The sequence below is a fragment of the Lepisma saccharinum genome, chromosome 19 (assembly GCF_977018435.1).
Source record: "Lepisma saccharinum chromosome 19, izLepSacc3.1, whole genome shotgun sequence".
NCBI lineage: Eukaryota > Metazoa > Arthropoda > Insecta > Zygentoma > Lepismatidae > Lepisma > Lepisma saccharinum.
This window is the reverse complement of record NC_139247.1, coordinates 56,036,650-56,108,738: the sequence shown is the minus strand read 5'-3', so window position 1 is coordinate 56,108,738 and position 72,089 is coordinate 56,036,650. Positions and strand designations below refer to the sequence as shown.

Here is a 72,089-nt window from a genome sequence, read left to right as displayed (position 1 = left end):
CAGAAATGTTAGGTGAAAAGCAGGAAGTGAAAAGTAGTTCCAGTGAAGAAAAAACACAAATATAGCCTGTCTAAATAAGTCTGAAAGTTCAATTTGTACAAGTGTAGCTACAGTGAGTAAAAACAATGAAGACAATAGTTGTAGCAGTACTTCAATGAATAAAAAGAGGAACAAAGTTTAGGTGAGTGTGGATATTCTAATGATATTGGACACTTTCTTGGAAGTACTCTAATAAAGGAGGAGACTTAAGTAGTTAAGTTCAAAGTGGGAGAAACAGAAAGTGTGAACATGACAAGGAGTGGCAGGGCATCAACGTCGTTGACCGACGAAACACCAACAGGGATGATGAGCTCATTCGATAGGATAGACGCATCACCATCCAGGAAATTTCTGATGCAGTGCACATGTCCTATGGGTCAGCCCATGCAATGATTGAGAGTTTGGGATACCATAAAGTCTGAGCTAAGTCTCTGTTTCGTGGCATGAGATTCGAGGACCTACAGGAGGTTAAAACATCTCTGAACGGTGGGACAGGGAGTGTTTGTGTGGAAATTTTCCAAACTGGTTTTGAGGGCTGGATAAAACGCTGGCACAAATGCATCGAACGTGATGGCAACTGTGTGTAAGGGTAACTCTCAGTAGAGGACACTACAGGCAAACTATATGTATGTTCATTGTTTCAATCTTTCCATTATTAAACAAATTATACCTCAACAGGCAAAACTTTTTGATATCTTCTCGTATATTGGGTTCTAAATGCATAAATATAATGTAAATAAATCAGTTTTACGTAATCTAATAACTCAACAAGAATGTTTTCTTGTTCCTTAACACATGCCTTTAACATTAGATTATTTTATTATAACGTTCAGACTTTATATCTTTATTGTCCTTGTCAAATATCTTGTATTTTATTATTATGCTCATTCTATTTGTTCCTTTTCTTCTTTCACTTTGTGACATTTGGTAACGATTGCGTGGGTAAAAGTGCTGTTCTTCGGAATTATGTATACAGCATTATAAATAGATAAAGACGTCTCCTTGTTAAGGTTACTTTACAATTGATGGAAAACATTGTGGTGCGGATGTGGTCCCGAATAGTCTGCCTCTGCACACAATTGAACTTTGTAACAAACTGTGCAAAACTTCCGACAGAAATATTCGGTAATGCACAACCAGAAGCTAGAAACGGCCATCCAACGGTAATTATGGTAACATTTCTCTGCTTTTGGAAACTCTGCAGAAAAAGCCACATTGCCAAGCTCTGAGGGCTTCCTCTCCCCTGACTTCTTATCAACTGCAGTCCCACCCACTTCCCCCTCCGAGTGTGGACCTCTGCAGTAAATGATCGGCGGAATTAAGCGACTGAGTAAGGAAGCCCAAGGAAAGGCTTTTGGTACTGCGGAAGGAAGAAAAGCGATGCTATAAATCCACTCATGTGTCGACAAGAAGCCTCCACAAGATCTGGCCAATAACGGACCCGGAATCCTCTGCGGACCATCTGTCTGCAATGGAAGCTCCGTTACCGGAAGCGGAAGAATGTGAGGACACGCCAGTAGGTTCTTTATGGCCCCAGGAAAGTATTGTCTGGCAATAGGTGGCGCTGAAGATAATCTTCAGCTGCTTCTTCTTCCCAAACTTAATTTCAACTGTTCGCAGGTTAGAATCTATTTTTGAAAAATGTGGAAGTGGTGCACGTGTAAGAATATTTAAAGAGTTCTTGACCACATTCGTTGTTGTAAAAGTAATTACAGGCAATTACTAGGGCCTGGATAAATATGTACTAATTACATTTTCTTGTTAACATTTTCAATCAAAACTGTGACGTTGACATTTCATTTCAACTACAGCCAACGCTATTGCATTTCGAAGTATATATATTTTCATGTTTTACTAATAAGTACAGTAAACCCTCGTTAATACAAACTCGCTTAAGACGAACACTCGGTTAACATGAACAAAATGTTGGTCCCGGCAGGGATGTATTATATCTTATAGAAAGTTTTATCGGTTAACGCGAATTTCGGTTACCACGAATTACGAACTGCTTTTTTAGTCCGTTGCGTCTTTATATCTCATTTAACACGAACTTCCAAAGCTTTTCCTCTGTCGTTCCTCTGCTAGGTATGTAACAAATCGCTCAACAATCTCTATCATCTTGTCAACAATCAACTTATACAGTATTGTAACCAACAGATTCAGATCAACAATGTGTTCAAATGTGTTTAAAACATAGCCAGTACGAGCAACATCAAGATTCAAACTTGGGTGCAATTCCTCGACAATCGCGATCATCGCATCAACAATGAGCTTATACGCATTTAACCAACATATTCAGTTGCGTGTGTCACAAATTGACCGCTAGTGTAAGCTGTGAGTACAGTTGGCCGTGAAGTTACCAGGCATTTGTGTTCCCGCCTGCCACAGCGCAATATACAGAAAATTTTCACCAGAAAATGATCTGCGAGTACTTTTCTTAAAAGTTAATTACCGTAGTACTGTAGTAGTGTTTTCTATGATGACATACATAATACGCATTGTTAATGGTTAATGTGTAGAAAGAACTGTATTGCAACAATAACATTTGAGTCCCCGGTTAGCACGAATTTTTTTTAACACGAACTCTTGATTTTTCTGTACCTTGGGATTCGTGTTAACGAGGGTTTACTGTATATAATTTAGCGTACATATTTTTCTCCATAAGAGGGTGACCAGATTTTCTGAAACGAAGAGCAGGACATCCATGGATGCACACAGGTAGGGTCTGTGAGGGTCACGTGCCCACTTTCCCTTTGGAAGAAAGAAAGTCGTTCTACCTTCATACACAGCTCTCTTTAATGTGTTATCTTCTCTTTATATTTTTTCCATTTATTCATTTCTCTAATTTATTTTGTTCTTTTCGTTCCTCTTTTTGCTTTTCTTGTTCCTAGTATCTCCCCCTCGCTCTCATCTCTCTCATTTTCTGCCATATCTTAAGGATTTTTGGATGCACTGGACGTTATTATCTATTGTTATGAATAATTAAACTGATGTGATGCAAACCCAAAACTCATTATTATTTCTATTTCAGGATGAAATCGTGATTTTGACCTTAGATTGTTTTAATTGTACAAATGTTATTCATGATTGAAAACACGCAATTCAAACCCTACATATTATCAGTTGCAAGTAGTGCATGCAGCTAGAGATTTCTGCGCCCAAAAATGGTGCCCCTGCTCTTTAGCTAACACGTCTTCTTAAAATTCATGCTGAAACAACTTCCCGATCCCGTAATATATCCATACATTGTGAAATAATTATTAATCAATACTGAGAATATATTTGTCTGTTGCCCCATCTGTAGTATATTCCTCCATAATCACCTCATCAATATATCAAACAATTACTACTTTTAGCCATCACTCGAACCTCACATATCATATCATACAAACAAATCGAATGAAACATATGTTTCCAAGCAATTATAAACTTGAGAGCAGACTTAAAACTGCGAGAGAAGCGAACGTGAAAATTTTTAGATGTACGACTATTTCTTTGTGTACATGATCTTGTATAAACGCATATAAGCGTGTGTGTACATGTATGTATGCCACCAATTTATATATAAAAGTTTATTGTTTATTTATGAAAAGAAGGACTTTATTGAGGTAATCAATTTGCAGGACATTTCGCAGGAGGCTGTTGAAAAAAGGAAATATTTGTTTTTTTGAAGTGCCATCGCAGAACGCAGGACATGGAATTTAAGAAAAGGACTTTCCTGCAAAAATCAGGACGTCTGGTCACCCTACCGTATGTGTATATATTTACACATTTCCCCCACAAGTAGGTAGCTAGTCCAGTGGCGTATGCTGAATCTAAGACCTGGACTAGCTAGCTCACTATGACACCTGGTCCTAGGATATGGAGGAGGTGACGTCAGGCCTCCCGCACTGGTGCAAAAATCCGAATAAGGTTAATTTCGGAATTCATTTGTTCGTGCATGAATTAACCAGCTACCAGTCGGCACCACCATCGATGCTAAATCCTAATTTTCTCATTAAAAATTTAGTTTATGTATCTATTAATCAATGATGATCACTTGTACGTGATTTTGTATTTTATTAAATGCCTTTCCCGTCTTAAACATGTATAAGAAAAATCGTATTTTTAAAGTCACTACTTCTACATGACGTAATCTGTGACGTAACATCGTTCCATATGATCTGTGGTGATGGATGTACGCTAAGTCGCTAACTATATTAAGACGGATGTAGAAAAACAAAAACAATGGCTTATTGTGCAGCTTTTTATTGTAACAACTGTCACAAGAGGAATCCAGAGCTGTCTTTTTTTCGTGTTCCATCAAATCCTGAAAGGTTAGTTATTTATGAATTCTGCTCGCTCTTTCTGTAAAAATCATTTCCATAAAGTTAGTTTCCACGGAGAATAATTCCTAGCATGTCTTCGTATTCTGTATTTTGCTTCATTTAAGTAAAAGGCCATGTGTTAGGAAAAACGTCTAAAAGGGTAAAGGTTCGATTTTGTAACTTAATGCTATTTATAAGTCACACAGGAGGATAGGAAACCAACGAGAATAGTGGGAATGACTTGAAGTTCAGAAAAGCTCATTTGTGCATGTTGTAAAAGTTGCAAGTTATCGCGCTCCTATTCGCTACTGCATGAAGTTTATTTCTTCTAGCATATAAAACTCTGTCAACATGTACAGGAGATGAAAAAATGTGTGTAAATATTAAAGCGATGAAACCAAAAGTAACGGTTCCTATCTGTTCTATGATTTTTAAAAAAATTCTCTTAGCAGGAATACTAATTATCGTAGAATTTTAGCAATCATTGTCACACGAAATTTGAACCTTCCTTAAAGTAATTAGCACTCTTTCGATTTTTAAAAAATAATTTATTTATGTTCAAAAAAACAACTTAAAAATTACCTTACGCAGGCTTGCGTGCATGTATTTTCCTTTGACAAGCGACTGTAAGTATCGTAGACTAGTGGGAATTAATGTAGAAGTAAATCGGATCCTTTGTAGAAAGAATTTAGGGAATTTATTTATAATACTAAGAGAACCAAACCTGGCCTGCCTAACCTAACTACGAAAGCATACATTGAACCAAATCATAAGTAATCGCTAAAGCTCCGCAGTATGTGTTAACAGAAGTAATTCGAAATCGAACCATGTTAAATTTGCATTCGTATCATGATGAAATTACAATAAAACAAAAAAAAACGTGGGCCAAACTTGGCATACTTAAAACGTACAGATTGGTACATCCCTAAGCACATAGAAACATCAAACCACTCAAACTTACTCACATAAGGATGAAGTGTGATGTAAATAAAGTTCTGCAAAGAAAACAAAGTAACTAATCGGAAAACTTCAATATGTACTTATAGAGATGAGAATACAATTAATGTACAAAATTCATGTGTGGCATGAAATATTGGAATTTCACAATCAGTACCTTGTTCCCTGATTGAGGTATGAAGTAGCCATGAATGTAAATGCACACCAGATGATATTGTTTCCCTTTGTGCATTAATTTCAATTAAGTGTTTTTACACACACATTCAAATTTGAAATAGACATGCAATTCATATTTACAAGTCAAAAGTAATCACTAATTTTGGAAACTAAATGAATCTAACCAACCTACATGTGCAGTATATGAGAGTTTCCCTCTATTTTACCAACATTTACATATGTGTTACTGTAAAGAACAATCCTTTCTCACTGGTGCCACAGGAGGAAGATTTTGTGTTTGAAATCTCATTTTAATCTATGTGCTTTAGTCACTTGAATTAGTGTAATAATTATGGATGTTACTCGTATTATTAATAATAATATATTTTGTTGATTGGATCATCTAATTATTCCTGTAGTTAATATTAGTGCTGTAATAGCTCCTGTTGCTGGTCATTGGCTTTGATCTACCAGATGGTATTGGTGATTTTCATTTGTTGACATATTTTCTGGCCTGGTATATTATTCAGAAATATGTTGAGTCATAACATTTTTCTTGAAAGCACTCCCGGGAGTAGATTTCATGATCCATTCAATGACAAAATTGCATTGTTAGCCAGTTGTAGGTTAGGCAGCAAGCTTCAGTGAATCTTTCTAAAAAATAATGTGGTTAAACTTTGCTTCATATGTTAGCAAGTTTAGTTCAATATCTATAATATTTTTTTTTATTTGCATTGTCACACACTGTATGGTACCATAAGAATTAGTTACGATGAGAAATAATGTGAATAGTGATTAAAAATAAATCAATTGAATGTTGACAAGCACATAAGATTTTCCGCAATAGTTGAAGGAGCTATCACAGAATGGACCGTTATACATTTGACACCACTCTTGTACTTTATTCAACAGATACAGATAGTGATCTAATGCATATTCATTTCAGCAACTTTTCTTTGTGATGACAAGCTTTGACCTTAGCTCACAAACAACTCTAGCACCATGGAATTTATCTGTTTTGAGTGACATAAAATGCAGAGTGCTTTGTCTTGCATAGTTATGTGTTTCTAAAATAATTTCTCATCTTTTATTTTTATCGTAGAGCTGAGATATGGTTGGAAAAAATATGGAGAAAGGACTTGAGGCACAAAGCATACCAAAATTACAGAGTTTGTGGAGATCATTTTTCGGACAAGATGTTTATGAATTGTAATAGAAATAAGTTAGTGCATGAAGCATACCCAGATGTAGAACCAAGTAAGTATATTGCATTTCGTATGGAATAACATTGTCATCAGTTATGACTCATGCATAAGAAATGGTATTTTCTATTTTCTGCATTAAAAAAAAATATGTATGCTTTAGAGATGAATTTTGCTTAAAGTACATAACACCTAACAACACAATACATTTCTTGAGGATGTTAGAAACAAATATATTTAATGTTTCACTAAATATTCCAAGCAGGGTGGATAAAAAAAATGATAAATCCGATTTTATTTTTGGTAAAAAAAACACACTTAGAATTGATTGTATAGTTTTTGCATCATATATATAGAGATTTTTTGTTATAGAAAAGTTTTTCAGCTGAACAGTCCTGTAAAATATTTGAACAGTTTGGTTAAAGGAAATAAAATGCACACATTTTTCTGTTTGAGACTGTACATATGTGAACCTACTATGGAAATGTTTGTTGAGGGTGTTAATGATAAAAAAAATTGCTATTTTTGCCTATAAAAATTGCTGTATTTTAAATCAAGAGAAATGTAAGTGTGATTACAGTTTACATATTACATTTCCTATCGTATGAGCTTCACACCATCAACACAATTAAATTGTTACAAAGTTAATGTACTTTCACCAAAAGTGATTTAAATGAGTGATTTGTTTCTAAAAAAGTCACCTGATTTAAATTGAGATTCAAATCAGTCCACATTGATTCCAAGTATTCCCATCAACTAATGAGGTACATCACAATTGAAGGGATACAATTGATTGAACAGAATTGATATTATTTTGAAGTGACAGTGGCTTTGTTCCTTTTAGTTTACAGTAAATGTTGTTGTTGTCAGGAACTTTATTTCTTATGCCCTTCATGTTACTCTACTTCCTTTTCCTTAAATGAGGGTTACATTTGTTTCATTATTATAGGAAATAATCACAAATGGGATATTTCATTATGTTTCACAGTAGCGTAATTTTCAAATAACACTGACATCATGAAAGAAAGTGAGGTTATATTCTGGACAGAGTTTACTCACTTCTGAATTAGTATGGACATTTCAAAAGTATTTATATAACTACAGCTTAACTCTCTCATGCCTCAATACTATTTCATGTAAGATTCATGTGTACAAAAGAGCTTGTCTAACGAACAATTGAAGGCATATCACATGTTCAGTTTTGGAAGTGGCATGCACATGGAATCATGTTGGTATTGTTACAGAATATATATAAGTTTTGTATTTTTCATCAGTAAGTAAACAGCTGAAACTTTCCATTGAAAAAATATGAATCATTGTCATAATAGATGTGTATATTTTTATATAAATTACCCAATTACAGGCAAGGAAAAACTACCATCAACATTGCTTCTGCACTTTAGACCAGAGGTTGGTGAACCAAGTGGCAGTAACGGGGAAACCAACACACAGCTCATGGGGTCAGAATTGAAGGAAACTGAAGCAACAGTTGATAGTGAAAAGAGTGCAAGTGATTGTCCAGTTGCAAGTGAGGAAATGGATATAGCAGCTTCACCCTGTGCAATGGAAATAACTGCAGTTGACCCATGTTCGACTCCTAAAAGGCCAACTACTTCTGGCAGGAGCAAGCCTACTCCTCGAACACAAGCGAGACTAAACAACATGAGAAGTACCATGTCAAAGCTGCGTTCCCAGTTGTTTAGAGCAAGAAAGAAAGTTAGGAAGGTATCGGAACATCTTGTCCGAATTGAATATGAAAGGACTGTTGAAGGTATGTTGAAGAAATGTGCTGCACATCTTCCATATCACATCTTGAAATTTTTTGAGATCCAGGTGAACCAAACGCAGAGGAAGAAAGGTGGACGTAGGTGGCCATCATGGATGAAAGAATTTGCCACAAATTTATATTTTTCAGGACCTCGTTCCTATAGCCTTATTCAAAAGTACTTCTGCCTACCATCTGAAGCAACACTTAGAAGATGGATGAAGTCTATTCCAATAGGACCAGGAATAAATGACAGAATTTTAAAAGTTATTGGGCAGCATATGAAAGCCATGCCAGAGAAAGATAATGTGTGCTCTCTGGTAGTTGATGAAATGAGTATTAAACAAGGACTACATTATGACATGAGAAATGATATAGTAATTGGATTCGAGGACCTTGGAGAATTTACACGGACGGAAGGAAGGTTGGCAAGTCAGGCTCTAGCATTCATGTTGAAAGGAATCTCAAGGAGATGGAAGCAGCCCCTAGGGTATTTTTGCAGTTCAGGACCGACACCTCCAATAGCAATTGCAAGGATTGTGGAAAAACTCATTATTCAGTTGCAGGAAGTGGGTGTTGTGGTTAAAGCATTTGTATGTGATTTGGGACCAAACAATCAAGCAGCTCGGAGGATCCTTGGGGCAACAGCTGAGAGACCTTTATTTGAAATAAATGGTAACACCATTCACTGCATATATGATCCTCCACACTTACTGAAGGCAGTGAGAAACATGATTCACAAACATGGTGTAAATATTGGTCCCCATAAAGTCTCCTGGCAGCATATCATTGATCTGTATCAAGTGAGAAGAAAAAAAAAATTAGATCTGAGATTGGCACCCAAGCTCACCCACAAGCATGTTTATCTGCCACCCTTCACCAAGATGAAGGTACAATTTGCTGCACAGGTGTTAAGTAATTCAGTAGTAGCAGCTATACATTGTTTGGTAGCATTTGGTGCTCTGTCAGCAGAAGCTATACACACAGCCAATTGTTTTGAAAGACTGGATCAGCTTTTTGATGTGATGAACAGTTCTTCATTGAATGACAAAAATAAGCCAATGAGATCTGCAATAACGGGCATATCTGAACATACAAATTTTTTGAGAGAATGTCTGGAATGGTTTAAAGAGTGGAGGTTTTCATGCCCTCGTCAGCCTCCTTCCCTTAAAGGGTGGATGAGCACAATAAGAGCAGTGTTAAATCTATGGATTGACTTGAAGAACTGCTATGGATACACACATCTGTTTACAAGAAGGTTATGTCAAGATTCTCTGGAGAACCTTGTTTCAATAATAAGGCAGAAGCATGGATGTAACAACAACCCTACATCTTATTTGTTCCAGTTAGCATTTAAGCAATCACTCACCACCTCACTTATGAAATTATCAGATTCAGCAAATTGTGAGAATGATTTCGAACATATCATGCTCTCTTTTGAGGATTTGCAACAACAATCTATGTATGAGCCTTCCACTGAAGCAAGACAGCAAAGTAACTTTGAAATCGAAGGTGACGTTGATGATCCACCACTCAGCACACATGAAAACTTTGAGAAACTTGAATTGAATGCTGTGAGGTACGTGGCTGGATATTTTTGCAAAAAATTCCTCAATAGGCATACATGTGAGACCTGCAAAGCTGCACTGGTCATAGATGATGCACAGTTAGATGATGACACACTAATTTTTACTTATTTTAAATCGGATACTAAACTTGATCATCACAATGTGTGCACCAATGAATTTTTTGAGTGTGTACTGAAATGGGAAACATCATTCAAACAGTTATTTGCAGGCACGGGACATGAGTCAAACCTGTGTAAACGACTTGTGCAATGTGCAGTGCAAGATGATAGTGTTCGTGCCCTTGAACTTTGCACTGAAAAGGAATTAATGAATCTTCTCCATATATGTACTTTACAATAAGAATTCAATGGGCGGTAAGATTCAGGAACAGAGAGATAGAAGAACTAGGGAGAACAAGAAGTCTGGAACCTTTCCACAAAACAGTGAAACATTGTGGTTAATTTTTTCCTTCAAAATTTTGTTCTACCAAAGTTTGTTTGTGACTTTGTGGAGAGTTGATCTTCTGTGGAATGTATACAAAGAAGGTTTTGTTATTTATTATTGCATTCATGAGTTAGTGACATTTCGTTCAAGGTTTGTTTCATTGATATGTAGTACATTAAATGATTTGCATTTAGAAATGTTGCTATTGATTTTGTTATTCACAAAATAGTGAAATATTATAGTTTCTAATTACTGAATAGTTACAACTTTATTTCATAAAATGTTACTAATGTTCTTTTTTGTGTCTGCTAGCATGCATTTAATATCTTAATTATTATTAAAATGTTTTATTTATAGATTTTGAAAAACACAAAATAGAGGATATGTTAATGCTTTGTGTTCATTTTGTATGTGCTAGAATGCATTGAATTTTTTACTGAATTTTGCCCCTTGAAAATCATTTATTATTTGAATCCAAACATTAATGTCTATAGAATAATCTACAAATGTATGCAATACATTTGTTTGGCATCCGTGTATCTCTTATTGTAGTCACCACTGGCAAAAGTAGAGTTTCATTTTGTTTGGTATTTTAATGTAAGTTGAACACTACTATTAACAAATGAATTAATATATATTGCAAAAATATGGGACCGCTGATAATGAAAATGAGAATATGATTTAAAATTTCCTTAATTTATATGGTAATGTGATGTACACATCATAGATATATTTCTTCTGGATATGTGTGAAGACAAATTTAATATGATAGAAAAAAAAATTAAAAGGGGTGTAAGGGGTGACCTTCCACATTGTACACCCAATTGTCAACCTCACTTCCACGTTAGTACACCCTGGACTGCATTTTGCAGACAAACGAAGCTCTGGCAACTGGCACTATGGCCACTATAATTTTATGTGTGTTGTCCTGTTCTTGTCCTTGTGTGTGCTGAGTGTCCCTTTACAGCCTCAGCTGTACATTCCAAACTTCTTGTTCTCCCTAGTTCTTCTATCTCTCTGTTCCTGAATCTTACCGCCCATTGAATTCTTATTGTAAAGTACATATGGAGAAGATTCATTAATTCCTTTTCAGTGCAAAGTTCAAGGGCACGAACACTATCATCTTGCACTGCACATTGCACAAGTCGTTTACACAGGTTTGACTCATGTCCCGTGCCTGCAAATAACTGTTTGAATGATGTTTCCGATTTCAGTACACACTCAAAAAATTCATTGGTGCACACATTGTGATGATCAAGTTTAGTATCCGATTTAAAATAAGTAAAAATTAGTGTGTCATCATCTAACTGTGCATCATCTATGACCAGTGCAGCTTTGCAGGTCTCACATGTATGCCACCTCACAGCATTCAATTCAAGTTTCTCAAAGTTTTCATGTGTGCTGAGTGGTGGATCATCAATGTCACCTTCGATTTCAAAGTTACTTTGCTCTCTTGCTTCAGTGGAAGGCTCATACATAGATTGTTGTTGCAAATCCTCAAAAGAGAGCATGATATGTTCGAAATCATTCTCACAATTTGCTGAATCTGATAATTTCATAAGTGAGGTGGTGAGTAATTGCTTAAATGCTAACTGGAACAAATAAGATGTAGGGTTGTTGTTACATCCATGCTTCTGCCTTATTATTGAAACAAGGTTCTCCAGAGAATCTTGACATAACCTTCTTGTAAACAGATGTGTGTATCCATAGCAGTTCTTCAAGTCAATCCATAGATTTAACACTGCTTTTATTGTGCTCATCCACCCTTTAAGGGAAGGAGGCTGACGAGGGCATGGGAACCTCCACTCCTTAAACCATTCCAGACATTCTCTCACAAAATTTGTATGTTCAGATATGCCCGTTATTGCAGATCTCATTGGCTTATTTTTGTCATTCAATGAAGAACTGTTCATCACATCAAAAAGCTGATCCAGTATTTCAAAACAATTGGCTGTGTGTATAGCTTCTGCTGACAGAGCACCAAATGCCAGCAAACAGTGTATAGCTGCTACTACTGAATTACTTAACACCTGTGCAGCAAATTGTACCTTCATCTTGGTGAAGGGTAGCAGATAAACGTGCTTGTGGGTGAGCTTGGGTGCCAATCTCAGATCTAATTTTTTTTTTCTTCTCACTTGATACAGATCAATGATATGCTGCCAGGAGACTTTATGGGGACCAATATTTACACCATGTTTGTGAATGGTGTTACCATTTATTTCAAACAAAGGTCTCTCAGCTGTTGCCCCAAGGATCCTCCGAGCTGCTTGATTGTTTGGTCCCAAATCACATACAAATGCTTTAACCACAACACCCACTTCCTGCAACTGAATAATGAGTTTTTCCACAATCCTTGCAATTGCTATTGGAGGTGTCGGTCCTGAACTGCAAAAATACCCTAGGGGCTGCTTCCATCTCCTTGAGATTCCTTTCAACATGAATGCTAGAGCCTGACTTGCCAACCTTCCTTCCGTCCGTGTAAATTCTCCAAGGTCCTCGAATCCAATTACTATATCATTTCTCATGTCATAATGTAGTCCTTGTTTAATACTCATTTCATCAACTACCAGAGAGCACACATTATCTTTCTCTGGCATGGCTTTCATATGCTGCCCAATAACTTTTAAAATTCTGTCATTTATTCCTGGTCCTATTGGAATAGACTTCATCCATCTTCTAAGTGTTGCTTCAGATGGTAGGCAGAAGTACTTTTGAATAAGGCTATAGGAACGAGGTCCTGAAAAATATAAATTTGTGGCAAATTCTTTCATCCATGATGGCCACCTACGTCCACCTTTCTTCCTCTGCGTTTGCTTCACCTGGATCTCAAAAAATTTCAAGATGTGATATGGAAGATGTGCAGCACATTTCTTCAACATACCTTCAACAGTCCTTTCATATTCAATTCGGACAAGATGTTCCGATACCTTCCTAACTTTCTTTCTTGCTCTAAACAACTGGGAACGCAGCTTTGACATGGTACTTCTCATGTTGTTTAGTCTCGCTTGTGTTCGAGGAGTAGGCTTGCTCCTGCCAGAAGTAGTTGGCCTTTTAGGAGTCGAACATGGGTCAACTGCAGTTATTTCCATTGCACAGGGTGAAGCTGCTATATCCATTTCCTCACTTGCAACTGGACAATCACTTGCACTCTTTTCACTATCAACTTTTGCTTCAGTTTCCTTCAATTCTGACCCCATGAGCTGTGTGTTAGTTTCCCTGTTACTGCCACTTGGTTCACCAACTTCTGGTCTGAAGTGCAGAAGTAATGTTGATTGAAGCTGTCTTCAGCTTTATGAATTTTTGGAAATTTTAGCTTATTCTGTTTAACTGAATTGATCATATCTATATAAAGTAAGTGAATGAAATGTTTTTATCAAATTATAATTTTATGTATTTTTATTTTATATCTATAACTCATGTATATATTTTCTATGCTCAGCATGTTTCAGAATTTTATAGTACATTTTTTGTGAGCACACATTGTATTTGATGATTTTATAATTTGACCTTTTTAAATGTTCAATATGTAAGAAAATTAAAACTTGGAATACTCAAAAAGTGTTTTTTAAAGCATATTTTACATATTTTATTGAGATTTTTATTTTAGCTTCTTTATTGGTGTTTTAATTTTTTAATATGTTTTGATGATAGTATTTATTTATGTATTTTTATAATGTTATATATCAATTTGTTTATATATATTTATGTTTTTTATCCATTTTCATTTTGGAAAATATTAGTAAATTTTTTATGAGCAATCACAATTTTTTTCATGTTTTTAAGATTTGTTAAACTTTGTTGTTATTGTTTTACCTTTAGGATTTGTTTTTATAAAATTATATTCTTATGTACAGTGCTCAATACAATTGTTGCATATTGTGATGTTTACAGAAATGATGTTGATATGTAGGTCTTGATGGAAATAGGATATACCAGGAATCGAGGCAGAAAGCAAACATGTCTATTTGAAGGCAAAGGTAAAGTGTTCTACGTAAAACAAGATGAAGAAGAGTATACAGTAGCATTCTTACAAAATGACCCAGAACAACAAAGGTGCACAATGAGTGTTAGCTATCACAAAGGCGTTCTCTGATTCAATAGTTTCTGGTTTTCAGGTGTTCTCTGATTCAGTAGTTTCTGTTTGTTAGGATCCTATCTGGGTATGCGGCATTTCTGCATGATGTGGCATATTTTTCACCATGTCCAATGTAACCTAAGGAGTATGGTTCCATGGTGATATGTGTATTTAAGAGTGCCATGCATTTTCAATGCAGTTGAGGTTGTGTTGTGCTTCTGCAGTAACTGGGTAATGATATGGGTATGGTGGCGGTGGGGGGGGGATATCATTCACCTGCATGCAATGTTCACCATGGGCCACAGTAATATGACTCAAAATGAGTTCGAGGATGCAGTCTCTGTTCCTTTAACTTGCCATATGACACTGGATTGGCATAAGGAGTGTTCGCTGGCCATACATTATTCCACCTAAGCTCTTTGCTGCTGATGCTAATGATGTTATGTAGCAAACTGTGGGTGCAAGCATTCTCTGGGGTGCCTCCACACATGAAACTTTATTGTAGGCATGGTGGAAAGCAATAGAAGTTTCATCTGTAAACAGTGGACATTGCTGCCTTGTACAATTCCGATGCTACAGCGTCCTTGTGACCTGAGCAACCCTATGATTCCTATGAATACTTGGTGTTGCTAAAGATCTCTTGGCTTGTAAAGAACCTTTGTGGAGTCGATTGTGAGCCATTTGTTGAGCAACAGTTACTTCAGATGCATTTTGGATCTCTTAGTGCAGCTATGGTACAGTAACAGTCAAGTTCTGTCAAACCATCAACCGTAGGTATCAATCCTTTTGAACCGTTGTCTTGCATTTTAGCCTTTGTCGAGGATGAGCCACCACAGTGCATGTCTTATGGTACTTTTTCCAGATCCTGGAGACATCACTCTACTTCATATTCACAACATCGATCCGCTGCATGCCTCTTTCAAGAAATGTGACATTTCACAATCCATTAGTAGATGAAATGGTTGGTTGGTCCATTTAGCACTTAAATACATTCGTACTGTACCTACCAAGCTTTCTATGCTGCCTCAGTTTCAGTTTTCCACTTTGCCTTGCATTAGCATTGCACATTATCAGTGGGAATGTGACCATTTTGGACATGTAATTGCACAGAAATATTCCTTCATTGTGGGGTTTCTTGGAAACTTCACATGAATATTGTCGCATGTCGTCTAGCAGAAATGTGTATATGTATCACTTTTTCACAATATGCAACAATTTCCTTAGTACTGTATTTTTATAATGTTACATAACATCTTCTGTGTATGTATTATCCATACTCAGCATCTTTTAGAAAATTATAGTACATTTTTATGAACAATCACATTTTATTTGATGATTTATGATTTGTTTTTTTAAATACATAATATATAAGAAATTTAAAACATGAAATACTCAGATGTTATATGGGTACTACTTTCATTTACTGTATTTTATTCACTATTTTAGCTTGTTATTGTCTTACTTTTGGAATATATTTCAATACTTTTTTTACATGTAAAAACTTTTCAAATTTTGAAGAAAATTAATATTTGCAGCTGTAAGTTATTTTCAGATTATTTAAAATTTACTTTTATACTTTTACTTGCCTATTAATCTCTTCTAATTTAAGTCTGTAGGACCTTGAAGAGATTAACATACCTTATGCAAAATATATTAATTACTAGTGATTCAATAAATATATATATATACCAGAATAACAATGTGTTTGTTTATTTTCCCTTACATATGTTATTAGCAATAGAATATAATGTTTTACATTTCCACAGTATAAGTACTAAATCATTAAGAGTAATGTACTTACTCTGAAACTGTTCTCTTCTTCTGGAGTATTTCAACATGTAAATTCATTCTTGGTGAAGTTTAACATGTCACCATAGTGAGTGTCCAACCAAGAAACCTATCAGTATGACTATCAATGGTTTGTCTAATGGAATTTCATTAACAATATTATGAAAATATTCAATACAGTGGAAATTAATTGATGTAGGATTTTAAGGATTCCTTATAGTCTTTTACTCTATATTCCATATGTTTAATGCTAACAATATAATTTATATGTGTAATTGGAAGTAAGATGCTTGAAATAAATTTTGGGACTTGTAGGCATAATGACCATATTGGGCCATTCAATGTATGTGAGGAAGAATCCTCTTATCTAATATTCTTACTTGAGTTTGAACTGTTCTTTTAGGTCTACTTTATGCACAGAAAGGCTAATTGGGTTGAACCTACCGTTTAAAGTGGGATCCGAAACACTATGGGTCTCCACCGGGTATCGAACACATACCTGAGTTAAAAAATGGGTGTGAAGAGCCCCTTGAGAAAGGTTGAAAGTGAAATGTTATAAAGACTTGCAAAGGACATACACAAAAGTACGAACTTCCTCAGACACAGTATAAGAGCCCAGCTCTTCTGAAAAAGGTAATGACATTTCTTAAAGTACTTTCATTATCTCCCAACCTGGTCAATAATTGGTAAGATCAAAAGTTTGAGGAAAGTATAATCTACTCATTAGGTAGGAATAAGCCAATCACTTAACATTTAGACATGACACATTGGATGGTCTAGCCCTTGCAGCAAATCATCATGAGTGAGACACCTATGTTCGATACGAAGCCAAGTTAAATTTACTTCTTGATGGAAGGGATGGTATGAGAAACATCATGCACCAATGATCGACCTGATAGTGTGAAGCTTGAAAGAATGATTATTTATTAATTCTTTATGTTCACTTTCTTTTAGACTGACTAGAAACATGTGTGACATTATTTAGAAACTGATAATGAGTAGCAGGGATTTTGTCAATATGGCATCCACTATGGGTGAAACGTTGCTGTTCATTGGTTTATTTCCAAGTGACATATGTCACATGTCACTTTGGTGTGAAATCTCTCTAAATTGCAAAAAATACTGTTGGTTTCTTTGTCACAGCTGGAAATTTGCACATTTGTTTTGTTTTTTAATTAACTTTAAAATTCATGTGGAATATTTATTCTGAATGCATGGATTGTATCATCTTCAGTACTGTATTAAGTATATGAATATATAAAAATACATATCTGTGCAGGATAAGATCTTTCAGTGGTGTATTTATAATTCCATTGTGTGTGTGTTTAGGAGTGGGGGCTGGGAGTGTGCTTATCTAGCTTGACCGTACATACTCCATGACTGCTTTGTTTTGTATTCTAAGACATTCATATTTCGAGTCCAGATTTTTGTGTAACTATAAACTATGTAATGCCATATGATGAAATTGTAGTCAATATATAGAGTGGTTCCAGTAAGTAACTTCGAACAAAACTCGCTTGTATGACACATCATACTCCCATTCTAGATTAAAAATTAGAGATGTTTGACAAATACTAAAATGAATAAGCATGCAGTGATTAGTTAATAATATATCTTACAAACATCCACACGTTTTTAGAAATGGGTTGAAATTACTCTCATGCAAACCAGAAAAGTGAAATTTCATACAACTTCGATTGATTGATTGATTTGGTGTTTTAAGTCAACTTTATTCACAGTAAGGCCAATCGGGACTGGACCTACAGTTTAAAGTGCGATCCGAACTGCTATGCGTCTCCATATAGGTACAACTTCGAGATGAGGCGGTTGCTATAGAGGCATTCTAGGTTAACTTGTGTAAGGTGTGACCTTTTCTTACTCTATTTTCACATAACTATTCATTATCATCATCATAGTAGTTTTTACAGAGAAATAGACTGATAGAATTAAAACAATTACAATTTTATTCCAGAAGTTATTCTCTTTGATAACTTCCCCAATGAGCTGTGTCACTCATAGCTATTATTTTATTCTATTCTCTCATGGCAGATGGCACTGAACTAGTTTCTATGTTGTATTGTCCAAAATATTATTTCATCTACAGAACACTGAATGTAAGTTGTGATAGAAATTAACTGTAATGTAAAATATTTACTTTCATCTACAGCATAACATAACCCATGGTTCTACAGAATAGTTTCTCAACCTATAGGGTGCGACCCACTCCTGGGTCCTGAGGGGACATTTGGTGGGTCGGGAAGTTGGGCTCGAAACTTTGTTAACTGGGTCTTAAAAACCTATTACCTTAAATTACTTAGATATATTGTTTTAACAATTTAAATTCAGGCCGTGTTGTTGTAAAAGAGCAAATATATGATTATAGACTAGGTGCACACCCTACAAAGTAATTCCGCTGGTTCCCATCTTATGGGTACCACGAAGTGTAATATCCTTCAAGTTGGGTCCCCGACTGTAAAAGGTTGAGATCCACTGCTGTACAGCCCTGGAAGGGCCTTGGCCTATCAACTGACTGCCAGTCTGCCTCCCACAACCCTACCTAGAGGTGTGGAGATCTTCAACCAGTAATGGGGTGACGTGGGTTCAGCACATCAAACCCTCAGCTGTTATAAGAGATTTCCCAGACTGGGTTACGCTACTCACTTGAAGGTCCCCAATTTTCTTAGGATGGTGGTTAAGTTTGGAAAACGAGTACTGACTATATGTATATATCTTTTATTCCAGTATATTTCATACCTACAAGCCGCCAGCCGATTTGTAATGGTTTCGTTAGATGAATAGCGCTAATGTTCCATCAGTAGTTATTAATATACGTTTTATGATTTATTCTTATTTCCTGCGACAAAACCTTCGAATCCTGTCTTTTGTTTCCCTGGCATTTTCAGCATCAAATCTCCCCCCTCTCAGGGTACTCCACTGATATCAATTGCAGAGAAAGTGGATGCATTTGTCTTTCGTTTTATGAGGCCATAGACAGATGAATGGAATTTTCTACGTTGGTAAATCAGAAGTGTCTACATCTTGCGATTGAATATGGTAGGCCTACACAAGGGAGAAAATTACAGTGACGGCACCAGAAACAGTTGCTGATATTAAGTGTGCTGTATCCTGCAGATTGTCACCCACGTTAAACTGTGCAGCAATTGTTATGAAGAGAAAGAGACAATTTGGGAAATGTTGCAGCATGGCTCGAGCGCCCTTTAGAACACTTTGGGTAGCGCAATGATCCGCTCACCCCACCCTTCCATTCCTGCTTTTATTTTCTGCTAATAATTCGGACATATCTCGTAAGGTCGTAGTATTCATTTTATTTAAGTGCATAAAAATGTTCTACAAGGATAAGTACCATTGTTCAGTTAATGCAGGGGTCCTGGGTTCGATTCCCTGTTAGAGCTTTCTTTGTGTCATCAATTTTTCATAGCATCGTCGCGATTAGCCTAAAATTGGAAAAATGCGACGCTAAATAAACAACGACGAGGGAGGGGTAAAACGCATTGATCTACGAACAAAGTAATCGCCGTAGAATTTACACAAGATAAAAACGCGATTTGCCCAAAATGTCAGAAAAGCAACGCATAATAGGGAGAATACGAAATAAAAATACTTATTACCACAGATAATACACGGACCATTTTTCATGCACAACGGAATGATTTATGTGCTGGAATTTCAGGAACTTGAAAATATTTTCTTATGTTGTGCTTCTGGGCTACTAATTCTGTATATCTCGTAACTTAGATGTAGAAATCATTCAAACGTAACATGCATTAACTGAACAATGGTATTTATCCTTGTAGAACATTTTTATGCACTTAAATAAAATAATTAATTCGACCTTACGAGATATGTCCCGAATTATTAGCAGAAAATAAAAGCAGGAATGGAAGGGTGGGGTGAGCGCATCATTGCGCTGAGACGCATTCAACTGTCACTGCCAAGAGTAAGATATGATTGGCGGAGAGGTTGCTATGACAACGCTTTACGTTTCGAAACAGCCGTAGGGTGGCTCCACATGCCCGATTTGGTATACGCACAGATTACAAAGGAGAGATAGGAAGTAAGCGATGTTATTAATCTGTGGTGACGTCTTCAAGGAGGAAGCCACGTTGCCATCCCAACGGTAGTGAAGTTGTAAACTTATAAAAATTCAGGTTGCCAACTTATAAAAAATTCAGGTTGCCGAATTATAACAATTCAAGTTGCCAACTTATTAACATTCAGGTTGCCAACTTATAAAAATTCAGGTTGCCAACTTATAAAAATTCAGGTTGCCGAATTATAACAATTCAAGTTGCCAACTTATTAACATTCAGGTTGCCAACTTATTAACATTCAGGTTGCCAACTTATAAAAATTCAGTTTGCCAACTTATAAAAATTCAGGTTGCCAACTTATAAAAATTCAGGTTGCCAACTTATAAACATTCAGGTTGCCGAATTATAACAATTCAAGTTGCCAACTTATTAACATTCAGGTTGCCAAATTAAAAAAATTCAGGTTGCCAACTTATAAACATTCAGGTTGCCGAATTATAACAATTCAAGTTGCCAACTTATTAACATTCAGGTTGCCAAATAAAAAAAATTCAGGTTGCCAACTTATAAAAATTCAGTTTGCCGAATTATAACAATTCAAGTTGCCAACTTATTAACATTCAGGTTGTCAACTTATAAAAATTCAGGTTGCCAACTTATAAAAATTCAGGTTGCCAACTTATAAAAATTCAGGTTGCCAACTTATAAAAATTCAGGTTGCCAACTTATAAAAATTCAGGTTGCCGAATTATAAAAATTCAGGTTGCCAACTTATAAAAATCCAGGTTGCCAACTTATAAAAATTCAAGTTGCCGAATTATAAAAAATCAGGTTTCCAACTTATAAAAATTCAGGTTGCCAACTTATAAAAATTCAGGTTGCCAACTCCGAAGAATTAAGGTTTCCAACTTCAGAATCGCCATTATCTTAATTTTTAAATCAATTTAATTCACAGTAGGCCTACCTAATCGATTTTTCTTCAGTATTTTACTTTCTAGGCTTCAGGCTTCGCAGATAGATTAACTAGCCTGGAATATACGCTCCTGGTAGCTACATATGTCACTGATGAGTAAATAATTCAATCTCGAAACTTTTAGTAATAGGCGAAAATTGTTAGATCAATTGTTCCTGTACAAAACAGTAAAAGGCATACTAGATAATAGTTTATTTCTTGGACAACTTCAGTTTAATACAAAGAATAATAATTTACGTCGTAGAAATATTTTCATCCCTAAAATTCCAAAAACCCAAAAATTTAAGAGCTGCCTGATTAATAGAATATGTAATATGTTTATAATGAAATTATGATTAATAATAATAACCATTCCATAGATTTTTCAATGCCTTTCTTGACTTACAAGAAAACATTAGAGTCAGTTCTGAAAGTTCGAATATGTGATAGTTAATAATAACTGTATGTATTTATACTAAATATTATATGATTATTATTTTTTTTAATTTTAATTATAAACTGTTCTGTATGTCTATACTTATGTTATGAATACAATTTGTGAGTGGATTGCATATGTATCTATTGTGATTGTAGTTGTATTGTAATTTTGTAATTACTATATTATTATTATTATTATGTACGCCTTCTGTAATTGGGGGATATACCTCTGTTGAAGGTAATAATAAATAAAATAACTAAATAAATAATTCAGCGCCTGAACTGGCTATGTAGGTTGTTTAGTTGAGCCTTGGTGATAGCATGGTTTAACATGGTGACAATGAGACGGCTGCGAGGGGGTGGGATGCTTATGAAAATCATGGTAGCTGTGGGGATACCACCCCCGCATATCCCCTCACTTCGAGCACTGACACAATTAAGCCTATATATTTTTTCCCCATAAGTACATATACATATATACATATATACATTTACATATTTATTGACATTAATGCAGATTTTGATCATTTTTACACTTGCACGTTATTACCAGAACACCAGGTGTCCCAGGTTCAAATTCCGACCTGGGCATGGGTGCGAATGTCACTTCATCAATTTTTCATCACTGACTGATCCATATCTTCGTGATTAGCCAAAAGTAGTAGAAAAGCGGAGTAAAATACCCAAAATTAGTGAAACAAGACGGAATGTATGAGTCAGAATAGACAGCCTTGAGATTGATGTGTTTTATTTTACTTCGCTTTTGTGCCACTTTTGCGAAGATGGGGATGAGTGATGATATGATGAATGGACGCTCACAAACATCCATGCCCAGGCCGGGATTCGAACCCGGAAACCCTGGCGAAACACTCCAAAGTTCTGTTAGGCGATAACAGAAGTTTCACATTGTAAAATTCGAAGGACGTTTATTGTTACTTTCTGTTACCTTGATCATGTGTTAACGCAACATTTGGCTATGATTTTGGTGTCTGAAAAATCGAAATTGATGTTCGAACTGGTTGGAGAGCCAATTGTTGAAACCAATGCATATTTTCAACTCTGCAAGGTTAATGGGATTTCATTGAACAAGTTGACCGACGTGACAGGACAATTACTGGAAGTTCTTTTATTATAGTATCTGTTCACGGTTCGAAGCCTACGCGTCGTTTCATCCAATCATATTGGCATCTCTCACGCTTGTGGCTAACAGTCGCCTGCAGTCAGTCTGCAGTGTCCTATTTACTCACGGTCTTTTTTTTTTTTTTTAAAAAAAAAAAGTTTACGAGGACAGGACTTAGATTAAATTGTTGAACCACCAGCGGCATGTTTTCGTCTACCAAATAAAGCCTGACAAAATGGCGATATATGGTGAACATGAGTATCCAGAAAAAAGCATCACTCATGCTGTTCCTTTGTAAATTCGTACTCAGGGGCGTCTTAAGGGCCGGGCACCGGCTTCAGGGGGGCACGCTAAACTACGGTGTCTTCCTAAAGTAGCGTCAAAACCTTAACCTTGATTAGTGTGGCTATTTGTTTCAAAAATAATTGTTACAAATCAAGTATTTCAATAACACAAGAAAGGAGTTTCGAAAAAGAAACACAGATGGCAGCACTAATTGGCAGAATATACAAAATTGTTGGAAGTCAAATATAAATTTAGTAAAAGTAGAAACATAATTAAATTATGTAGAAAAGATTAAAGCAATGTATACAAAATATATAATAGATAGAAAGAACAATAGAAGTGCTTCTCATCATTCAACAAATTAAAGCGTATAGTCAACAGTTAGGCACGCATGAAGAAGTACTCAACGATGTAAAAATGGAAAAGTTTACGGTATCATCAATTTATTATATCATAACAGTATGCTCTTGCATCTTGATGTTAATCATACATAACTTGAATCATGTAGGTTTGTAGTACATAACTTTTTCTTTCAAATTTCGTATCGCTGAAATTCATTAAATTTTATTTAATCTTTATTTCAATAAATTATTAATAAAATACAATAAATGGTTCCTCGAGAAAAAGAAAAAAAGAAGGAACAATCGAACGGGAATCGAACCCTGAACTTTCGACGTGTGAAACTGATACGATACCTCCGGGCCCTAGTAAAACTTCGAAACTTTGAATCGCTTTTCACGGAAATGGTTGGCTAGTGCACGCTAGTTCCTTGGCATATTAATACCTATTGCAGCGGTTCTCAATTTTTTTCCCCTCATTGTACCCTTTAGTCGTAACTAAACCCACACTATAGGTTTTCTCTGAATAGTGGGTTTTGGTAAACTTATTTTGGCTGCCTGATTGGTGGGGAGTTTTTGATATGTTGGCGGCGTGTGTCTACAATACAGCAAAACGGCATTAAGGCTGTATGTGGAAGAATGGTAAACAATTAAAACTTTATAGTGCTATGTTTATTATTTTTTTGTTGTTTGACCTTAAAACTTAATTTTTGGAATTTTGAAAAGTGTGGAACCAGTTATTATTTTAAAAAAACTTAGCCTGGTGCATGGATTGCCTCAATCGCGAATGTAATGCGCTACGAAATTGGAGATCCATTAATCCAACATGTCAGAAGTTTCGTGGGGGGGGGGTTGAACCCTAGAAACCCCCCTCTAAATACGGCCATGGGGGGGGAATTATACTGACTCTCTAGAGACAGCATGAGATAATGCTTTTGCTTATGTACCATATATATATATATATATATACAGGGTGTCATTTTAATGGCGCCCACGGACCACAGATTCGTATAGAGGACATCAAAACAAACAATTTTTCTCAGTAACATTTTTCTCGTTGGTGCATCATTTCGGCGCTACAGCTGTTCAAAAAAGACCGTTTTGCCGCCTGGATGCTGGCAACCCAACACAACATTTGATCGTATCTGTGACGTCATTTCCTGCGGCGAAACAGCGCACGACAGAGTTGCAAGGGACACACAAATTTTGTGAAAATTTACAAACTACCAATGGCGTGTTTAAGTGTAAAACGAAGCGAGAAACGCGTCTAGTAGACCAAACATCATAGCCTACCAGCCAGTAGGTCAGTGTTCATCTCAGGGGAAGTGGGAAGTGAACCAACGATATGAGAAATGGTAAAAACTTATTGAAAATGAAGTGTCAATATTTTGTCTCAGCCTACATGTCAAATATCAACAACAATACATTTTATTGGACTTACAGTTTACATGTGGCTGTTTGCGCCCAGTTACATGTCAAATATTTGCAAATCTCGTTGCAAGGTTGGTATCTACAGGTTTGTGTCCAGATGCCTTGTGGTACTTTTGTGATGATAACGGAAGTATCCGAGGTTCACGTTGTTACATTACGGCTAAAACAAGTACAACCACAGTAACAATCTAATTATGAATCAGTAGCGAATATACTGTCCTGTTCATAGTTGCAAACTATTACATTACGTGTATATCCGGTGCATAGATAAACACAGTCGTCGGAGAGCTTGGAGCTTGTATTACTACTTCTTATATCCCAGTTTTTTCAACTATTTTTGTCACTTGCCTCATAATACACTCATATACATTATATTATGTGTTGCTTACCTTTGTAATTTTGTGTTCTTTCATTTCTGGTATTTTGTCATCTGTTCAGTGTGTCACAGAAAACTAGTATCAGAAGGACGAAGTGGATAGACTAAATTATGGATGCCAACTTTGTAACTAGATTTGCAAATATTTGACATGTAAGCTCAGACAAAATTCGATATGACCACTTCCACTTGAATTCTGTTTTCTTTCTACCAGTTTTCGTGTCGTTTGTTTACTTCCTGTTAGGTTAAAGAACGTGTTTTCTCGTTTTGTTTTACGGTACACAATGTGGCTGATTGTAGCTATTTCAATTTTCACAGAATATGAGAGTTCCTGGCAACCCTGTAACGCATCGCTTCAGGACGGGATATGACGTCACAAATGCAATCAAATGTTGTACGTGGTTGCCAGCATTTAGGCGGCAAAACGGGGTTTTTTGAACTACTGTAGCGCCGAAACGATGCACCAAGGAGAAAAATGTTACTGAGAAAAGTTGTTTGTTTTGATGTCCTCTATACGTGGGCGCCATTAAAATGACACCCTGTATATATATATATATATATACACACACACACACACATATACATACATATGTGTGTGTGTGTATGTACCTTTGTTGCCGCTAGAGAAGAGGTGTTGACACCCACCCCCAGAAATCTAGTCTGGGACATACTACCTTTTCGGGATTTGAATCGAACTTGAGCATAACTTTGGGGGGTGCGCAGAATCAAAAAGTTATCTATCCCATAAAATTTGCGCCCAAGTCTGCTTTGCTAAATTACTCTTACATTTGCGAAATCATAAGAATTACAAATTAACTTGCTTCTTAGGTCCCAGGAGCTTAACAAAAGTTCCATTACCTTGTTAATTCTGAAAATTTGTTAGGCGGGCAACTGCCCCTGCCAAGTTAAGCCTAATTAGTCCGCGACTTCTGCAATACAAAACAAAATAGCGATTACCGCTACTACGAGGGTCACTATTTATATTTTGAGCCTTGGCAACACTGATTGAAGTTAGGCGCGATTTGACGTTTGCATGGAATCGTCTGGCATTATTGACCATAACGTAATTCAAATGTTTTGTCAATAGCTTCATTTGTGTTGTTTATGTTGCCTTGGAGATTGCGCGACAACAAATGGAATTAACTCGTGAACATTTTCGTGCGATGATGTTTTACGATTTTCGACGTGGATTATCGAGACAAGAGTGCATCGATCAACTTACTTACATTTGGCGATGAAGCCCCATCCTTTGCCACTGTGAAACGCTGGAATAACGAATTTAATCGTGGCCGCCATTCGCTCACCGACGAGATTCGCGAAGGTCGTCCAAAATCAGTTGTTGTTCAAGAAAACATTGATGCTGTTCAAACCCTAATACTGCAAGATCGTCATGTGACATACTGTGAGATTGAGGCAACCATAGGCATTAGTTCCACCAGCATATATAAAATATTACATGATCATTTAGCTGTGAGAAAGGTATGTTCTCGTTGTATCCCACACAATTTGACAAAAACTCAAAAAGACGCTCGCGTCAATTGGTGCAAACAAATGCTCAATAAATACAATCGTGGTGCTTCAAAAGACGCATATAAGATTGTAACAGGTGACGAATCATGGATATATGCATATGAGCCGGAACGTAAACAGCAGTCGACTGTATGGGTGTTTCAAGATGAACCCAATCCAACAAAAGTTGATCGCGCTCGAAGCACATCGAAACAAATGGTCGCCTGTTTTTTCGGGAAAACTGGTCATGTGGCAACTGTGCCTTTAGAGGAACGTAGAACGGTCAACTCTGAATGGTACACAACAATTTGTTTGCCAGAGGTCTTCGGTCAAATACGGAAAACAAACAAACGCCGTCGGATCATTCTTCATCAAGACAATGCCAGCTGTCACACATCTCGTCTAACAACCGACTTTATGAACAGTCAAAAAATAGAATTGATGGGTCATCCGCCGTACAGTCCTGATTTGGCACGCAATGACTTCTTCTTGTTCCCGAATGTCAAGACTAAATTGCGTGGACAACGATTTTCGTCGGCGGAAGACGCCGTTGATGCGTTCAAAAACCATATTATGGAGGTGTCTCAAGAAGATTGGAAAAACTGCTTTCACAAATGGTTCGAACGAATGCAAAAGTGTATTGACCATAAAGGAGAATACTTCGGAAAACAATAAAGCAGTTTTCAATGCCAAATTCCTGTTTTTTCATTGTTAGGCTCAAAATATAAATAGTGACCCTCGTACATATTAACGTCCATCATTGTGTGCCTAGTTTCAAAAATTCCATGTACCTATCTTCGTGGACTATTGTTCCACTCATTTAAATACAGACTTTCTGTAGTGACAAGTTCGCGTCACGGAACAACTCATTTCATTGGGGTGGCATTTTCCTGCCAAATTCCGTGTACAAATGAAAGGGAAGAGGGGAGGTGGTCTTGAACCCTGGCCACTTGTTTCACAGTTCCAGGAATATGGATGCGCTTGAGGCCATATCTCCATTTGCAAATGGAGCTTCGAGTTGTCTGACAGAAAAGTGTTGCAATTGGATGGCGAAGTGGGAAAAGTAACTAAATTACCAATATGTTGTTTCCCCCTCAAATATCATTCCCCCCCGGTCAGGGATAACATTTGTCAAGCAGAGAGGGACACAAGTATGTAGTGGGGGGAATTCCTCCTCATCCCCCCTACAAATACCACCCTGGTGAGAAGGGTATGCCTGCATAGCCTGACACAGTTGCAGTTTAACCTCTCAAGCGGAGACTGCTCCAAATTTAGTCTATTTCGGTACTTGTATCCTAGGTACACCATGGATGAAAAATTGCTCTCACATAAGCATGCACAGCGCATTCGGTTTAGCCTGAGTCAGTGTTGCCACAATCTGATGGGAAAATTTCCCTTTCCAAGGGGCAAACTTTCCCTTTTTGGACCACTTTTTCCCCTTCACCTATAATAATAATAAAAGATGGCAGCAGCACCAGTAGCAGTAATAATAATTATTATTATTAATAATAATATTATTATTGGTGATGCTGGTGGTAATAGTAATAGTAGTATTTCCGTTGGTCTATGTTCGTATGAATAAAAAATGTTCAACTTTTGACATGTCAGCTTAATTGCTTCCTGGCCAGATGTCAGGTTTAAATCGTGGAAAGGAATCCATGAAATCGTTAATGTTCATCGTTACTATTATCCAAAGATGCAGAAAAGCAACGTAGAATAAACTTAACAAAAATATGAATAAGATTGAAAGGACCAGCAATAAGAAAGAACAGAAAATAAATAAATAAATAAAATAATGTGGATATTCAACTGTAAATTAAACTGCAATATTGTAAAGTCAGATGTCTTAAAATTTCTCTTAAATTGTGTTATTTTCCATCGAAATTCCCTTTTCCCTAAAAATTCGGTAAGAATTTCTCTGCAAAAGGGAAATTTCCCTTCTTGTGGCAACACTGGCCTGAGTTCTGGCATGCGCAAAGCGGGAAAGGTTTGTCGTCTACAGAGGACGTCACGTGACTCATAGGAGCAGTGTTGCAATTCTACTAGACATGAAACTTCAAAGGCTATATGCTGTTGTCTCATTAAAAGAGAAAAAAAATACTTACGAATCTAAAGTAGGACTATGTCCTTCATGATCATCAAATTCGTCAATTGTTCTACGAATAACGCACTTGTCAAATTCGTCCACATCGCTTTAAATTCCTTTCTTCTGCGTGGTTTGTTAGGCGTTACTAATCTCTTCCCAGTTACTTTGTTGCGATCATTTTCGTTTTAGATGCATTTCGAAGTACTTAATGACACGTTATTAGCAGCGGAAAGATGCTTTTCCACTTGTTTAGCATTCAACGTAAAAGCACTGACAGGTTTTTTCTTCATAAACTTATGCACGTTGAGACAATTTCTCTACTCTGATTGTGAATCACTTTGCATTCTCCAATATTTTTTTCAGTTTTCACCCCTGCAACACAGGTCAACAATTACCATACATGCGATAACAGGATCTTCCCCCTCCCGCCTGGAGAGGAAGAGGGGGAGGGACTGCCTCTCTCGCCGAGGCGGTTAATCAATGGTTGTTTCACTGACAAAAAGAATCCTCTGTCATTCCTTTCCTTGAATTAAGACCTTCTCAAACTGTCACTTTAAAAAAATTAACTAAATTCAAGTACTGAACAACCCTATCAATAAGCTCTGAAGTCAGACTATGGATGTAGGTAATTGTTAAGTGGGTTCATGTACTCCTGGGGGTACGCGTACCACAGTTTGAGAACCACTAGCTTATAGGGTACTTTACCAATATAAGAAGTCTCGTCCAAAACTCAATTTCCCAAGCCCTAGCCCCTGCTTGTGAAAATACCACATGATAATAAATTTAAGATATTTTACAAGATTATGAATGAATTAAAATGAACTTCCCACGTATAACTAATGCATTAGATACTGGAGAATTTTTATGGTTACGCAAAATAAAAAAATATATATTAGTTATTTGTTACATTGTGGGTTCGAACACTGGATTCGAAAAACAAGACACCTATTTTGCGTGAGGATCGAACATACACCGTTCAGATCACGAATCCAATCACTAACCCACAACTACTACTCCTACGGCAGTATTAACAAGTTATATAAATTATTTTCAGTGTTTCATTCCTGGCGAGGACAACTTTTCGCTCGCTCCTTACGCTTCTGTAACTTTATTTTCTGCTGCAAATGGAAATCATTCTGGGTTACATTAAATACGCATCTTTTTGAGCAAAGGCAATGCATGACTTTCAAAGAATTTAAAGTGGAAATGCAGTTAATATGATTTTCGATCGCATCGCCATCTACCGAGCATATAGTATACTCACTAGCGTTACATTTGACATTCTTTATTTTTTTTAATTCGTATATTTTACTTCGCGTTTCTGTCACTTTTGGCTAATTGCGAAGATGAGGATGAGTGATGAGGTGATGAAATTGGTGAAGGAGCGCTCACAAACACCCCTGCCCAGGCCGGGATTTGAACGTGCAGTGCAGTGCTAACCACTCCGCCACGGGGGCCGGAATTTGAAATTCTTAGACACGCCATTATATAACAAATTGCTTAACATACTTGATAAAGTTGCCTTCCATGATTACGAAGTGAAACTCATTTACAGCGTATATATATAGTTTATTATTGATAACAAGATTTGATAACGCGACCTTGCATTTGAACTTTAAGTTAGGTAATCTGTGTGTGGGTGAAGTTACGATAAACGTATTATGAAGTGTCTTTGGTCCCATGGTGTAATGGTTAGCACTCTGGACTCTGAATCCAGCGATCCGAGTTCAAATCTCGGTGGGACCTTTGTTACTTTTTTTGTGCTTGTAAAATGATACACTAATACATTTAAGAGAAACTAAAGTACGACGTACTTCCATTGTAACATCACTTGAGTTGTATTGCGCATGCGTAATGAATGTCGATGCTTCATTTGATTTTGGTTATTTAGCGTCGCTTTTCTGCCACTTTTGGCTAATTGCGAAAATTGGCTTGAGTCATAATCAGTGATGTGCGTCTACGCGTAAACAACGATAGTCTACATTCTACTCGTAGTCTATTTTATACACGTAGATTACGTAATCTATGTAAACAACATGGCGAAAGGTGATAACTTAGCGAAGGGCGCCGTGGTATTATAAGAAAATCATACTGCGTATCAGTTGCTAATGTATGAGAAGAACATTTCATACTCGTTCTTCCAAATTCGAACAATTTCTCACCTAGAAAGAAACCTAATATAGGATATATTCTAGTGTTTTATGGGGAAAAGACAACTCTTTCCTCACGACTTCCATCTGTTGTTGTTTTTTGCATACTATTTATCTTCCATAGTTGACGATACAAGAGAAGATAAATTTTGTTGTAAATAGGATTCTTTTCATTTCGTTAGGAACCAATATAGTTGAAAATGTCACTTTTCTTTCATGAAACCCTTTAAAATTACTTTTAATGCACTTTAGATTGTCTACGTAATCTATGTAAACTACAACCCAATGTAATCTACGCGTAGATTACGTGTAGACAACGCATGTAGACGTAAACGTATAGTCTACGGCACATCACTGGTCATAATATGATGAAATTCATGAATGGAAACACACACACACCCATGTCGGGATTCGAACCCGGGACCCCTGGCGACGATTTGGGACGAAAGGTTGAATTTATTTCCGAAGGATCGTTTCCAAGTAACAAGTTACGCTTTAATCCGAGAGCACTGGCGGATTTACCGGGAGGGGCACGGGGGCAGGTGCCCTCCACCAAAACGAATGAATAAGCAGTATTAAAAGTCATGATATAATCATTTCTAAAGGAATAATCGTTGTGTAACGTAAGGTGAAATTCTTCAATAACTTCCTTGAGTAATATACTTTTACAGACCAAAATAAAACTAAGTTTACACACGTAGGCTAATCAGGACTGGACACACAACTGTACCCCAACAACAAGCTGAGCACGGAACATCTTGATTGATTGCTTGATTTAGCTTCTTTTACTTCGCGTTTTGTGCCTCTTGGCTAATTTGCGAAGATGGGGATGAAATGATTAAATTGATGAATGGACATACACAAACAACCAAGCCCGAGCGGGATTCGAACCCGGGACCCTTGGCGTCGCAGCGCGATGTGCTAACCACTCGACCACAAGGTCCGGCCGGAACATCTTTAATACAGGACGATAAAGTGAATACTACACTATTGGGGATGCCCTCAAGGAATGACATAGAGGAAGACATTGTACGTAAATTTGCATGGATGGAGGAATCTCTGGTCTGCAGTCTCGTTCTCATGTTCATGTTGAGTATACATTGGTAAGTTTTGATAAATTATGTAAAAAGTCTTGACGTATCCCTTCGAGTTAACTAATATTTATACATCAAGAAATATAAATTTTAAACATTCCGCCATCAGTTAGATACATAAAGGTTAGTACTTCAACATCATTTAATTTTTAATTGGCGTTCATTCACTACATCATAATGATTAGTATATTGGAACAATCAAATCTACTTTTATGGTCATATTTAATCTTTTAATTTTCAACCATTATATTTTGTACCTCACACATTTTTTCATTTTTTCCCCCCTGTTCTATTATTAACTTTATGAAATAATGCAAGGGCTTAATACCTTGTTAATACAAGCACCGTAACCAAGAGGACGCGGTTCGTTTCCTGGTAAAGACACATGCACGCTGGTTTTATTCCATTTTAAACTGAAGGTCCAATCCCTGTTAGCTTATCTGAGCACAAAGTTGACCTAAAACAATCCTTGCCTAATCCTTTCGACAAAAAAAAATCGCTCAGAAAAGAAAAAAAAACCTATTCCATTCTACAGGCCTGTATGTAATGTACTAGAAAAATCTACACATCTTATTATATACTTCCAGCATATTCTGCCAGGAGGGATTTGCCACTAGGCTATCCTAGGCTATAGCCTATGGGCAGTGGCTGCGATTAGGGGGGCGTGGGGGCGATTAGGGGGGCGTGGGGGCAGTTTCCCCCACATTTGCTTCCGCAGTATGCCAAACCTTATGTACCAAGGCAAAGTAAACTGTCCTTGCGCCCCTAGTTTTGGCAACTTGCCCCCCAGTTTTGGAACCCAATCGCCGCCACTACCTATGGGCCGCAAGTTCGGGGGGGCAGCACAAAAATGAGACACTGAATGAGCAGATGTGACAAAGACCATAGACTATCAAAATTCATGCGATAGTCGAATTAAACAACACGTTAAGTCTATTTACTTGCTTATTTCATGAAAGAAGGCAGAAAAAAGGACTTTCTAGCGTTTCAATAACTTCTTACATAATGACCCTATTTTCAGAGGTTGGGGAACAGTGCTCCAATATAAACAATTGTTTCTCTAAGAAACGAATGGAAACATTCTGAATACCAACAATTGAAAGTGAAGTGAAGGTATAATGACGGTTGAAATAAAGACCCTTGTTTCTCAGTTCGCGTTCAGTGTGGCTACCGTAATGTAGTGTAGGTTTATTTTTATTTTGTGCGTATGGAGTTGTGTGTCGAAATGCATAGTGCAAGTGCAGCTTATAAACCAAAACGAAGTTTAATGAATAATTTTTTAATCATGTGTGTCTATATTTTCAAGTTTACAAGTGTTATTAATACTGAGCATGCAATTAGTGGATGTGAAGTACCATGATTACAAAACAATAATAATAATAATAATGATAATGATTGAATAGCCAAGGGGCCCAAATTTTATAAATGCCCCCTGATATTTTGTGCTAATCCTAGAAAAATATTCTGGCTGATTTGATTTATTTTACTTCGCTTTTCTTCCACTTTTGGCTAATCGCGAAGATGAAGATGAGTGATGAAATTCATGAAGGGAAAATCACAAAGAACACCCATACCCAGGCCAGGATTCGAACCCGGAACCTCTAGCGTCGAAACGGGCGGTGCTAACCACTCCACCGCCGAGGCTGGTGAAAAATACTCTGGATCCATGCTTCCAAGTACATACTAGCCTAGGTGAAAACCGGACAAACTATATTTACGACGTTGCCTAAGAAAGTAGAACAGCAACGGGGGGAAATGCCCTACCCCCCAAAAATAATTAAAAAATCAACAAAAATGCTGATTGAGTATTGCAATGTTATCGTGAACAGCATGGTACGCGACTCTGGTGGGGAACACCAGAACGTCATCTTCGCGCAGAGGGATGTATCCACTCCGAGTGGGAATCGCAATAGTTGGGGAAGTTTTTTTCCTAGGGAACAAACGGACCGAGAGAAAACATGGGACGACAACGCTGCCCACAGTCGCAAATGCTCCCTTCCGCCCGACTGCCGACTGCAATGCGGCGCCTCTTGATGGCAAAATCACACAAACCGCGAGACCAGACACAGCGTCATTTGTAGTTTGTCCAGAACTTCTGCTGTGATCTTCGTTATACGTGTTTGGATCTGACAAGACTGTTGGGAGGAGAGTCTCGCCCTATGGTGGTGACTGAAGGGAAATTTTTCTAGTCCTTGTGGGAAAAATTGAAGGCCAGAAAACAAAAAAACGAGATTTTTCAAAAACTAAATCTGCAACAACATGTAGGGGAAACTGAGGTATTAGCGAACGTTTAGCTTTGATGGTGAAGTATGGAATAATTTGAAAGGAAGCCTGTAGTATTACATAAATGTGAAACTTGTCGCTTACATTAAAAGAGGAACATAAATTAACAGTATTTGAAAATAAAATTCTTATGGAAATATTTAAACCTAAAATGATGAGGAGACAGGTGAGCGGAGAAGCTTACATAATTTAGAACTGCATAATTTATATTCTGTCCAGATATTATTAGAATAACTAAATCAAGGAGGCTTAGGTGGGCATGCCATGTGGCACGAATGGGAGATGAAAAAAGAGTTTACAGGAATCTTGTTGGGAAACTTGATGGTAAGAGCCCAATAGGAAGGCCAACGAAGATGGAGGGATAACATTGAGATGGACCTATAAGAAATCGATAAGGACGGAAAAGATTGGATTGATCTTGCCCAGGATAGGGACATATGGAAGGTTTGTGTTGCTGCAGCCATAAAGATTCGGGTTTAAGAAGACTAGAGAGTTAGCTAGTTAATATGTACTAAGGAAACCTCAATACCTTCCCTCAAAAATAACAATGTTCAGAAACTATTGTTTTAGCCAAGAAACTAAGGAAAAGAGACAGCCGTCATGTTCGGCATTGCTCTGATTTTTCGAGGTAATGCCGAACATCGTATTCACCACTCCTTATGAAAAATAGTTAGTATTAAGACCAATGAAATCGAAAATAAGAAATATAGACCCTGTTTTTAAGTACATTTTTAACCCTTATATAATCACATTGAAGATGTTCTCAAGTTACAAAATAGTGAAGTGTTTCAATAATATGAGCCAAAGTCACACAAAAACAATTTGATTTTCTTTCCCATGAACTACAGCCTTTATGGATCCTGGTCTCGGGTTCGATACCCGGTGGAGACACATGGTACAGTGGTTCGGACCGTACTTTAAAACTCTAGGTCCAGTCCCGGTTAGCCTTCCTGTGCATGAAGAGGTGGACTTAAAGCAACAAATTAATTAATCTTTATGAAGCCTGTTGCGGCATATTACGTTTGATTGACCACAATTCTTTATATCTTCAAAATTCTTCACACCCACCCAGGTGTCAACCTCTCTTCCACGTGCACCTTGGACTACGTTTAGTAGACTAACGAGGCTGTGGCGTCTTGACTTGCAGCTATGAAAATTCTCTGTTGGAATTGTGTTGTTCTGTCCATATGCGATTTTCTCTCATCCATCATCATTCAACTCTATCGTCCCGATTAGCCAAAAGTGGCATTAAAGCGACGTAAGGAAACCTATTTCAGTCAATCAAGAACGCCTGATATATTCGTTCAGATAGACAGCGTGTCCCGCTTATACGTATTATAAAAGAAAAATTCATAACTTCTAAAAAAACTGTCAGAATGATGTGATTGTTGTTTCATTTTAAAGAATGACTCAGAATTTTTTTTAGCAACACATTCAGTGGTAGTTGCGCATGCGCAGTAGCCAAAATGTCTTGGAAACCGATATTAGCAGTTTCTCAGTAGCCATTCGTCATGTGGTCGCCACAAGAAAAGGTGGTTTGTGTTTTAACGTTGTCTGAAGTGAAGTCTGTGACACTTGTGCAGAGACGATTTCCTGCACGTCATGGTTTAGGTACTAAATAAGTAGTTCCATCGTACATTTCAATAAAGAAATGGGAAAAACAGTTACGCGAAACAGGTTAATTTCTCAAATCTCGTTAGAGACTTCCTGGACGAGCATTTCAATGGAAAATGGATAGGAAGAGGTTCGAATTTTATTGAATGGCCCCCACGGTCGCCAGACCTCACTGTGTGTTTTTTTGTTGTGGGTGTGTGTTAAGGACAAAGTTTACTGTACACCGGTTAGAGATTTGCAACACTTGCGTGAAAGAATTGTGGTTGCAGTAAGCAACATTACCCCGCACATGCTTCAAAACGTGTGGCTTGAGGCTGACAACCGGTTTGACATTTGCCGTGCCACTAACGGTTCACATGTGGAAGTGTGTTAGTTTTCTTAATTTGTAAACAAAAATTCAGAGTTGTTACATGTTTGTACAAAGTTTGTACAAAAATTATTGGTAAATAAAAAAGTTGTGATTTTTTCTTTTATTATACGTATAAGCGGGACACGCTGTAGCATTATTCCTGTAATGTATCTCTAGAAATGGGAAATTTTTGTAAGAGATGGGAAATTTCCCACCTTCCGGAAGGGAATTTCAGAGCAATGGAGGTTGCAATCCCTAAACCCCGAAACAGGGCAAGACGTGGCGCCGACGGGCAATAGAAGGACCGCAACTTCTCTGAATATCTTGAGTTCCCTTGTTTTTGTTTTCTCAGGCAGGAATTGATTAATTTAGAGAGTAACTTATGATGCAGACTTTTGATAAGATTCATATATATTGCTGTTTGCATGTATGCGTGTGTGTCTTTCTTTCTTTGGACTATGTCCAAATGGTATGCGCAGAGTTTCGTGGCGCCCTCGTTCTAGGAGTGAATGCAGGCAATTGTTACGTAGTGGTTTCTTCCTCTTTCTTATCAAGTAACAAAAAGATTTGCAATTTTGTAGCATTATCTTGCACAACACACACAGATACACACCCGCGACCTAGGAATTACTAACTCTTTCAGATACTATATATAATGCATCTGATGATAGTTCAAAGCTACAACAGGGTGGCCATAAAACCTGAAACCAATAGCGGTATTACTTTCTGGTTAAAGAGAGCTATGGTATTCTGTGTGTAATAGACACCTGGGTCACCTGACCTCAACCTCATGGAATTTGCCACATGGAAATTTTGGATTCTAAAGTGTATATTGTGGAATAATCACCAGAAAAGGATAACAACTGTGGATCCTCACATTTTGAGAAGAATTCAACAAAACATGTTTAATTCTTCGAGGAAATGTGTTGAGGCTGGTGGCTGACATGTGGAGCATGTTTTGCATTAATTGATTTGTTTGATTTAGTTTATTTTACCTCACTTTTCTGCCACTTTTAGCTAATCGCGAAGATGAGGATGAGTGATGATGATGAAATTGATGAAGGAATACTCATAAGGAACACCGATGGGTTCGGGGCAGTCTCATAAGAGTGTCGCGGTTCCTCACAACAGAAGGAAGGGCCAAATATCTAGTTATGACAAAGAACAATCAACAGAAATTTGTAATAACAAGAAAATCCAAGATGGAGATGATTTGGTTCAGGTTCATTACAAAAATAATATATTTTGTAGGTCATACAATATAATAATCATTAAAATTTTCCCTAACTTTCAAAGATATTTCTTCAATGATGTGCATATAAGTTAATAAAATAGATAACTGTGCATTTCAGTATACTAACGATGTGAAATAAATGTAATAAATAAAGAAAACAGTTGCGCCCAATCATTCATTGGGAGTATCGAGTAGAGAAACATCCCCAAGGCTACAGTAATAAATTGACACTAATAATGGTTTATATTTATTTATAATAATAATTATTCGATTGTTGAATTTTATGTCAACGACCTGTATCTCGTTTTAGAAATTTCTAGTGATGCAAATGTCTATGACTTTATTTGTACCGTGGAATCGAACCCGGAAACCTTGGTCACGGAACTACCTGCGCTAACCAGTACATCACACAGAGGAAAGTCAGAGACTTTCGCGTGGACAAAAACAAACGGAGGGGAAAACTCTGAACTGGGAAATATGTTAAATTCCAGTGATATTGGTCAAATGATCGTTGCGTGTGTTACGAGCTGCGGTCACGGTGTGGGGAGGCTACAATTCACAATTCACAAAGCAGGTGTTAGCCGGCAGCGGTAACTAATGCACTCCCTTGGCGGGACGTGGCAGCTCATCTGAATAATGGGCCGGGGTGGTCAAGGCATCTGGTTTTACGATGCTGGGATGAAGGGGTTCAGGGGGAAAGAATGTTGCAAACCTCTGGTTTGTAATTCTATCAAACGAGGGGGGTTCTGCAATCGCAGAATGTAGAAAGCATTGGTCGAAATTATAATATGTTCTCATATGTGTGATATGTATGTGGGCCTGTGATATATTGCGAATTTACCAAGAGGAACTAAAATCTCTTTGAATAAACATGTACTTATGCAAGTGACAGTCAATTGTTCACAAATATCTTGATGTTGACATGCACAGTTTGAGTATCTACTTGAACAATATGTAGCACAATATGATGATTTAGCTACTGCTGCCATCTCGTAGGAACTATCTAAGTTCTATCCATAACTCCAGCACGTGACAGCGATATTCATTGCACCCATTTGAGCCTCATTTGACTGACAAGCATATTAGGGGAACAATGCCCATACTGGACCACTGCCCCTTGTGTACGCCACTGCTTGGAGGAAGACAAAGAAAAACACAACATCCACCGCGAAATCGAAACGCATTTGGAAGTAAGGAATACATAACATTTCTCAAGGAAACTTGTATTCGTTCCTCTCATCTACTTTATCACTTCATCATCTATCATTGTCAGGCCCATAAAATTTCTGCAAATTATTATTTACCTTGAAGATCACTAACAAGTAAATGCCATCCTCTTAAACTCAAAATTCTGAATAAAGTGTACAAATAAGAAATCCCCTTACAAGCAATGAGAGTATGTTAATCGTGAAAAGCAAAAATTCAAATCTGGAGGAAGAAGAAAAATTTTAACATAAAATGCTTTCTTTCTTCAGTACTTATACATATAAAATAGCACGATTATTGAGGCCACAAATTTATAGAAAGATATATTTATATATCTCTGCCCCACAAAAAATATGGTATAAAAAGTGGCACATACTAATCCATGTACACACTATGATCTTGTTCTGTATGATGTTTAAACATCACTTCAATAATGAATTGTTGCAAGAAAATGTATGGATTTTGAATTTGATTGATTTGCTTTATTTTACTTCGCTTTTTGTGCCACGTTTGGCTAATTTGCGAAGATGGGGATGAGTGATGATATGATGAAATTGATGAATGGACACTCACAATCATTCATGCCCAGGCCAGGATTCCAACCCGGGACCCCTTGCGTCGTAGCGCGATGTGCTAAGAACTCCGCCACGGGGGCTGGCGGATTTTGAATTAGGTTTAAGTCCACCTATACGGACAGAAAGGCTAATTGGTACTGAACGGACAGCTTACGGTGGGATCCGAATGTGACTCCACCGGGTATCTAATCACCGACCTCTTGATTACAAGGAGACGACATTACCACTAAGGAATTGAGGAGGGCGTAAGAGATGGAATAAAATAGCTATAGGAAGACCAAAACTGAGCATACTCTCAACCCGTCTAGTTTTAAAGAACCCTTCAACGAAATTAGCTACTGTATCTAATGAATAACCATAGCAACTGGAGACACTGACGTTCTACGAAATTGACGTATGGATGAAGGGAAGATTACAGCATGCGGTATACTAGAGATGACCGTCACTGAGTAATCTCATGCTAGATTTCCATAGCAATGAAGGGGAGAGGAGCTCAATTGCCCCGCTGTGTAATGGCAATCACTCCTGGAGGAATATGTTGCTTGTGAGCCGAGCGATTGAGCTTTTGTGGAACAGCGCCTCACATCCAGCTCCAAGGATTGTACCCTCTCCTCCAAAAACTGTCTTCATTAGACGGAAGCTTCACCATCCTTTCTGACGTTGTTCTACGAAGTTGATACTTTGTATTCATTGGTTTATCTGTAACTCAGAGTCCTGTCTTCTTAAAATTAACCCCGCATCACTTCTAAAGTGAAGCAGTAAATACGCTCAAACCATTTAGAAGGTTTCACTAAGTTTCGCTGTGTGTTATAATTAAAAACTAAAATAAAAAGTTGTTTTTCACAATTTTGTTGCTTCAGATATACTATAATGATAACTATACCATACAGAGAGCATAGAAAATGTAATTTGGCGCCCGAAGGTTCTATATGAATAATCTTGTCTGGTGTTGTTGAAGAGAAAAGCTCAAATTAGCAAAAATGACCTCGGGCATATTCTTTGCCACGGAATGTTGTAGAAACAATAAAATGATTGCTCTAGGTGGTCAATAAATTTATGAATATTTTTGTGTGGACTAGGCACTAGGGTAAAACCCAATGAATGTGTGTGAAAACGCCGGTGGTCTAGTGGTTAAAAAACACTGTAATTTTAGTAAATTCTTTCTTTCTTATTTACTCAATTGTTTGAGTGTGGAAATTGACCCCTTTTGCTAACATATAGGGTAAAAGTAAGGTTATTTGGTGACAATTATTCTAACGTATGCCACAGCATAACCTATGCATTAGATGAGATGGTCGCGGTGTCCATCATTATGATTCATTTGCCCCATATGTATTTAATCAGAGCATATCTATGTATACTTTCCTGATCATATGATATCCCTCGAGAACATGATTGTCAAATGAGATGGGTCACTATCTGAGCGTTTTCAAAGTGTAACCATTCTAGCACTGATGTCTTAGACGATGAATCAAGTACGAAATAAATCACGACCCTAGAAGGTCATCAAGTGTGGAAGAAGACAGAAGAGGGGAAAGAAATTGATGACGACAATCTTCACAATCAATTCATTGTTGTGGTTACGGAATTGACCTCAAGATTAATCCCTATCGATCCTGAAGATAGATACGCCCTAAGCAATGTCTTGATTTTCTGGAACAATGAGGCAAGAGTCGAAGTTGGGTCGAGCATTGTATCAGCACGCAGTTTCTCCCATTGTGCGTTACGCAGAATTGCGTGGTAAGGGACCAGCGAACATGGTGCGTAATGAACCATCTTCTTTGTTGGCCTCCTCAGCTCGACGTAGCTATAATGGGGAGGGGGAGGGTGAGCAGCAATCTTTTTGCGGGACCGGGAAGTGGAGGAGGGTCCAAGTCGATGAAGGTCATTGGGAAAACAAGCATATGATAATGCGGGTTCAGGGAAGGAAAGGAACATGCCACAAATTACGTGGCAAACAATGCTTGGCGGAGCACGAGATGGAGAAAACTAGCAGCAGTATATTTGCAAGACTTCTGCAGTTTATGTTCCAACTTTATAACAATATCTTTTTAATGGTCCATTTCTGAACTAGCTACTCCCTAATGTACCTTCTCTCACCTTTCCGCGTTTTTGTCGGTACGCTTTCTGTGTTTCTAGACCCAGGAGCCTGCGAAATTTGCATTTCTACTCAGAGCGCCATCTGTTTTTGTGATTTTCATGATGATTTAGAGTAAAATTCTGTTATGTAAATGCCAGTACCATACAATAACGTTACCTTATGGATGTTCTTATTGACATTGCTCTAGTCTAAACAAGTAACTGGTTTCATGAAGGGAATACTAATTATGGAATTTAACCACAATGTACTCATATCATCTACAGAGTACTGCAGATTTCTTTTGCAATTGAGACAGTCCAATCATATATTTACTAATATGATTTTAATACTAATACTTATTATACATTAAGTATAAAGTTTAAAGTAACTGTAAAAGTAACTTAGTTACTTTTCAAGTACCAGTACCTGTAACACAATTACTTTTAAGAAAAATACGTAACTTACCAAACATTGACTGCTACAAGGTAGTTGGATGATTGATTTGTTTAATTTCACTTCACTCTTTTTGCCACTTTTGGCTAATCGCGACGTTGGGCATGAACGATCAAATTGATGAAGAGACACTCACAAAGAACACCCGTACCCAAGGCGGGATTCGAACCCAGGACCTGGATCCGTAGGTCGATGTGCTAACAACTCCGCTACGGAGGCTGGCTACAACTTATGAAGTTGGAAAACATACTACAGTTTGTCTTAATAATTGTAATATTGTTCAATCACGGGTCTTATACCTACACTCACGAATAAGAGCCCGTATTTTTCTGTGGCTTTCTTTAACCCTTGACCGTGGGGAATTATTATGTCATGGTTCAATCCCTTCACTTTTTATGACCTTCCTACATTTTTGCCAGCACAAGACTGCGAGCGTTTTCTCACACTTTTCGTTAAGGAAGAAATTTCAGGCATTACGGCGCGATTCCCGACCAACAGATGGCTTCAAGAATCGACTTTCGCTTCATAGCCCCGGTTCGCGTCGTCCACTCAATGAGACGGTTCTGCTTGAGGGGATTCCCCCGCGTTCTTCTGCGCAAAGAATCCCCCTTCCCCCCTCCCTCGGTGGCCATTCTTTAGCTTTATGTGACTCCATAAAGCCTTTGGGGCAAACCGAGCCCTTAGCCCGGTTGAAGAACAGCCTAAAGGACCGGCGGATAAACACCGACTGCCGCAAAAGGAAAGGGCTCTTGGTGGAGAGGTCCTGAGAAGGGCCGCTTTATGGAGGCAATCTCAGGGTAATCGATGCATAGGTGCAACGGAAGCATTGAAGGTATCAAGTTGGGAGGTGAGAAGCCTCGACAATGTATTTTCGGAGGCCCTTTTCATCGAAGGGTCTTGAAAGATTTATGCGAGGGAGAGCTTGCGCTACCATGTCGAAGGCTTTGGTGAAGTCTGTTGCTGTTTTGGTACTGAGGCGCGGATTCTTACACAACTGTTGACTACAGAGGCTTTCTAAGACTTCTGCCAATTGCTGGAGCAGTCATAGAAGAGATTAAAGGAGATTTCAGACCGACGCGACAGGCGACACTTGTCGCTTGAGGATTTCACCAATCGAACGCAGGCTTCTGCGGCCTGTCATGACGGTGTGAAACGTTGTTGCTGATTAGTTCAATGTCAAGCGACCCGTGTCGCTAGTAGTACAATCAGGCCGGTTCTGCGCCCTCTTGTGAGGAGCTGAAGTGAGGAGCTCGCCTTAATGGATTTTTCTCGTAAGGCATGAGCTTTATTTGATGGTGCAGTGTTGCCAGCTTCTTACTCGAAAAAATCACCAAGGTTTTTGGGGTAATCTAACCTAAAGCAAGGAGTTGGCAACTTTTTTCTTGCAGAGTTGCCAGCTTCTCACTTGAAAAAATCACCAAGATTTTTGGGGTAACCTAACCTAACCTAAAGCAAGGAGCAGGCAATTTTTTTCGAGTATGATGTTGGCAACACTACACCCGAAAGTAAAGCTCGGTGGGGCTTGCTTTAATGGTTTGCTCTTGTAAGGCATAACCCCCCCCTATTTTCGGACACAGTATTACCAACATCTTACTCGAAAAAATCGCCAAGGTTTTTGGTCTAACCTAGCCTCAAGCAAGGTTGCCAGCTTCTTGCTTGAGGCTTGTTTTACAGTGCATAAAGCAAGGTTGCCAACCTACTGGTACTTTTGCCATGGCTTTTTTTTTACAAAAAAAAAGAGAGAGGAGAGAGAGAGAGAGGGAAGAGTTAAACAGCCGACAGCCTACCTACAGCTTTCTTTGTCTAACCTAGCCTAAAGCAAGAAGCTGGCAATTTTGCTTGAGGTTTGTTTTACAGTGCATAAAGCAATTTTTGCCAACCTACATATACTAAACAAAGAGACTCGGCACTGCCGTAAAAGAGAGAGATGGATGGATGGGAACACCGCACGGGTTCAACGTCATCAAGTAAAAATCGCCTTAATGGTTTTTTCTTGTAAGGTAAGATCTCTATTTTCTCGCAGTGCTGCCAACTCCTACCTACACTTTTTTTTTTAGTTGGCAAGGGGCTAGAGAGAGAGAGAAAAACCTATAGCTGGGAACGGTAATGAGCGAATGCGCCACATCGTAATTTTCCAATTTTGTATATCGTAACTTTTGTAAACCTTTCTCTCTCTCGGGGAACGACGTGCCGCGCACACACACACACACACACACACGCACACGCACACGCACACGCACGCACGCACGCGTGCGCAGCCAAAATTTTTGAATTTACGGCTGGAAAAATGTTTTTCTATGACATGTTTTTGTTCGAGGCAAATTCGTAGGTAGATATTGTTAAATAAATATTAATATTGTAAATATATATATTGTATTTAGTTTTTCGGTATCGAAAAGCGACTGTCATATTGTATTTGAAAAAATATTATGCTTTTGCCTGTGGATATCTAGAAAAACGACAATTTCGTTCCCTCTCTGTATTTTACACGGAAAGCATTTCCCGTCAACTAGAAAGAGTTGCCAACACACGCACACTATTGTAAGAGAGATGGATGACTGGGCGGGGCGGCATTTCTGGCTATTCACAGTGGCGGATGTACTTTCTGTTTGTTGCTTGCATTTTTTTGTTTTCTCTCTCTCTCTCTCTCTGTATTTTACACGGAAAGCATTTCCCGTCAACTAGAAAGAGTTGCCAACACACGCACACTATTGTAAGAGAGATGGATGACTGGGCGGGGCGGCATTTCTGGCTATTCACAGTGGCGGATGTACTTTCTGTTTGTTGCTTGCATTTTTCGTTCCCTCTCCCCGCCACCAGGCATAGTTGCGAAGTGCATGTGGCTGAAATCTTGGATTTCTATTGGTCCACGTTGCGTTGGCTAACATATTATTTTTGACGTTATTAGAAAACCGTATAAAACTTAAAGCGCTGGTGTATAAAGTTCTGTTTTATATTCAACAAAGCGCTGGTGTATAAAGTTCTGTTTTATTTTCAACGTTAGTGAAGAGCATTTCTGCAGAATTTCTAAAAGTAAGTAATTTTGTTTCTTAGCTCGCATGAGTTGGTTTTTTTTTGTGGAAGAAAATATACTCACAAAACATGCAAAAAGAGAGAGAATATAGAAGGTGTTTCATGTCTCTCTCTGCTTTTATATATTTGAAGCATGCATCTTGGTAGCTGGAATATTTTTTTTCTTCCGTGTGCTGTTGTTGGTAGGTAGGAAATATGTGTGCGGGGCATATTTCAAAAAATAAATGTGTTAAATTGTTAGAGGAAGACAGGAAAAATAGAGGAGAGTTGCGTGTTTTTGATATCTAATGGAAGTACTGATTGATTGATTGAGTTGGTGTTTTTTTTAAGTCTATTTTATGCACAGTAAAACTAATCTGGACTAGACCTACAGTTTCAAGAACCACTTATGCCCCCACCGGGTATCGAACCCCTGATTACAAGACAACGATGTTATCGCTACGTCATCGCAGAGGCTAGTGGAAGTACTGATTGATTTGATGTTTTAAGTCTATTTTATGCACAGTAAAACTAATCGGGACTGGACCTACAGTTTCAAGAAGCACTTGTACGGGTATCGAACCCCTGATTACAAGACAACGACGTTATCGCAGAGGCTAGTGGAAGTACTGATTGATTTGATGTTTTAAGTCTATTTTATGCACAGTAAAACTAATCGGGACTGGACCTACAGTTTCAAGAACCACGTGTACGGGTATCGAACCCTTGAATACAAGGCTATCGCTGTGCTAACGCAGAGGCTAGTGGAAGTACTGATTGATTTGATGTTTTAAGTCTATTTTATGCACAGTAAAACTAATCGGGAGTGGACCTACAGTTTCAAGAACCACTTGTACGGGTATCGAACCCTTGATTACAAGCCTACCGCTGTGCTAACGCAGAGGCTAGTGGAAGTACATAGTTATTCGAATCTTATTTATTTAAAATATTTAGTTTTTTTTTTTTTATGCACGCTTATTGATTTTAAACCTAAAATTAAATAAAATCTGGCAATTATATCCAATTATACTTATGGCTACAACGAGCATTGAGATTTTTTTTTGCTACGTAAACAAAATGGCTGACATGCCAAATATGAACAGGCTATATAGATTTGAGAGAGAGATGGATAAAAAAAGTTAATTAAAATTTAATTTCATGATTGCAACACGGAACTTAATGATTGATTTAGTTTATTTTTATTTTACGTTTTGTACCTCTTGGCTAATTTGCGAAGATTGGGGATGAGTGATGAAATAGACATTCACAAACAACCAAGCTCGACCAGGATTCGAACCCAGGACCCTTGGCGTCGCAGCGCGATGTGCTAACCACTCGGCCACAGGGTCGGGCAAGTGTTGGTATATACATAGATCAAAGTTACACGGTTCTAGGCCCCATAGGAGCCGAGAAAATCAATGTCTTGGAAAACGTCTTAAGACAAATATCTCAATCTTTAAGAAAGTCGACTTCCGGTATCTCAAGATGTTACTTCCGGTCTGTCAAGAAAATTTTCTTAAGACAAAAATCTTAAGACGTTTTCCAAGATATTGATTTTCTCGACTCCTAATTGAGCTAGGATGATGATTTTAGGTTTGTTGGATAGGATTCGACGTGAACTATTCGACTAGCAAATAAAATCGATTCTACCCCCTCAAGTTTCGGAAATACAGACAATTTTTTTATTTTTTTGAGAAACTTGATTTGCAGGCTTAGTTTTTGCCCTAATTCGAAAATTTTAATAGCATTCGATACAAAATTAGAAGTACTCTACAACTTATTGGAGGGATGATGACTACTGCCTACTGTTTTTGAGTTATTTTGGATTAAAATTTCAAGATGTAATTTCTAAGATGTTTTGTAATTCATCAACTATGGGTTGCAGGAAAACGATTCTTGCTCTATCTGCTATCGCTCGACGAATACTATAAACATAAATAATGCTTATGGTTTGATTTTTAAAATGGCGAGCGGAAAATAACTATGTTTTCTGAAATTATGATTTATACTTCATATGCCAAGAGGGCTGAGGGTTAGAAAAAAAAGATTGTTTGGTAGAATTATGCACACATAATATTTTTGTGTTTTCTATACTCAAGCTTAATTATTTTTTTCAATTATTTACAGGATTCATTAAGAAGCAAGAAGTAGCATAAATAGCACACTCCCACCAAACCCAACACTATTGTATATTATTGCACAGTATTTATTTTGTGGCACTCCACTATATATATAATAACATACCCCACAAATATTTTCAACAAGATGCAATCTGAGAAAAGTTGCCCTGTGTGCAAGATAACCATATCAAGCCATAATTTTGCAAGACATTGTCGCACCTGCGTGCCAGGCAAGCATTTGGCTGCCACCGAACCATGTCCCAGGTGTGGTAAACATATTACTATTAATAATTTGAAGAGGCATATAACATCATGCAAAGTTGTTGTCGGAGCACCTGTTCCACAACCGTCGACCAGCTCGACCAAGAGGAAAGCGGAAGCCGACTCGCCACCATCCGCCAAACGCGTCAAGCCTGTGGCGAAAGCGAACCAGACCGCTTTCCAGCGGTTGTTAGAGGACTTTGTCCTCACTTCGGAGGGCTCATGCGACGTGCGTAGCTTTTTGGAGGAGAAGCGAGCAGAGATTGTTTCCATCCTCGGCGATGCGCTTGCAACGCACTCCACCAAATTCTATGCATCGCTACGTTGCCAGTACAAGAAGCCGTCTGATGAAATTTACAGCTTCTGCCACAACACCAAGGCGAAGACGTTGCATCTGGCGGATGTCGACAACCTCGAGGCCATCTACAACCAGTTTGCCGATGAGCTGGTGGCAAAACAGGAGGAACATCAAGCTAAAGGCTCGGGGGGTTCGCTGTGTGGCGAGCCTCACGAACTGTGCGTCAAACTTTGTAAGTTCGTGCCTCTCTCCGCCTCCAGCTACGTCCCCTTACCATCTGCCATTGTGGATAAGAAGGCCGTTCTGAACATTCAGAACAGTGACGCCAAGTGCTTTCTCTGGTCGGTGCTTGCAGCGTTGCATCCAGTTGAGCGAAAAAACCATCCACACCGAGTTAACCACTACATACCCTACGAGCCAGAGCTGGAAGATGCGATGGCTGGGATTGACTACCCGGTGGCGCTTTCGGACATTCGAAAGTTCGAGGCCCGTACACACAACCCACGGTTGGCCATCAACGTTTACGGTCTCACTGACGAAAATGCGGTGTACCCCATCAGGGTGAGCGACGTAAACGTTGATGGTGCGCAGGAAATCCATCTCCTACTTATCAAGAACGAGACCCATCACCACTACACCCTCATCCGTTCCCTCTCCCGGTTGGTGTCGAGCCAAACAAGCAAACACGAACACCACATAGAAGTTTGTCGAAGGTGCTTGTCAATTTTTGACAATCGAAAACAGCAGGATTATCAGCACATCAGAGGCCCCAACATCGCTGCAGAGAAGCTTGCCAGCCACAAGATCTATTGTAGTAACAACGAGCCGGGTGTGGCAGTCTTGCCCAAACCTGGCACCGTGGAGCGTTTCCGCATGCACGGTGCCATGGTAGAACATCCCGCTATCATCATCGCGGTTTTCGAGGCCTTCCTCAAACCCCTGCCCACTTGCGATCCCGACCCTGAAGTTTCTTCCACCACCCCTTACCAACTCCACGAGGCTTCGAGTTATGCATACGTTGTGGTGCGACGTGACCAGCACATTGCCCCCGAGCCCTACGTATACCGTGGTCCCGACGCCGCCAAACACTTCCTCGAGAGGATGGTTGTCGAGGCCAACGAGATAGGGAAGGTACTGTTGGCCCCCAAGTCTATGCTCCCACTGCCCCCCGACGATCAGCGTAGACACGACGAGTCCATCACTTGCCCTGTCTGCGACAAGGAGTATACCGCCAACAACCGTAAAATCCAACACCACGATCACTTTAACGGTAGGTATGTTGGTCCTTGGTGCAACGGATGCAACCTCATGGCCCGAGACCCGCGATTTATCCCTGTGTTTTTTCACAATGGCTCGGGATACGACTTCCACCACCTCGTCAAGCATCTTGGGTACGACAACGAGAGAATCAGCGTCCTGGCGCAGAACGAGGAGCGTTACATCAGTGTGAGCAAACGAGTGTCGATCTCAGGATCACACTCTATCGTCGAGCTTCGCTTCCTCGACTCCCTGAGGTTCCTCCCGGCCAGCCTCGATGCTCTCGCAGGGAAGCTTAGCGACGAGCAAATGCTCATCACCTCCGCGAACTTTCCGAACTTGGACGCCGGCCTCTTCAAGCGTAAGGGGGTCTATCCCTACGAATACATCACAGACCCTTCCAAGTTCGCAGAGACGTCGCTACCTCCCCAGGCGAACTTCTATAGCAAGCTGCGAGGCTCGGGCATCTCTGAGGATGACTATCACCACGCCCAGTCCATGTGGCGCAAGCTGGGCTGTCGAACTCTCGGGGACTACCACGACGCCTACCTCAGACTTGATGTGACGCTCCTCGCTGACGTGTTCCAGACGTTCCGTGCAACTGCGAAGACCATCTACAAGCTGGACCCTGCCTACTTCTACAGTCTTCCTGGACTGGCGTGGTCAGCCATGTTTCTGGTGACGAAGATCGAGCTGGAGCTTCTTTCGGACGTGGACATGATGCTGTTTGTAGAACGTGCCGTGCGGGGTGGAATGGTCCAGGTGTCGCAGCGACACTCGCACGCCAACAATCACCACATGGCCACCGGTTACGACCCCTCACAACCGTCCAGCTACATCATGTACACGGACGTCAATAACCTCTACGGACACTCCATGATTCAGTCACTCCCCTTTAGAGGCTTCGAGTGGGCTGACCCCTCCAACTTCGACGTCGAAAGCTTCGACGATTCGGAACATGGGTTCTTCGCTGAGGTGGACCTTGAGTTCTCCGAGAAGCTGCAGGATTTGTTCAGCGATCTTCCCCCTGCACCCGAGTTCAAGTGTCCACCCGATTCCAACCAGAAGAAGCTCGTCATGGACTTCGAGCCCAAGAAGAATTACGTCCTGCACTACCAGAATCTCCGATGGTTGATGAAGCAAGGGGTCACAGTCCACGCAGTTCACCGCATCCTCAAGTTCGAGCATTCTCCGTGGTTGAAGTCATACATCGAGCTCAACACCGAACATCGCACCGCAGCCACTTCTGATTTCGATCGCGATTTCTTCAAGTTAATGAATAATGCGGTGTTTGGCAAAACTATGGAGAATGTACGGAATCACATGGACATAAAATTGGTAACGAGGAAAGCACAATGTCGCAGGCTCGTAGCAAACCCGTTATTCAAATCGAGGACCATTTATAATGAACAGCTTGCTCTGGTGCATATGAGGAAGAGTGAGGTGGGGCTCGACAAGCCAATTTATGTTGGTGCCTCAGTATTAGACCTGAGCAAGCTGCACATGTTCGAGACGTACTACGACATATTACGTCCACATTATAGCCACAACATCTCGCTTCTCTACACGGACACGGACAGCTTGGTGTACCACGTCCACTCAGCCGATGCATACAGGGATATAGTCACGGCACCAGCTTTGGTTAACCTCTTCGACACCTCGGGCTATCCCCAGCCGAACCAGTACGGCATCCTACCCCGAAACAAAAAAGTGCCTGGCAAACTCAAAGACGAGAAGGACGATGATGTAATTCTCGAGTTTGCAGGTCTTCGCGCCAAGGCCTATGCCATCAAAGCCGAGGGCAGCGTTACCAAGAAGGCCAAGGGTGTCGGCAGACAGGTGGTTCGGGAGCATCTCGCATTCGAGGATTTTGTCGATTGCCTCAAGACCAGGTCGTCGGTTCTAAGAGCAGAACAGCGCATCCAGAGCGTCGACCATGTGTTGACCACAAACAAAGTTAGAAAAATTGCGCTGGATCCCAACGACGATAAGAGGCGCGTCCTCGAGTGTGGTATTCACACATTGCCGTGGGGGCACTATCGCTTAGCAGAAAGCAAAACCTGCAACATTTGTCCATCTTCAACAGAAGATTCATAAAAACAAAACGAAACAAAAAAAAAACACTTTGACTGTCATTACAAGAAACTTTGACCGTATTCTTAAATAACCAGCATGCCTATGAATTTGTTCGGTTTCAAAAAACAGATCATTATGGAAACCATACCAGATCATGAAGTCTTACCTTCCGTGTTACCTAAACTCAACGGTCTGTTGATCATTCACCTCAACAGCATTTGGACGAAACTGAATGACGATGTGGGCAAAATGTTTTATGTTTTCAATAACAATTTACATTTCTACGAAATTCCGATCGACGGGAAACTTCAAATCACCGTGAATCCGGAAAACGCAGGCGAAATCAAAATTTCTACCGGCAAGAATATTTTTCGAATCAAGCACGACAAGATGCTTTCTAACATTACGTACGATGTGTCCGCAGGAGATTATCTTTACGTGGAACTCCTCGGAGATTACGACAAACTTATTCCTCTCTTCGTAGAATTACGAATCGTCTATCCTATTATAAATAACCGTTAACCAAAAATGCCTAACGACATTTTCGGCAACACCAAGCGTGTAGACCACGCAGAAGAGATTCTCATGTTGGACATTCGAGTTAAGAAGTTGAGGACCGATTTGATTGCTTTGCAGGAGACCTTAAACAAAAGTTTAGAGTCGGAAATCGCTACGCTCCAAACGCAATGTCTCGACCCCATTCTGAAAATCGATTCCGAACTGAAAACGCTCATAAAAAATTATGTCGACGTACCTTCTTACGACAGCGTTCAAAATATACAGTTGAGCGTGGATTCGCTTCAAAATGATTTGGCCAAATTACAGCAATTTCAATCGAAAAATGAAGATTTGGAAAAACTGAAACTCGAAATCGAAGAACGAACTTCCGCAATCGAAAAAAATTTCTCTGAACTTCAAACCGTCGTGAGCGATATAGACGCAGAACGCTTGCATGTCGTCGTTTCCAAATTACAAGAAGAATTCACCAGCACGTTGGAAGAAATTAAATCCAAGTTGCAGACTTTGGAAGATACAATGACGAACCTACCATCGTCGGACGAACTGCAGGTCATCGGTAAAAGCGTCGCGAACATAAAAATTCAATTGGAGGCCTATCAAGATTTCGAACACATTCAAACCACCATCGCTACGCTTCAGGCGTCCTTGGAATTGATCAACGAAGAAATTAAAAATATTCACGCTGAAGCGAGAGCGTTGACGAGCATTCAAGACACGTTGAGCACGGTTCAGCAGAAGATCGAATATTTAGAAAATTTGAACCTCGAAACGAATCTCGCTCATTTTCATCACGTACTCGACAACATACAGGGTGACTTGGAATCGTTACGGACGAGCGTGCCTTCGAGCGAAGATTTGGAAAAATTGAAAACGGCGGTGACGGCACTATCCGAATCGAGCGACATCAAAAGTTCGTTGAGCGATCTCGAGAGTAAAGTGGCCAATCTCCCCACCTCCAAAGAATTACATGCTTTGAAAAGGAACATATCACGTATGCTGAAACGACTGGAAACGGAAACGGCGAACGTGGAACAGATTCGAGACGAACTTGCTTCCCTGGTGTCGACGCTGCCCACTTCGCAGAGCGTCGCCGACCTTCGCATGCAGTTTACAGAGATGCGAAGCATCGTGAACGATCTTACCGAGAAGAGCTCGAAATTGAATCAAGTCGAGAACCTTCAGAACATCGTCGTCAACATCAGAGATCAAGTTGGAGTGCTGGAATCCACGCAGGAATCGACGCTGACCTCTTTCGGTGCCAAGTTGCAAGAACTCAACGAAAACTACAAGCAGTTGAACGTGGAAGTGAAAATCAAACCGTCGTTTTCTGCCGTAACGGATACCATAGTCGAGCATCTGCTGCCCATCGAAAATAAACTCGGACAAGTTCACAGTAATCTGCTCGGCGTCGACACTAAATTCGCTAAACTGCATTCTCTGCAAGCCATCGAAATCAACAGCGTACCCAATCAACAGAGAATCTCCACGTTCGTCGAAGGTAACAAACTGTACATGTTACATCCTTATCATCCGTACTACAAGTTTCTCCTCGATGGCACGATTCAGATAAACGAATTTTCGTACTGGTCTCACGGCAGAAAAGCTAGCGTTCCCACCATGACCTTGATATCGAATCGTGGTGTCCAGAAAGCGGGAAACATTCCTCTGGCACGTTGGAACGAAACGCGCAACATATATGAAATACACGATGACGAAGATCTCACCGTTTTCGAAGTGAGTGCCGGCGATAAGCTGATCATTCAAAACACGAGCGAAGTGCCACCCTCTTTGAATCCCATCACGCTGGTGCTTCTCTTGAAACGTAATCTCTAAAAAAATGTCTAGGCAAGCCATCGTCGAAGAATTGCATAAACCTGCACGCCGCAACTACGAACGTTTGGCTGTGGTAACCAAGGGCATCGACGACCTCTGGCAAAGCGACCTCGTGGAGATGAGTAGCGGCAATTTGAAAAACGTGCATAAATTGAACAAGGGCAACAAGTACCTTCTCACCGTCATAGACACGTTTTCGAAATTCGCATGGGCTCTACTTTTGAAGGCGAAAACAGGAACGTGCGTCACGGAAGCATTCAAGACAATTTTTCGCGAAAGCGGTGGCAGACGACCACGGTTTCTGCAAACGGACAACGGTAAAGAATTTTACAACGCCGTATTCCAAAAATTTATTCAAAAACACAAGATTCGACATTATTCGAGCTTCAGTCACATCAAAGCCAGCATCGTGGAAAGATTCAATCGAACCTTGAAAACACACATGTGGAAACAATTCACGCTTCGGGGAAATTACAAATGGGTCGACATCCTGCCGGAACTCGTCGACACCTATAATGATACGGTGCACAGAACGATAGGCATGAAGCCAGCCGACGTTACCAAGTCCGACGAGCAGCGTTTAATTTCTACAGTTTACTGTCCAAAGTACACACCCACGACAAAAAAAGCTAAATACAAAATTGGAGACCAGGTGAGGATCAGCAAATTCAAACGCACCTTCGAGAAGGGATTCACAAAAAATTGGAGCACGGAACTCTTTACGGTGGTTCGAGTTTTACCCGGAAACCGACACACGTATATAATAAAAGATAGTGGCGGCGAGATTTTGAAAGGAAGATTTTACGAAGAGGAACTCTCTAAAACGAAACACCCCGACACGTACCTCATCGAGAAAGTATTGCGTAGGAAAAGTGACAAACTGTTTGTCAAATGGCTGGGACTTCCGGAAAAGAGTTGGATCGACGCGAACGAAGTGATCTTGTGAGTACGTGGAACGTGGTGAAGCGTCTACCGGATCCGGAAAGTCAAACGAGAAAAAGAAACGGCGAGTTGCTTCCCGACAGCATCCGCTGTCTGATCGTAGGACCTTCGGGGTGTGGGAAAACGACACTGCTCGTGGACAATTTTCTCCTCGCACCGAATTGGTTAGATTGGAAGAACAGGCACTTGTACGTGTTCTCGAAAAGTTTGGAGCAATCCAAATACCAGCAACTGATGAAAGTGTACGATGGTCTGGACATTGCAACGTTCGCCTCGGAAATAAAACCACTCGACGATTGTCGTGAAAATTCAGTCGTTGTGTTCGACGACGCCATCCTGGAAAATCAAAATGAAATTCGCAACTTTTTCACGCAAGGTCGTCACAAAGGAATGGATTGCTTCTACCTAGCTCAAACGTTTTCCAAAATTCCAAAACAGTTAGTGCGCGACAACGCTAATTTCATATGTTTGTTTCGTCAAGATCACACCAACCTCAAGCACGCGTACGATGACTACGTAGGCGGAGACATGAACTACAATCAATTTTCGGAAGGCTGCTCTACTTGCTGGAACGGTGACGATTTCGGATTCGCGACGATCGACATGACGAGGAAACCCAACGACGGAAAATACAGAAACAAAATCAACGACTTTCTAAACGTTGCAACGTTGTGAGAGACGACGTGTATAAATAACGTCATGACGAAACGGAAAATCGAAGACGAAAATCTCAAGCTTCGCGATTACCTCGCGAAACGCTTCAAAGTTTGGAAATCCGAGAATCGCGGATTCTACGAAGAGAAGAAACGTCAGGATCAACCCGTGATCGATGCCATCAGCAGTCTAGGTAAAGAAATTAAAAGTGTCACGGAACAAAATAAAAATTTGATTAATGAACTCGTACCGCTCGCAGCTAAAAGTTACGCCGTACCCAGGCCCATTTCGAGCATTCCTTCGACGCCGTTCGAACTGAAGGATGCACCTGCACGACGTCGAGCCATTGGTAGCACGTCGTCTTCGGATAAAATCGAGTTGGGACCTTTGGCACGAGACTACCTGAGCACGGGGAAATTCGACAAGGATGAAGTGTTCGGATTGTATCCCAGCATGGAAACCAGCGAAGGCGGCGGTGTGGTGTGGAAGATTGGGAAATCGAAGGTGACCTTCGAAGGCAACGACATTAAAGTCAATTTAGGCGACAAGGATAGTTGGAACAGGTATCCGGGCACGGTGGGACTGTGGGAACTCGTCGCCAAAAAGCAGCCGAAAGATTACACCGACGAAGATTACCAGAGTTACAAGGAAATTCTGATCATGACGGATGCCTTGTACCAGAACAACGACGCCTCGCAGAATAGGGTGAAATCGAGCAGCGGCGAGAAGTACAGGAATCTCATCAAACCGATTTGGAACCAGGTCAAAACGGGCAGCGGCGTCAAACGCTACAACACGTTACCCAAAGAATTCGTTTGGGTGGACGACGTGAGGAAGCTCGTGGACCGATTGTTGGTGATAGCCGGCGAGGAGAATGCAGGCAATCGTAATTTCTACAACGAGAAGGTTGGCATCGTGGACATGATCAGCACGAAACTTTCCAACTTCATCGTGAACGACGACAAGGGCATAGGTTACCTGATCAAAATCATCAACACGCTGCCTCCGAAATTTTGGAACGTGGCCGAAGGAAAGGGACTCGTGAACGACATCATCAACAAGTTACCTTTCGAGATGCATCTACCTGGCTATCAGTACTGCGGACCGGGTACCAAACTCGAGAAAAGATTGGAGAGAGGAGACAAGGGTGTGAATCCGTTGGACGCCGCATGCAAAGATCACGACATCGCTTACAACACCACGCAGACGGATCTGGAAGCACGTCACGAAGCAGACAGAAAGTTAGAGCACGCAGATTTCGAAAGGTTCGTGAGCAGAGACGCATCGTTGGGTGAACGGGTCGCCGCACTGGGTACCACCATCGCCATGAACACGAAACAAAAATTGGGGTGGGGTATATAAATAACATAGAGTAAAAAATAATAATAATAACAACATGGCTTGCATAACTGATTTGCCGCACGAACTACTATCTAAAATATTCAAAAAGGTAGTTAACGGAGATGTTAATAAACTTGTGATCATAGCAAGAACGACGCCGGCATTTCGAATTCCGTGTGAAATAGTTCTCAAGGACCGTCTTCGGGAGATCAGTGGCCTGAGGTGCGGTGATCTCAACATTCTGCTTTCGGCCGCAGGGGAGAAATTAAACGATAGGTTCGATGAATTGCACGAGGCAATGCAGGGAAGAAGACGGTACACAGTAGATTGGTACAAGTCTATGCAGGAGAGGGAAGATATCATTACGCACATCATCGCGTTTTCCGAAGCACGGACTTTCTTCCTCTGTTAAAAAATAATAATATATATACGTGTCAAAAAAACTTGATATATAAATAAATAATCTTCGGTATATATAAATAACACACATCGTGAAAAACAATTAAATTTCTCTCTAACACTTTGAATTTTTTTTTGATATGACGACTGAAAAAATAAGTGATCTCCAAGCATTAAAACAAATGCTAAATTTGTCAGTCGAGTATGTAAAAATTCAGGAATTGGAAGTCGACAAACCTTACACGATAACTTCTGGTTCAATCGTTTCTACCCAGTATGGTCCCAAGGTACGCCTGTTGCTCAACGCACAATACAGTCTATTTTTACCAGATCGATACGCTAACATGTTATCCGACGAGAAGCTATCTATTTTAATCGAGAACAAAACTCGAATTGTGTACAAGGGGACAAAGGAACTTCTTGGCAAGAAAACAAAGCACGTAATAGAATTTGTGTAACGACTGCGAGGCCTTGAAAATATATAAATAACATACCGTAAAAAAAACTACACAAGAAAAAATCTCAGAATATATATATAAATAACATACCGTGAAAATAACACATAGAGCATCAACATGAAGCCCAAGGGTGTCGTGTACCAGATACCATATTCGAATCTAAAAAATCTAGGTACCCTCGATGGGTTACTCACCAAGAAACAACGCGAGAAGAAACGTTCTTGCTTGTCGAAAGGACATGGAATGAAATTGCTTCTCAGCACACCTCAATTGAAAAGATTGCAGCGTTCGCGGAAACAGCAAAAGATTGGAGGTTTCATATTCAGCATCCCGGCCATCCTGGCAGCATTGGGGGCCGTTGGAAGTTTGGCCGGCGGAAGTGCCGCCATCGCAAAAACCGTCATCGACTCGAAGAAGAACAAAGCAGAATTGGAAGAACAGAAACGTCACAACCTGGCCATGGAGAAGAAGGGGAAGGGCGTGATGAAAAAGTTTAAAAAAAAGAAACAGAAGCACTCACCAACCGAGACATTGAATCTCTGATCGAACCGTTACAAATCAAACACTTCAGAGGAGTTTTCATGTCCGACTCGTTACCTTCAAGCGTTAAAAGAAGAGAATGCGGAGTAGTCAACTTGGACGGTCAAGAAAATCCAGGCACGCATTGGATATGTTACCACAAAAACGACAATGATAAAGCATTCGTTTTCGATTCTTTCGGAGGTGTTCCACCTACAAATTTAGTTCATTATCTGAAAACGAACAAAACCTCCATATACTACAACGACGAACGCATTCAAAATTTCGGAGACGTGAACTGCGGTCATCTCTGCCTCTCCGTGCTCGCGTTTCTCTCTAAAATAAATAACCCTACGATCGAGGATTTCCAGAAAGCATTGTGGAACCTCAAACAGCATCACTAGGATGGGCGTGTTCCATCTCACGAGCGAATCTTCAATCTTGAAACTCACGCTGCACGACGACATCGTCTATCCTAAATCCGTGGCTCTGCGTGCATTCTACAGCATGTACCTCATACCCAATGTTACGCAGCACAACAACAAAATTAGCGTCGGAAGCGAACACATCGTCGTCACGCCAGGACAATACAATCTTTCCACTTTGCAAGCTCAGTTACCCAAAGGCACATACCTTTCTCAAAATTCGGTCACGCACAGAGTGGAAATCCTATCCGCGACGGAGACCGTGGACCTGGGCACCATGGGAGAACTTTTAGGTTTCGAGAACGACACCAAACTCGAAGCTGGCATCAAGCACGTAGCAACCAACATTCCTAAATTCTTGGCCATAGAGACTCTGAACGTACACTGCAACGTGGCCGAAGGTATGATCACGAAATCTTCGGACGGATTGTTAGGAAGTCACAAGCAGACGGGAATCATAGCCACTTTCAAACCAAGTTCCGAGTTCATGGAACCGATCATCTACACGCCCTCTTCGCCGATCTATTTTCCAGTATGTCGCAACCGCATAGACGACATAGAGTTGGTGGTGACGAACGAGAAAGGAGACGTGGTGGATTTCGCAGGTGCCACTACGACGGCCATCGTGGAGATCAACGTATAATAAATAACCATACATGTAAAATGGAGCAAATCGAAAGTTACGAATTGCAATCTTTCCCTCCCAACCGTCGCACGTTCGCCAATCTGAACGAAGCGAACAGGGAGATCGAATACGACGTGGACGTAGGCGACGGGTTCATTCATCCTCACAGAGCGGACCTCTACCTTCAATTCGACGTGGTGAAGAAAGAAAGCGGAGACGCGTTTCCCGCAGCAGCAAACTTGATACTCGTGGACAACTTCGTGCCTCACCTGTTCTCGCAGGTGGAGGTGAGGAAACACAACACCGTCATCGACAGAATAGATTATCCAGGCATCACGTCGACGGCAGTGGGAACGTTGAAATTATCCAAAACAGACGCAGCGTACTACCAGGCCGGGGGATTCGAAGCCGGAACCAAAATATCGACGAGAAGTCACACGGTGCTCTTTCCCATGCGTCTGCTGCCTGGTTTCTTCTCGGACTACAAGGAGATCATGTGGAAGGGAGGACTGCGCGTTACGTTTCGAAGAGCGGCCAACGACAACGACGCACTGATGCGATACGCTACTTTGGGTCCGGACGGCACCACGCCGATAGCCAACACTTTACCCGAAGCAGCGAAATGCGTCATCCGGAGCATGGAATTGAGAATGCCGGTGGTGGAATATGAAACAAACTACGCCCTCAAGTACAAAGCGGAGATCTTGAAAAATCCGCAGGTGCCGATTCACTTTCACGGTTACCAGTGCGTGCAGAAGATGGCGTCGGGAAGTCACATGGAATTCGACGTGACGACGCAGTTCAACAGCATACAGTTCGACATGCCAGATTTCGTCGTAGTGCTCTTTCAGACCGGACGCGATAACGATCAGGAAAAAGATTCCAGCAAGTTCGACGACTGCAAGATCAAGAACGTTTATCTGAAGAATGGACGCAACGAAGTGTTCCCGCGCGAGAATTACAACCTCGACGTGGCCAAAAACGATTACCTCAAACTTTACGAAGCTTACACAGCTTACAAACGCGTGACCGAGGGAAGCGTGGGCATGTACTACACCCCCAGCGAATTCAAAATCCACAGGCCGATGTTCGTCATCAACACATCTAAAAGAAAAAAAGTTGTGGTCAACGATCGAACCAACCTCAAGGTCGTCTGCGAGTTCCACGATGCCTTGCCCGAGGATACCCTATGCAGTGTCATCCTGATTGCAGAGAAGTCCTTCGCCTACAACGTGAAGAACGAGAGAGTCACAGAGCAGTTTTAACAGGTTTTTAACATCTTTTCTCGCACAATAAGTAATTTTTGTACTAGCACAATCAGTTACAATAGCACAATACGAATTTCACTAGTTCAGATCAGTTACAAATGTCAATTTCATTAGTTATCAGTTACAATATCTTTTTGCACTATAGCACAAGAGACAATCAGAAAATTTGCACAAAAAAAATTTGTTGTTGTTTTACACGTGAAAATTAACAATAAAATTTCTTTTTTTTGTCGTTTCAGATGCTGTCGAAACATCTGAAACACATACACACACACACTAGAAAAAAACATGCAACTTTATTTGTAACACACACACATACATTCTCCATCTTCATCAAGAAAATATTAATAATAAACATAATTATTTTATCTATATCTCACAATAAAACTCTATATCCAAAAATATCACAACATCAAATAACACTAGAGTCGTTAGTACACGTTGCATGCATTACGGAGGTCCTCTGTAGGGTTTCATGGAAGTTTGGGGGAAAAAAAAACACGTGAAACTCTACAGAGGTGCGGTAATCTATAACCGCAGCCATTAGAAAACTTTTACATTTTTGGTTGGGCACCACGCACCCTGGCGAGGTTATAGGGGCCAGGCATCCTAAAAACAACAATTATTATTTTGTTTGTTTGTTTGTGTTACAATACATATGCGTGCGTGCGTGTGCGTGTGCGTGTGTGTGTGTGTGTGTGTGTGCGCGGCACGTCGTTCCCCGAGAGAGAGAAAGGTTTACAAAAGTTACGATATACAAAATTGGAAAATTACGATGTGGCGCATTCGCTCATTACCGTTCCCAGCTATAGGTTTTTCTCTCTCTCTCTAGCCCCTTGCCAACTAAAAAAAAAAGTGTAGGTAGGAGTTGGCAGCACTGCGAGAAAATAGAGATCTTACCTTACAAGAAAAAACCATTAAGGCGATTTTTACTTGATGACGTTGAACCCGTGCGGTGTTCCCATCCATCCATCTCTCTCTTTTACGGCAGTGCCGAGTCTCTTTGTTTAGTATATGTAGGTTGGCAAAAATTGCTTTATGCACTGTAAAACAAACCTCAAGCAAAATTGCCAGCTTCTTGCTTTAGGCTAGGTTAGACAAAGAAAGCTGTAGGTAGGCTGTCGGCTGTTTAACTCTTCCCTCTCTCTCTCTCCTCTCTCTTTTTTTTTGTAAAAAAAAGCCATGGCAAAAGTACCAGTAGGTTGGCAACCTTGCTTTATGCACTGTAAAACAAGCCTCAAGCAAGAAGCTGGCAACCTTGCTTGAGGCTAGGTTAGACCAAAAACCTTGGCGATTTTTTCGAGTAAGATGTTGGTAATACTGTGTCCGAAAATAGGGGGGGGTTATGCCTTACAAGAGCAAAGCATTAAAGCAAGCCCCACCAAGCTTTACTTTCGGGTGTAGTGTTGCCAACATCATACTCGAAAAAAATTGCCTGCTCCTTGCTTTAGGTTAGGTTAGGTTACCCCAAAAATCTTGGTGATTTTTTCAAGTGAGAAGCTGGCAACTCTGCAAGAAAAAGGTTGCCAACTCCTTGCTTTAGGTTAGATTACCCCAAAAACCTTGGTGATTTTTTCGAGTAAGAAGCTGGCAACACTGCACCATCAAATAAAGCTCATGCCTTACGAGAAAAATCCATTAAGGCGAGCTCCTCACTTCAGCTCCTCACAAGAGGGCGCAGAACCGGCCTGATTGTACTACTGTCGCTTTGGTGTGAATTCCCCTGAAGGAGCTCTCAGACTGAAGCGACAGGCAACACGTGTCGCTTGGAAACGAATCCTCAGTAAGTAACCTTTCGAACGGAAGAGACACAAGTTTTGGTTGTCGCTCGTTTGTTGCTCACGAGGCCATGCATCATGTCGCTTCGGTCTGTTAATGTTAATGTGAAAGTTTCGTTCTAGACTGAAGGGGCTATTGTCGCTAGCCCCTTGTCTATTCGGCGTGAGATATCCGTGTCGCCTTGGTCTGAAAGCTTTATAAGGGATATATCACATATCGCTTGTCGCTTCGGTCTGAAAGCTCCGTACGGGATAATTCACACCGAAGCGACTTGCGAAAGACGACACGCGTAGCTTGAGGATTTCATCAACCGAACGCAGGCTTGTGCCATTGCGTTGTAATCAAGGGGTTCAGAGTTCGATACCCGGTGGAGGCCCATAGTGGCTCGTATTCCACTTCAAACTTTAGGTCCAGTCTCGATTATCCTATCTGTGTATAAAACGGACATAACGACAACAATCACGAAATCTTTTAGGACATTGAGCTCTATCTGTACAATAGAGTACATTGAGATGTTTTGACCATTTTTTTGGGGAGGGTCATTTCCTTTACGAATACATTACATTTGCAGAATCCGAGAGGCGGTGAGGAAGGGGGTTAGATTTACGACCGAGGGTGCAGTCGTTAATTGCGAAGAGAATGAATCTTATACGAGAAGAGAGATAGTAAAATAAGAACGGCAAAGTTCTTATTCACATATTAAAATCTTCTGCTTAATGTGACGGAAACTTGGGAAGAAAACAAGGGGCAACAAGGATAGGGGAAAAAAGGCAAGAAGAAAAGGAGAAATAACTGTTTGGGATAAACCCATAAACACTTAGTTCTCATGGGTTGTTGGGTTTTTAAACAGCCTCGGATTAAGAGAAGTTGCACGCAAGATACTTCATCACGAGGATTCCAGAGATGCTGGAACCTTCCAGCCAAAGCACTCTTGGAAAACAATCCAGATTTTACTGGAGACTCCAGCGGAACCTAAACGATCGTGTCCCCTAATGACAGGGTCTGAGTTAAGGGTTAAGGGAGGAAGGAAGCTAGTGACGTCGGATAGGAGGATCGGATGTGAAAATAGAAGGGTAGGGATGAGGGTGGGTATAATACTCGGTGAGTTCTTGGCACCACTTCAAAGGCATTGACCCTTCTTGGAGGTGATCCAAAGTAATTTCGGGATCTTTGTCTATATCTAGGTTCAAACGTGAGTTTTTATTTCTTTCTGCTTTCTTTTCTTTTTTCCTTTTGTTCTCTTCCGGTCGACACTTGTGTTTGCATTCGTGAAAGCAATCCAAAAACAACGGTTTGAGGGCCGTTACAACTATTGGAGTTTCCTGCAAGGGTATGCAATCGTAAACACGTGCCTGTGCTTCTCTTGTGGAGTGGCAGGATATCTATAATTTACTTTGCAAAAACGCCGTTCTTCCACATATCTAGAATAACTCTTGAAGATATACATGATTCTATATGTAAGGTACAGTCAAAAAGTCTGAGGAAACGTTATTTCGTTGACATTTTCTGGGAGACAACGGGTATCCTGACCTTATATTGACCAGTGTTCAAAGAGTTGCCACACAGAAGGACCTGGGCGTCATACGAGATATTTTCTTTTTCTGAGCACATCTCAGTTACAAGTGACAGTAACTCTTTCGAGTATTTCTAACTGTAACTAGCTACTTTTAAAAGTAAGCAGCTGTAACTGAAACAGAGCTACTATTTGCAATATAAGTAACGCTATCAACAATTACTTTTACAGTTACTTTACGAAACTTATTCGGTAACTTGAATTTTTGTAACTTGGAGGAAAACTAAATTTGGCAACTCCGTTTCCAATCATGTGTTTTCTCTGGATGGTAAGGTGAAAGGTGGAATCGCCAAGTATATATATATGTCTGTGTGTATGCATGCTTCTGCTAATATTATCTTATTTTAATCATGCACTGTATAATTATTGTAGGTACTCGTATAATTTACGCAGTGTAGTTGTGTATTCTCTCTTTCCTTCATTCTTCTTCTAATGCATTGCATTTTTATAATTGGTATTTATGAATTTCATTGTTCTATGTACGCCTATTGTAATTGGAGCAAGATTTCTGTTATAGATGATAAGTACAAGTAAATAAATAATACATTTCCGAGGGTCGAGAGATGGTTCAACCGCCGCCACCCCGACGACAATAAGTATACATCAATCTGGTGTACGTGAGCGATCCCTGATATGGACCTGAGAAACAGCCGGGACAACAAACGAAACCTTACCTTGCATTCGTGGATATGTATGTATATAATATTATAGATGGCTAGGGAATTTAAGATATGAACCTTGGTAGTTTCAGCCCACAATCATAACATGGAAATAATGATTATGTTCACTGTCTCTCTCACCTCACGGTCTAGTTTTGAGGTTCCACTACTTCAGACAAACTACGGTTATACGAGGGCTGCTGGAAAAGTTTCTGCAATCAATTTTGAAAGCATTTTTCCCCACTCTGAAGCTGATACCTCAGAAACCGCTGTTCGGAATAGCTGCTTCAGGCGACACAAATCACTCACCGGGCATCTTATTTTTCATGTGTGGGAACAAAAAGAAGTCATTAGGTGATAAATCAGGTGAGTACGGACAATGAATCATAAATTCGACATTTTTACTGGACAAAAAATCAAAGTTTGGTGTGCTGGGTGGGAACTGGCGTTGTCGTGGTGAAGAACAATGCGACGATTTGGGTTTGTTTTACGCAATTCATTGATAACCTGTGGCAAACAAATTGTTGTATACTCAGCATTTACAGTCCTTCGATCTTCTAAAGCTACTGTTGCCACATGTCCGGTATAACCGAAGAAACAAGCAACCATTTGTTTGGCAGCACTCCTCGAACGAACAACTTTTGTTGATTTTGGCTCACTTTGAAACACGCAAACAGTGGATTGCTGTTTAGTTTCGAGTTCGTATGAATAGATCCAAGTTTCGTTCCCTGTAACGATGCAGTACACTAAATTTGACTTGCCTCGGTTGAATTTCTTGAGCATTTCTTTACACCAATTTACAGGAGCCTGTTTTTGAGATTCGGTCAAGTTGTGTGGGATCCAACGGCTTGAAAGTTTCCGTACGTTCAGATGACCTTGCAAAATCGTATGTATTGCTTTCATGTCAATATTCAAGGATGCCTGAATCTCACGGTATGTCACGCCGATCTCTCTCAATCATTTCACGCACAAAATCAACATTACTGGCAACAACAGACGTGGATGGACGACCTTCACGAAATTCATCACTGAGAAATGTGCGACCACACTGGAATTCGGCAAACCAATTGTACACAGTCCTATTGGATGGTGCTTCATCTTCAAAAGCAAAATGAAGTCGCTCGATGCATTGTTTCGGTGTTAAACTAAATTTGAATTCATAAAAAATAATTGCTTGAAAGTGTTCACGAGAAATTTCCATTTCTCACACGAAACTACTTGTATTTCTTCAAACTGCTGTGAAAAATAAACAATAGGCTTAAAGAAACAATCAAAGATAATTTAAACATACTTGTACTACTGAGCTTCGGGTGTATATCTCTCGTTTTGTCTGTTAGAGCGTTACTCGCTCGAGCGAATAAGCTCCCGATTCCGCACGCTATCTAGCGTCGTCCATGCGAACTATTTGGCGCTCGAGCGAAACCCTCTCGCTGCAGCACTCTAGTGTACACTAATTTCCTACAGGATACTAACATAACATCAGCTTGATCCATAGCAGTCATCAACAGAGAAGCAAGACATATTGTAACCTATATCCTGCATTTCGACGATAGGGAAGGTTGACAGGAAGCACAAGCGAAGCTAAAACGCCCTAATTTCCCATCAAATCAGTCATGAGGAGTCTCTAAAAAGGGCAAATAATACGGAACAGTCCATGAATCGAACGAAATTTCCGACTGTCATTTGGACAAAAGTAAATCGCCGTTCTTTTCTTTTCGGCGCTCATTTAAACAAAGACATATCCCTCCCTCCAGATCGTATAACTCCCATTGATTTACCTCTTCCTCCTCCAAGCTTTATGGCAGTCATAATTCTCTTTGACGACCTATTTCAAACAATGCCATACATCAAGGATTGGTCTTCTTGCTCTCTGGCACCTGGCCACGGCAGTGTACAACTGGGATGTCTCCTGAGGAACCTGCTACAATTTCGGCCACTTCTTTCGCATCTTCTTCTACAGCATAGTGACCTGAAAATTTTTCCTCCGCTGGTCTTCTGGGGATGCAGTGATAAATGGCACGTGATGGGACATCCCCTGAGCAGAGTGTTGATGGATGATGACTTGGCGAACTTTTTTTTCCCCCTTCGGTAAGTTTTGAAGCAGATTTTTAGTTTTTCCTAAAGAAACTCTCAAGAAATAAAACAAATAAACATTTTCCTTAAACTCTTCTTGCTATATGTACACAAACAATTGAAAGAACGTTGCTTTGATCTTACCTTTTCTGGCACTTTTTTGGGTAATCGCGAAGAGACACTCACAGAGAACACCCATGCACAGGCCGGGGTTCCAACCCGGGACACTTGGCGTCCTAGCGCGCTCTATTGCACATCCCGCCAAAAATATTATATATACTATAAACATATAGTAGTGTGCATAAATATTCTTTGGTATTGTCATTCAAAACCGTAAGATCCCAATATAATCCTTGTCTTCCAGTAAGTTTGGCGGAAATGAATAACCTTCGGTTATACAACAAATACTAAACAAGCATATTTTGATTATTTAATTCCTGTACTTGGTAATTTTTCGGGGGTAGGGGGTATAGACCTTTCTGAACCCCCTAAATACGTCCTTGCATCTTTTAGTAGTTTCAAATGGAAGAAAACTGTTCTGAAGATGAAAAGGTTAGTAGAAATGTTAATACTGTGTCCCTCATTTCCAACGCACGAATGAGATCTTGTCCCTTATTTCCAACAAACGAATGCGATTTTGTCCATTATTTCCAACAAACGAATGAGATTTTGACCCTTATTTCCAACAAACGAATGCGATTTTGTCTCTTATTTCCAACAAACGAATGAGATTTTGACCCTTATTTCCAACAAACGAATGCGATTTTGACCCTTATTTCCAACAAACGAATGCGACTTTCTCCCTTATTTCCAACAAACGAATGAGATTTTGACCCTTATTTCCAACAAACGAATGCGATTTTGACACTTATTTCCAACAAACGAATGAGATTTTGTCTCTTATTTCCAACAAACGAATGCGATTTTGACCCTTATTTCCAACAAACGAATGCGATTTTGTCTCTTATTTCCAACAAACGAATGCGATTTTGACCCTTATTTCCAACGAACGAATGAGATTTTGACCCTTATTTCCAACAAACGAATGCGATTTTGACCCTTATTTCCAACAAACGAATAAGATTTTGACCCTTATTTACAACAAACGAATGAGATTTTGTCCTTTTTTCCCAACAAACGAATGCGATTTTGTCCATTATTTTAACAAATGAATGCGATTTTGTCCCTTATTTCCAACAAACGAATGAGATTTTGACCATTATTTCCAACAAACGAATGCGATTTTGTCCCTTATTTCCAACGAACGAATGAGATTTTCACCCTTATTTCCAACAAACGAATGAGATTTTGACCCTTATTTCCAACAAACGAATGAGATTTTGACCCTTATTTCCAACAAACGAATGAGATTTTGTCCCTTATTTCCAACGAACGAATGAGATTTTGACCCTTATTTCCACAAACGAATGAGATTTTGATCCTTATTTCCAACAAACGAATGAGATTTTGACCCTTATTTCCAACAAACGAATGCGATTTTGTCCCTTATTTCCAACAAACGAATGTGATTTTGTCCTATTTCCAACGAACGAATGCAATTTTGCCCTTATTTCCAATGAACGAATGCTATTTTTCCCCGTTATTTCAAAGATACGAATGCGATTCTGTCCCGAATTTTCATCTTGACAACCCTTCAACTCTGAAATAGCCACGGGGCTGGTGCATCCACATCTGTAGTGAGCAACAAACAGAAACATCCTCAATCTAAATTATCGAACTTTTCCAGTTATCTTAAACAAAGTACATATCCCTCACCGTACGCAGGTGGATTGTTTCGACGAAATGATGCATTCTGCAAATGCCTGTCAGAGCAAAGCAAGCATTTATCGCCAAAGAGGAGAAAGAGAACGTGGTGCAACGCACCCACAAGCACCCACTTCCCTTTTGTTGCAGACTCACCCACCCCGAAAAAAGCTTTGCTTGGGAAAAGAAACGCACTGTTTTGGAAAATGAGACCCCGCGTCATTCTGCATGAACCGACACTCGAGCATGTGACTTTCAATTATGCTTTTTTCCCCCTCCACATTGAAGCCCCATATCATCTCAAAGTTCAAAAGAAAAACCCTATCGGTTTGAAAAAAAAGACGGGATTGAAAGACTAGTCTTTTTTCCACACCCATTGAAGCACTTTTTTTTTTGGAGGGGTCTACCGTTTCTCTTTTTTCTCCTCACTTGAATCCAAAAGTCACCATTCTGCTTCACGTAGCGAATAAGAGAGAAGGAGAGGTCCCACAGAAATATTCGCCAGGAAATTCTGTCATTGGATCTTTTATATCCTGCGACTCCATGGTCGGTGTTCATTTAAAGCTTCGTAAAACTTCTAATCTATTTGTCTGCAAAACGCACCCTCCTTTCAGGACCAGGAAACTTTCTGTTTATAGTGGATCAGAATCGGCAGAGTCCTTAACAGCTTGATGGAACTCGGTGTGGGCAGTGACAGGGCACGTACAGGGTGTCCAACAGTGATTTGAACAACTTATTGGTGCTTGGGCTACGGCCAGAAACAGGAAAGTCTGTGGCAGAGCGCTGGAATGTGTAATTTTCGATTTATGATTGTGATTTTTTTTTTGAATTGTTGTTTTAAGTCCACTGCACAGATAGGCTAATCGGGACTAAACCTACAGCTTAAAATGGGATCCGGGTGCCTCCACCGGGAAATCACGGTTGTGAGATGTTGAGGATATGAGTATGAGCGCCCGATGGTCGACCATCCCCTGAAAAAAGCAGTGTTAATAACCGAAAGAAAGTTCAGTTGGTATTCGATGGATTGATTGGTTGATTTGTGTTACTTAGCGTCGCTGTTCTGCTTATTTTGACTAATAGCGAAAATGAGGATGAGTGATGATATAATGAAGCGACACTCACAAATAATCCATGCCCTGGCTGTAATTCGAACCCGTGACCCCTGGTGTCGTAGCGCGCTGTGATAACCACTTAGCAACGGAGGTTGGCAGTTAGTGTTCGAATAACCAAAGTAAAAACTGAGTTAGATGAAAAAAATCGAGTTTAAAATACAGGAACCAGGTCATGTTTCATTATGCTAGCATTCAATCCAAGGAATAAATGAGTGCCCAATTTTGAAAAGTCCAAAAAACTAGAGCTTTATATGAAAGGAGACACAACATTAATTTTATGACTGAAATACCCTCCCTTACTTTTAGAGCTGTTCTTGAGCGCGGTAAGTTAAAGTTAATAACAAAATAAAGTAACTGTGCATTTCAGTGTACTAACTGTATGGTATGATATTCAATCTTCTGCTGGATTGAGTAGAAGTCTCTCACAAAGGATAGTGTAATAATGACAATAATAGTAAATTATACAATATACGAGTAGTTCTTATTGTGTTACAACAATTATAACTATGATTATTACCATGGTTATTAGTTTTAACATTACCTTAACCAAGTCTTCAAAAATTTCTGGAGATATACATGGATGTTGGGTTTCTTAAGGGATCAGCAAAAAAGACATGGACAATTATGTAACGAGGACATGAAGAAAGTACAGATGTACTAGATGATCATACGAGAGGGTAAGATTAAGATGTTGAAGGTGGTGGTACCAAACAAGACATACAAAATTGAAGGGAAAGTTATAGATGAAGATGTGGAAAGAAGAGATTGTGAAAAGATTGAAAGATGAAGAAAGAAGAAGTGGTTAAGTGGATGAACAAAAGTGATCGAGAGACAGGAAGAAGTAAAGGGTCCTGACAACAATGTCAGTCTAACCGAGGGAGTAAACAGAAGGTGATTAAGATGGTGGTGCAAGTGTGGTTGCCAAAGAACAATAGTGAAGAAAACAAAGCCTATATCGGTGAAAAAAGATAAAGAAGTAGTCGAGAAGGATATTGATCACAAGGAAAATGATTACGACGAAAGCAGAGGTTTTCTGATGAAATGCTGCTGAAACCCAGTCAACTGGGATGTTCTGAGAGTAATCGGCCTCTACTTCGTTGCAAGTAAGTAGTTTCTTGTGGGTTACACAAATATAGACTGTTCGGCAACTATTGTTAATATCCTTGAACCTCGCTTCTTGCTAACGTTTTTATGTAGTTTATTTTACTTCGCTTTTCTGCCAGTTGTGGCTAATCGCCAAGATGAGGATGAGTGATGCTCGAATTGTTGTTTTAAGTCCACTTTATGCACAGATAGGTTAATCGGGAATAGACCTACAGTTTAAAGTGGAATCCAAAACATTATATCCCTCCACCGGGTATGGATCCCGGGACCTCTTGATTACAAGGCGACGACGTTACCACTACACCATCGGGGAGACAAGGATGAGTGATGATATGATGAAATTGATTGATTGATTGTTTTGGCCTATTTTACTTCGCTTTTCTTCCACTTTTGGCTAATCGCGAAGACGAATATGACGGACGATATCATGAAATTAATGAAGGGACAATCACAAAGAACAACCATGCCCAGGCCGGGATTCGAACCCGGCACCTTTGGCGTTGTAGCGCGTTGTGCTAACCACTCCGGCACGGAGGCCGGCTCTTGCTTCAGGAAGCAGAACAAGCAGTAACTCGCTGAAGCAATACAAGAGAACAGAAATTCTCATATATACACATGCAGTGAGAGCTAAATGGTATTCTTTCAATAGTTGAGCCTGTAGGTCCACAACGTTTCCAATGGAGACCCATGAAAGCAACTTTATCATTGGAACCGAACAAAGAAGGAGCGCGCAAGAGAGGATTGGAAAGCGCTGAAATATGAAGGGTGGTTTGGGAGGGGGGAGAAGGGGTGAAGGTCCTCCCCCTTTCATTTTGATCCTCATGACTCCACGTCTAGAGTCATTGCCTCCTAGATGCCCTCGGTGTATCACCGCCAGCCATATTTTTATGTGTTCACAGACCATCGAACCCATCCCCTGCTCAAATATTTATTAAATTATTATGGAAACTGAAGGGACGGGCTGCGAGGAACAATAAAAGTGAAGATGGAGGCTAACTCAAGTGGGGGAAGAGGGGGGCAGACGCTCCCGCCGACGGCGACTTCGAACGCGAGCATCAGATACCGTGTGGAGGGACTGCAGTGAGGTGAAAAATCAATTCCACCCAAGATGGGGCAACATCCAGGGGGCATCTCTCGCTAGAACAGTGCCGTCTTCTTCCCTGCCCCCTTAAACATTAGCTCTCCCCCCTTTTTTTTTGCTAGGGCGCCAAGAAATCTAATTTCACGGACGAAACCTCGTACCAATACCACAGACTCTGCTTTCCTGTCCCGCATTCGGCTACAAACACTTAGGGCCAAGAATTCTGCATCGCCTTCCGGTACCTGGCTCCTCTTGACGTGGTATTCTTCTTTCGCATGCCTATACTACCACAGGGTGTGCCACGGAAAATAGTACAGAAGAAACGTCGATAATAAAAATGTATTGATGGCTGTGCAGTACAGACACGTTGCTATTATGGGAACATCAAATTAGGGTTGTTCAAGGTCAAGGCGTAACGTAATCATATTGATGCGTCAGGATCGAACCAGAGACCCTGAATCTTCTTTTGGGTGGCGTAGCTATTCATCATTCATCTTCCAGATGGTTATGACTCGCTTGGCCTAAAGTATGATGCGCGAGAGGTCGCACTCGAGAAGATTGGCAAGAAATGACATGTACCATAAATGGGTTTTGTACTCTCCACGACTGAACCGATATGGACTTTGTTAGGAAAAGGATCTTACGTGCCTCTACTCTGGATGAAGGTTATTTACGCAGATCGTCTTCTCAATCACCTCACTCTTCACCGTCACATGTCTGACTGACCCCCTGTTAGAATTCACTCTCCTCACACCCTTCATTCCTGATCCTGTCACAATCCTGTTCACTCGCCAACTGTCCCTCTCTCTCGATTCCACAGCAGTCTCTCAAGTCAATAACCTAACGTTTGGGTAATTACTTATTAAGCATTCCTTTCTCTGCTTCCTGCTATGTTAAGGATAAAAACAGACTTGTCAGTTTTACCCAACGCCTTGGGAACGATACGCAGGAACCCATAAATTTTAATGGGTTCTATTGGGTTCCGCAACAGGACATGAACCTTCTTTCTCA

The 72,089-nt window shown here is 39.9% G+C and overlaps 1 non-coding gene across 1 annotated transcript; it reads left to right on the top strand.

Annotated features, from left to right (window-relative positions):
* Nucleotides 1-30,562: 30,562 nt before the first annotated feature.
* Nucleotides 30,563-30,634, top strand: TRNAQ-CUG (transfer RNA glutamine (anticodon CUG)). The gene has a single exon. It is a non-coding gene; the product is annotated as a tRNA-Gln (tRNA).
* The last annotated feature ends 41,455 nt before the right edge of the window (nucleotides 30,635-72,089 follow it).